General features: G+C 44.5%; 3 protein-coding genes and 1 long non-coding RNA gene across 5 annotated transcripts in view; 1 reads left to right on the plus strand and 3 right to left on the minus strand.

Annotated features, from left to right (window-relative positions):
* The window catches only part of Znf407 (zinc finger protein 407), a 374,631-nt gene extending 367,258 nt beyond the window's left edge, over positions 1–7,373 (minus strand). Inside the window, exon 1 of one of the 2 annotated variants that reach the window (XM_005065398.4) lies at positions 6,935–7,369. The gene's annotated coding sequence lies outside the window, so the exon portion shown is untranslated. Of the gene's footprint in view, positions 1–6,934 lie in introns of both variants that reach the window. The other variant, XM_040757806.1, reaches the window with a different exon arrangement.
* Positions 7,374–16,838: 9,465 nt separating this feature from the next.
* Cndp1 (carnosine dipeptidase 1) lies at positions 16,839–38,428 on the minus strand. Its single transcript, XM_013124061.3, has 11 exons — positions 38,295–38,428; positions 35,158–35,307; positions 33,632–33,794; positions 32,468–32,556; positions 29,684–29,884; positions 28,014–28,098; positions 23,635–23,795; positions 21,435–21,599; positions 20,095–20,236; positions 18,762–18,909; positions 16,839–17,082 (listed from the first exon to the last, which is right to left on the minus strand). Exons 1-11 carry the CDS (start codon positions 38,376–38,378, stop codon positions 17,013–17,015), a joined length of 1,458 nt encoding a protein of 485 aa, XP_012979515.2. The 5' UTR covers positions 38,379–38,428; the 3' UTR covers positions 16,839–17,012.
* Positions 38,429–56,750: 18,322 nt separating this feature from the next.
* Positions 56,751–63,797, plus strand: LOC106022383. Its single transcript, XR_001197384.2, has 3 exons — positions 56,751–56,932; positions 61,750–62,255; positions 63,029–63,797. It is a non-coding gene; the product is annotated as an uncharacterized LOC106022383 (long non-coding RNA).
* A 985-nt stretch (positions 63,798–64,782) lies between these two features.
* The window catches only part of Cndp2 (carnosine dipeptidase 2), a 17,961-nt gene continuing 10,990 nt past the window's right edge, over positions 64,783–71,753 (minus strand). Inside the window, exons 6-12 of the mRNA XM_005065396.4 lie at positions 71,033–71,233; positions 69,881–69,965; positions 68,806–68,966; positions 67,752–67,916; positions 66,895–67,036; positions 66,503–66,650; positions 64,783–65,400 (exon numbers count right to left, since the gene is read on the minus strand). Of these exons, the coding sequence (XP_005065453.1) occupies positions 65,331–65,400; positions 66,503–66,650; positions 66,895–67,036; positions 67,752–67,916; positions 68,806–68,966; positions 69,881–69,965; positions 71,033–71,233 (972 nt within the window). The 3' untranslated portion in view covers positions 64,783–65,330. The remainder of the gene's footprint in view (positions 65,401–66,502; positions 66,651–66,894; positions 67,037–67,751; positions 67,917–68,805; positions 68,967–69,880; positions 69,966–71,032; positions 71,234–71,753) is intronic.

Here is a 71,753-nt window from a genome sequence, read left to right on the forward strand (position 1 = left end):
GAGAAGTCTGTCAGACACACTATGACCTGTAGGCTGAAGAAAGATGCCCCTACATTACAAAAGAATGACTGTCCAGGGAGTGAAATGTCTCTTTCAATTCTAGAGTTCATATATTATCCTTCTGAGGTCTTTGATAGAGTTGAAGACAGACAGTTAAGGTTATGATTTCCCCTAGTTATGGTAAAAAATAAAAACTTCATACTCACAAAAATAAGACAAATGATAGAGTATTTTCTTTAAATTTAGCCAAATGTTAATAGACTAAATGTTCTTAATTATGTTCTTACTTAATAATTTTTTGTTATATATAATTTTACTACGTTAAAGTTAAAACCTTTCTTTTTTATTTAGACAAAAAAAAGAGGAGATGAGGGGGGGATGTCCTTCTGTACATATGTTTCTCTTATTGATTGATGAATAAAACACTGTTTGGTATATAGTCAGGCGGGAAGGATAGGTGGAGCTACCAGGCCAGGACAAGTTTGGGGAAGGAAAGAGACCGAGGCAGAGACAGATGCCATGTAGAGATCGGGAAGATAGGACATGCCAGCTGTTCTCTGGTAACATAAGGCCATGTAGAAATAAATTAGTAGATATGGGATAATAACCAAGGGAGAGCTAGCCACTAGGAAGCCCTAGCCATCTTCCAACAGTTTAATAATTAATATGTCTCTGTGTGCTTATTTGTGGCTGAAGGATGGCAGGACCTGGCAGGACAGAAACTTTGGTCTTCACAGGGTCTTCCCAAGCTGCCTATGGGGGTAAAGTCTGTCAAGGTAATAATGTGTGGCTGGCCTCCAGCCTATAATCTTTCCCTAAGCTTCCAGAGCAGCTGGGATTGTAGATGTGCACAAGCATGCCTACCTAAGGCTTTCCTTTCATACATATCTCCAGACACACGGGTAAGTTTTTCCCTGGGGCGATGTTTTTTAAATGTTACCATCAGCAGGATTTCTCAGCCCCAAGCCTTTAGGCCAGCAGAAACAGGCAGGAGGAGATCTTTGTGAGTTTGAGATTTTCCTGGTTTCCACGGAAAGTTCCAGGCCAGTCAGGACTAAAGCATTGAATTTCCATTAATGCTAGGAAACAATTTAGTACCACTGCTGTAAAATAAAGACTAAGAGCCAATAATTGAAACACTCGGGTAGCTGAAGGATTTTGAGTTCAATGTCATTCTAAGCTACATGATAAGATACTCTCTGTAAAAACAACAAAGACTCAGTAGAATAAGTCAGAGTACGTATAGCTCACATCACTACCAATTTACACTCACATTCATACTTCTTGTCTTACCTAAGTATTCTGGGTGTTTTCTACACCCCTAACAATATTGTCAGGTCTTTTACATTGTTGCCAACCTAATGTATAAATTACACACCAATTTAGTCCTTCTGATTAGTAATCAACTAGAGCATTTTAATATTCATATTTCTTTTGTGTATGAAATACATACTTGGTTATTTTTCCATTTTTCTACTATCTGTGTGTGTAAGAGAGAAAGGGGAAGAGAATGGGCATGTATGTGTAGACGTCAGAGGGCAACTTTTGGAAGTCAGTTTTGGACTTCCACCTTGTTGAGGCAGTCTCCACTGTTTCTGCTGCTGTGTTATGTATTCTAAGCTAGCTGACCTGCAAGCTTCCTAGCAGGTACTGTCTCTACTGTACATCTCACTGTACAAGCACTGGGAATACAGATGTGCACCATCTTGTCCTGACTTTTCACTTGGGTTCATCAGGCTTTGGCGGGAATCACTTTTACCTGCCATTTCCCTGTTTCATATCATTCTTACTGATATTTCCTGCCTGCCCTTACAACAGAATTAGCCTTTTACTAGTAATGTACTAACACATTCAATTTGGTTAACCTGCCTGCTCATTTCAAGGTCTTTTCCATATACCATTATCTATACTAGTAATGTCAATAAAACATCTTTTCCCTTATAACTTGTACCTTTTGTGATTGACTCAAGAACCTCACTCAGTCATACAATTACTGCTCTGAATTAACTTCTAAACCTTTGATAATTTCACCTTCAATATTAAGTCTTTTATTAACCTGTACATGATTGTTTCTAGTTACATAAATCAGACCTGCATCCTATAAGCACTAAGTTCCTATTTGCTAATGAGCGCACATATAAACAACTAGAACTCTAAGGTATGAAGGTGATACAAGTGAACCTGAGAAGGCGCTTGAATTTGAGCTCTGCTTCTAACCACTGCACTCCCCAGGGCTTTGCTCAGCTAGTCTGCCGGACTCCTAGAATGCCCTGCCCTCTTAAAGAGCTCATTGCCTTCCTAACTCCTGTCATAAAATGAACCTATAGCCAGACTATAAACTTCCTGGGAGCAAAGTGCCTACGATCAGACATCTAGGGACAAGTCAACTGTTAGATGAGTGAAGGCTAAAATGTTGGGAAGTCAATGTATTGGCCCAGTGACGACAGATAGTGGCTGTAAAGTCATACTGCTTTGGCTAGAATCCTAGCACCACCACTTAAAAGCTGGACAGAGCTGCACAAACAGCTTACCCCAAATTGTTTGGATAAAATGTAGTACACAGCTTCAGAGAATATGCTGGAGACTAAATGAGATTATGAGAAGTGTTTGTACAATCCAAGAGCTCAAAACAGCATTGTTATTTCCATGGAATTCTGTTTATTGCCTTCATTACTCCTTAGTTCCAAGTCCTTAGCATTTAAGACACTTCCAATTTTCTGGGGTATACACAAGAGAAAAAGTGCTATAAAGTAACATTACATCCAGAAAATAGCCATGTACATAAAAGCAATAATGCTCAAAAGGAGAAATGAAACATCTTGCTTAAGGGGGCTATCCAACCATGCCCACCCTCTCTCCAAAAGATTCCTCCTCCAGAGCTACATATGGGAAAATTCTCAATACCATTTTAGGAAGCTATAAGTTCCTTAATACTTTAATGCTGCCATCAACTTCAGCCTTCTCTGCAGCTACATCTTAGTTATACTGTAGAAATTACAATGGGTAGGTAATAGAATTGTTGGAACCTTAAGATAGTATAGTTGGAGGAGAATAATGAAAATAAAAGTCACTTTTCAACAAAAGAAATCTTTAATATGGATATAGGTATGTATACACATGAGATATGGGTTGCTGTTATATTTTAATCTAGAATGTCCACACATGTTCCACTTTTGAACTCTTGATGCCCAGCCTGTGGCTTTATTTTGAAGTTTGTAAGTCCTTTAGGAAGTAGAGCCTGCAGGGCAAAAGACCAGATTCCAACTTGTTTCTCCACTTCCTCCTCCTCTGCAACACACACTCCCAAGGCCATGAATCCCATCATGCTTTCCTACACTTTCTGTTCCCTGAGGCAAATGAGCTAACAAACCTCTCCCTTGGGTGGTTTCTGTAGGTATTGTGGCTAAAGCTGATGCAAAAGTAACTAATACAAAACACAGCTACCAAAGAATTGAAGTCATTACTGTAACCACCCTTAGCCCTGCAGTGTTTAGCCTCTAGGACCTGGTGTCCAAGACGACTGCGAAAGAGTCTGGAAACAGGAGTTAAAGCTCTAAAATGTTACACACACAGAGTAACAGGCACTTTTTTCTGGGGTGTCTAAAGACCACAATGTTAACAGAAATTCAGACAGTAAAGACTGTATTCATGAGTTTACAGAGGGGAAAAAGGATCCTAGTGGATATTAGACTAATCATTAGTCTTATTACATTCTAGTAAACAAACTAGCTGTAGTTTGTCCATGTTCGAAAATCTGAGCAAGGCTCAATTCAAAAGTAATGGACTAATTTATATTTGGGGAAGAAACTTCAAGATATCATAGTATGACTTTAGCCAGAATTACAGTAAGACAAAAAACAGAGCACAAAGATTTGAAAAAGAGTCAGTATGGCTAAGAAAGTGGTAAAAAACACCTTTCAAGTTGTGGACGAAACAAGTATAGAAAAAGCTGTAATTACTAAGGAGATCAGCACCATTAGAGAGAAGCAGGACAGTGTGCACTGCGACAATACAAAGTTTGCCTCACGAGTAAGACTCAAAGGAAGAAAAGGCCTCCTGAGGGAGGTTTATAACTGGGGATGGGCTCTGATGTTTCACAATTCTATACCAGGCCAGGTCTTGTGCTCTCTCTACCGAGAACTTGCAAAAGTCAGGTAAGCAACTGCCCCAGCACCATGCATACATGCTTCCAGACATGATGATCTTAGACTAACTCTTTGAAACTACAAGCAAGCTCCTAATTAAATGCTTCCTTTTATAAGCTGCCACGTGTCTCTTCACAGCCAAAGAACAGTAACTAAGACACTATCCCACCCAGAAACTGCAATGACAGTTGCTAAGAGCAGAGGAATTTGGATTCCCTAAGCCCATACAAAGACCACAACACTCAGAGAGAGCAAGGGTCCTGCTATCTGGGGTTGCACAAGATCTGCAACAGTAGCAGGTACCACCTCCTGCTGCCTTCACTCAAAACTTTCAAATTCTGAAGTCTACACAAAAGTTGGTAGGACCAGCCAGCACTTGAAATGCCACTTCTCCTCAATTAGACAGTTATTAAGGGCAAATTAACAACGGCAGCAAGCTGACTGGTAACAAGTCATGTTAAACCTTGTAGCTTTGGAAGTTACCTTCTTATTTTGAAGGAGTCCATGGTTGTTTGTGAGAGCTGTGCTGAAGAAAATATACTGTCTCTCTCCACTCCCTAGAAACCAGGGTGGACATCCTACCACTTTGAACACTAAACATCACAATGATGCAGAGGCAGAAACAACTCCTTTGCCCCAGTGGCAGAAGGGATTCAAGAGTCTATCAATTTCTCCAGTGGTAACATTGTCAGTAGCAAAATTCTACCCAGACTACTTATGGGACGGGACCTGGGCTGTGACCACAAACATCCAGTCTCTCTCCAGCCTGCTACCTACCATCTTCAGTGCATGCCTCTTCTGTTTACGCCAAAACTGATGCCTCAATCTAACAACCCAGAACCATGAGTGGCACTGCAACACCTTGCCCTGAGAATACCATATCAACACTAGGTTGTACTGCCAATTCCAATAACGACCTAGTACTACTCCACTATCCCATCCATCAGTTTACTTGCCATGATTAGCATAAAACAAGCAGGCAAGAAATGTTTTCCTGTATGAATTTCACAGCTAGGGAGTGTCAGAGCACCATGCATAAACCCCCACTATCACTTACTGCCAAGAGTGTCAAAAGTACCAGGTGGAACTACACAGCTTAACTTATTCATGAATTTACAAGCTAGGATTCCTTTCACCACCTAATTAGCAAACCACTTTCTTAAAAGAGAAATAAAAAACAAACAGGGATTCTATTTCACTAGCGTTCTCGTACAGTAAGAAAAGCCTATTTATGAAAAATGGCCCCTAGACACAGTATGTGCCGTCTAAAACTTGCCACCAAACCCAAATGTTGTGTCCCATGAAGGTCACATAACCCCACCCAGTGAGTAGTCTAACTTCCTCTATCTTCCCAGATCTCTGTGTTAGCACTGACAAGGTACATTTACTAAAACAGCAAATGTTTTCCAAAACCTAGAATGATGGCTGACACATAAAACAAATAGTGCTTTACTTTGGTACCAAATCCACTACTTGTGCTACCCAGCAACTTTTCTACAAATCTGGAAAAAAAAAGCTTAATGGAACCTGTCTTTAGTCTTTATCTGCTATACCACAGACCTTGTCTTGTGCCAATAGGAATAATCCTATTTGTAACAAGACTTAGTACTAAACATTTGAATGTGGCCATTGATTTTGTTCAAGTTATTTAATGGCTGTTTGTAAACTGGCAGTACTTACTAAGCTATACAAACTATGTTTAACTAATTAGTATTTTGTTTAAAAGTGGACTAACATCCCATTAATTAGGTACATACTGTGTGTGAATAAGCTAAAAAGTCACCATTATATATGACTGCCCATAATATAAGAAAATCCGAGCGAGAAAAGAGGGAGAGATGGAGAGGAAGAGAGAAGAGAGTGATAGAGAGAGGAAGAGGGAGGGGGAGAGGCAGACAGGGAGCCAGGGGAGGGAGGGATAGGGAAGGAGGGATGAGTTTGTGTGTGAGAGAGAGACGGAGGAAGAGTGCGTGTGTCTGTGTGTTCACAGATGCCAACTCCACCAAGAGGTCCTGTCCCACAAACTCAATATAAATGACCCACTCAAAACCCAATACAACCAACAGGGGTCAGCGGTGCTGCCCCCAACGCCCAGCGGACTGAACTGCAGACAGACAGGCAGACAGACAGGAGGCAGGCGCGGCCACGCACGCGGTGCTCCCGAGGGCTCGGAGGTGAGTGGGAAGGGGCGAGCCGCGCCGCCCAACGCAGGGCTGTCCGGTGTCGACCGCCTGCGGCGGCCCGAGTCTCCCGGCAGCAGTCACGCCGAGCAGGGCCCTCCCTTTCCGTCGTGGGCTCCCTGTCACCAGCATGGCGTAACGGAAGAAGCGCGAGTGGCGGCGGCTGGGGCAGGGCACCCGGCAGGGAGCCCGTGCAAGGGAAAGGCCGTCCCTAGGAGCACACACAGCCGGGGAACGGCCAGTCCCGGAGCCGAGGACTCCGGGCGAGGCTGTCAACGCGCAGGCCGAGGGGACACCCGGGCACCGAGGGGTCCGAGAGGGCGCGAGACCCCCCGCGCCGCCGACGGCTGCCGCTCGGGGCCGGAGGGCGCCGGGCAGCAGGACGTGCGCCGCCGACGGGCGAGGGCGTGGGTCCCGGCGTGCGGCGGGGCGGCGTCGGCCCCGGCGGGGAGGGGCGGAGGCGGGGGAGGGGGCGGGAGCGCGGCCGGCCCTCGGGCTCCCGACGCCGCGCCACCCGCCCGGGCCCGCAGACCGCCGCCCCCGGACCCCGCGCCGACGCCAAACCATCCCCGCCCCCAGACCCCCCCGCCCCGTCCCTGAATAACTCACCTGTTTGTCGGGGAAATCGCTCCTGCTCGGCCCTCTGACTGACTCCTCCGGCTCACCGTCTTCCCTCTGGGAGGAAGAGGCGGGACTTCCTGGTTCTCCGTGGAGATACTTCCGGCGGTTCCCAGGGCGACAGCTCAGGATGGTGCGCAGGACACCATAACCGGAAAACGGAGATTTTACAACTGCCCCGGTGGAAACCCAAGTTCACGTCCTCTTTTTTATGGCCTCTAACGGCCGGCAGTTCGGCGTGTCGAGTTATTTTCAGCCCTTCGGGACTTCCCGGAAGTTCCTGCGAGCGACAGCAGGAAGTTCCACCCTCCCTGCTGAAGGAAACGGAAAGCCTAGAGAGTCAATCTGTAGGGCAGAAGCTGGTAGGGCTCAGGACGGCCGGGTCTTCCGGCAGGACAGTGTCTTCTCCCCGAGGATGCTCGCTCAGCGGGCCAATCCCCGCGGCACCCCGCGGCTGCTCCCCATCCCTCGAACCCGAGGGCGGGGCCGGGAAGGGCAGGGGCGTGGCCTGGGCCTTCCTCTGCATCGGGTCCCCTAAGTGATCGGGCCAGACCCTCTGTTCTCCTTGGAAGGCTGTGCTCCACACAGGGTTACCCCAGATAAGGAGAAATAGACCATCCGGCAACGCCAGCATGCGCTCTCCCATGTGTTGACCCCAGGGACCCGCAATGTGATGGAGCCCTGATGATAACGTAGTTGAAATTTCCTTGTGATTCACATACCCACGGTAGGGAATTGCATCTCCTAGAAGGCACAACTAGTAAAAGTGAAGCCTAGCTCTGCACCCCAATGTCATGACCTAAGTCGGCTTATAGGTCGATAAGAAAGTACAACGGACTGGGTAGGATGTAGCGCTTCAGTAGCTCCTGCGTCTTAAATAGTTTCCCCATTGCCTATAGTAAGCATACAAATATGTATGCCATATAAATGTCATAGTCAGCAGATCTCCAGTTTGAGGAACATTATCTATTACATATATCTGAGCTATACAGCCCTTGTTTTTAGTTACTTGCTTTAGGGTATACCATGAAACATTTACAGGAAGCTAGATAATTTTTCTGTAATTAATTATATTAGTACTTAGAATGACTACAAACATAGTTTTGCACATATTAAAGCTTAATTATCTTTAACAGTTTATAATAAGAATAACAATTTCTGAATTGAAGATCTTTTCATGAATAACATCCATAGGGAAATTGGTAACTTTATTTTTCTGGCCCTTCATGGTGTACAATTACAGAACACAGCAGTTACCTGTATGACTCAGTCTACCAAGATACTTAGAGCTTAACAATATTAGCAAAAACAAGAAGTTACATGTACATTTTAAAATTAGTCTCTTGTTAGTCTTCATAGACCCTAGGAAAGGAGAGACATTCTCTCAAACAGTGGTTCTCAACTTTTTCAGTGGTGTGACCCTTTAACACAGTTTCCCATGTTGTGGTGACCCCCAATTATAAGAGCATTCTCAGCCATGCAGTGGGGGCACACACCTTTAATCCCAGCATTTGGGAGGCAGAGGCAGGCAGATCTCTGTGAGTTCGAGACCATCCTGGTCTACAAGACCTAGTTCCAGGACAGCCTCCAAAGCCACAAAGAAACCCTGTCTCCAACAACTAGGAAAAAATTCATTCTTATTGCTATTTCACAACTGTTATTTTGCCATTGTTATGAATCACAATGCAAATATCCAACATGCAGGCCACCCTAGGCTCCCCCTGTGAAATGGTCTTTTTTTTTTTTTCTCGAGACAGGGTTTCTCTGTGGCTTTGGAGGCTGTCCTGGAACTCACTCTGTAGACCCGGCTGGTCTCAAACTCACAGAGATCCGCCTGCCTCTGCCTCCCGAGTGCTGGGATTAAAGGCGTGCGCCACCACCGCCCGGCCTCATCTGGGTGATTCTAATGTTTGATTTTCTGTTTGACTACTATCAAGGTACTTTCTTGTATATGAATGCATGGAGGTCCAGGTTTATTACCTCACATTAAACAAGCATTGTTTTTAGATTCTATTTTTAAGACAGGATAGGAGTTATCATTCAAAAATCCTACTTGAAGTATTTTTGGAAATCTGTTGTATTCTTGGTTGATGATGGTGGTGAAGTATTGCACAAAAAATGAAAGACCCAATGACTAATATTGGGGTTTAAGCTTCAAGCTGAAGTTCAGAAAAGCAATGCAGCTTGTCACTGACTCTCACCTCTAGCTCAGGCTGAAAGGGTTGATTACTCTCCAATCTCACTTGAGTGTGAAGACTATTCGTTTTTTGTTGTTGTTGCTGTTTTTTTTGTTTTAATTTTATTTGATTTTTGCAACACAGGGTTTCTCTGTATAGCTCTGGCTGTCCTGGGACTTGTTCTGTAGAACAAGCTGGCCTTGGACTCAGAGCAAATCCACCTGCCTCTGCTGGAATTAAAGGTGTGCACCACAACCACTGAGATTTGAATACAACTTTTAAAGGAGGAAATTAACCCTAGTGTTCTTGCATGTCTTTTTTGTAATGAGGGGAAATATACCCTCAATCCCAGACTGGAAAATTTTTCTGAGGTATCAAGCTAGGTACTCATTTTCATGTTGGAATGCACTTTCTGGATATCGTTTTACCTGATGACAGGTGAGAGAAGTAGTGGAAAAGAAACTCAAGCCAAAGACCCTCAGGAATGTTCTTTTCCATCCTCAGCCTTGGGAGAGAAAAGTTTGGTTCCAAGTCGTACGTTAGGAGGCAATATGTTACAATTAATGTAATATAATGCAGAGCCTGACAACTCTCCTAGGCACGCCAATAACCTCTACAAAGTACTGGGTTTCTTCCCTCCACCTCAGACTTTAATATTCATGCATGGATTCCCCCATAACTCCTAAAGACAGAAGTTCTTTGACCAAAATCCATTGAGTACAGCTGTAAACTGAAGTCCCCTCAAAAAATAATCCACACCTTCACCAATCATTTCACAAGGTTGATTGACACAACTTGCCAAATGCAGAAATAAGTGTCAGCAGAATACTCAGCCACAAGTGTGATGTCCACACTGTGCCCCTCCCATCCAGGTACAAAGGTCGTCACAGAACAGGGGTGGGAAGATCATAGGAGCCAGAGGTCAGGAGGCCGGGGACTGAAACAATGTCTCCTGAGCATGACAGGACTGCATACTCATGAACGGGCAGCATCTGCGGTTGCCTGTACAAGACCCACACAAGCCAGTTGTACCACACACCCATAGGATTTGCCAAAGGAGGCAGGGCATCAGGAGGATCACAAGTTTAAGGCCAGCCTGGGCTATACATTGTTGTGGGGCATGATGGCGCATGCCTTTAATCCAAAGACAGGCAGATGTCTGTGAATTTGAGGTCACCCTTGTATACAGAGAAAGTTCCAGGATAGTGGGAGCTCAGAGCTAAAAAGAGAAACCCTGTCTCGAGAAACAAAAACAAAAAACAGAACAAACAAAAAAACTGTACAAGATCAAGCTCGAGAGCCCCCTTCCCCCACCCATAACTAAGGAGCTATGCATGACAGTGGCTTCAGAAGAAAAGAAAATCCATATTGTTTAAAGTTACAGCTCCTGGTTAAGAGCACTCGATGCTCTTCCAGAGGTCCTGAGTTCAATTCCCAAACACACCGCACTGCAGTGGATGGCCTCACACTCAGAGGTCTAAGGGCAGCACAGACTGGGCTTCCACAGACTTTAAGTGGAGGGAATGGGGAGGTGGAAGCGAGTCTAGGAAGAGTGGAAGGAGGAATGGGGGATGAATATGTTTAAAACACATATGGAATTCTCAAGGATTAATAAAAACATGTTTTTTAAAGAGTGTCTTCCTCATGTGATAGATTACCTCCTATCTATCCTTGAGGAGGAACCTCATGAGTAGTTTTCCCCCTCCCTCCCTATAGAAAATTGTTTAAACAATGTGGAGGGGTGCCCACACCTATGCCATAGCACATGCATGAGGAGCTCAGAACATGTGGAAGTTGGCTGTCTCCTTCCAGCTTGTAGATCCAGGGGAGCCCACTTAGGCTACTGAGCTCAGGGGGCACCTTTATCTGCTAAGCCTTCTTACCAGCCCTTTGTAGGAAGTTTGCTAAGCTCAGTCTGGTAAAGACCTCATTTAGATGACCACAGATACTCTCACTAAAGACAGCAATAATAATGTCCACCCAGAAGGACACATGCTATGGTCTCATGACCCTTCTGTTCCTTCTGTCCCCTAATGAGCACTAGAGAGCTTTAGTGGCCTTTGTTGTTTTGACATGCAGCTGTCGGTATTTTCATTTCATCCTTAGTTTCTTTTGCCATAGTGAACAGTTAAAGTCCCACCTACTTCCTCCATTCTTCCCTAGAGGCATAGAACCTGCCTCACCCAGTGATTTAGGCAGCTATGCAGAATCCAGTGTTTCCCTGAGGCTCTCTTTTCCAGAACCTTACATCCCTATTTTTACCTGCCTCTGGTTCTGAAAGTGGGGGTGTAGACAGACTTTAAATAGCGCCGTTTATTTGACAATAATAACTTATAATTCAGGAGGGAGGTTGGTCATTCCTCATGACTAATTTCACAGTGTCATCTAACATTCTAGTTCCCTGTCACATTTTTGTTATTACATCCAAATGCCTACTTACAATAACAGTGCGAATATGTATGTTAAACACCCACACTAGAATTTTAAATCTTAGCTCTTTCTGAATGCTGTTTTGGTGAATTTCAATGTGGGAGGTGAGATAATTTAAAACTTCATATTTTCTACTATAGTGAAAGGCATAATTTCTCTGACATGTTTTTTTCTTCCCATCTAGAATAAGGAATTACACTAGAATAGTGTTTTAAAATAAGATTTGTCAAGATAATGGCATTTTTCCTCTTCACTTCTACCCAAACTAAAATAGTTCAGGAGCATTTATTTACTTATCATAACTGTTAAAAAATTATAGTCATTATATCTACCATCACTTTCTTTATAAATCATACTGTGGAAAGGATGCGTCATTTCATTCCGAAGAAAACTTCTTGTCTTTGTACTTTACCCATCAGTAAAGCTTTTGGACAGCTGGGAAAAATACAAAGCACATGCAATCCAGCCTTTCTCTGAGGAGCTTACCTCCCAAAGGCTTTCTTCATGATTGCAAAGTGGACGGTCATCTTCCTTAGTGGGGAATCTACAGTGGTCGTAAATTTGCATACTTGACCAGTGAGAGGTGAAACGAACAGTGGAACCCTTTAGCCCGCGGTTTAAATTTTCGTGTTATGAGAGGTAGTATAAACCAACAAGTTGTACTACATCTAACCATAGGCATATTTACATGGAGACAAGTATTTTACATTGGTGTACAGAGTCTAGATCTAAGACATTAGTTAGTTAATTAGCTATTACACATCCAAAGTAGTCAGACTTAAATTGAAAAATTCTATTTAAATATTTAACATTTGGATCTGGAGAGGTGGTTCAGTGAGTAAGAGTGTTTGCTTTGCTGGGCTGTGGTGACACTTGCCCTTAATCTCAGCACTCCAGAGGCAGAGGCAGTCCAATCACTGTGAGTTTGAAGCCAACTAGGTCTACAGAGAGGGTACCAGGGTAGGCTCCAAAGCTACACAAAAAACTCCAGCCTCAAAAAACAAACAACAGAGCAGGGTGCTTGTTTCTGTTGCAAAGGACAGGAGCTCAATTCCCAGTACCCACAGGGAATTCCAGTTAAAATTCCAGTTTAAGGGGAATCTGATGCCCTCTGCTGGTCTCTACCGGCTCCTCCACAAGTGTTCATGAATCAGTAAGACAAGACAAACACATAAATAAAAAATAAGTCTTTACAATATATATTTCACATTGAATTCACTTACTACTAGACATCTAAAGTAATGTAGTGTCATGTTTACTAAAATGTCATTAGGTACTCCTTTGGTTCTACCAAGTAACAGAGTTTTTTTGGGACATTGCTTGTAGGTGAAGCTGTGTACCCAGGTAGGTAAGAAGCCAGATCACACAGAATGGATTTCATGTTGTGAGTTCTTTTTATGTCATGCCCAAGAAATCCAGTGTACTATGATTCTGGGTCAGGTGCTGATGTGAACTTTGCAAGAATGCAGATACAGCTCACCTTGTTGCCCTGTCAATGGCACAGCAGCCTTACCCAATCAGATGATTACTCAACATAGCTCTCAGATCAACTCATTTGTTAGTTGTTTGGTTAATTGTGAAATCTGTCAATTTTGAAATATTGACATTCCGTTAGAAAGTGCTTAGGATATTGTGATGCTCATGTCTCGGGGGTTTTATCAGGCCACAGGCTACTTTGTGGCCTCTGAGTTAAACAATGGTCTCTATTAAGTGATTCTTTCCTTCGAGTTGAAAAAGATAATTGCTGTCTTAAATCAGAGTAGCTTGGGTGACCCATATAAGATCCCTAGGGCTCCCCCAAGTTAGGTAAGATCTATGAATAGTCCTGCAAAGAAGACAGAGAAGAGACTGGGGAAATCTATGGTACTTGCTGGTGAGCCAGTCTAGCTAAATCTTGGGGCTCCAATTTCAAGAGAAGACCCTATCTCAAAATATAAGGTAGCAAACAATTGAGGGGGAAAAAAACCTAACATTCACAGATGTGCATATTTGTGTTACAAGAGATTCTTTGTCCCGGCTGGGTCCCGTCACCCTTCTTATACCCTGAGCATCCTTAGTAATGAGCTTGAATTTTCTAAATGCAGCTTCGTCATTCTGTAGATCAGCAAGGCTCACTTCAAACACATGACCCTTGAGGCCATCAGATGCAATTTTGGTTCCTTGAGTCCCGGTGACTAGTGTTTTCCCAATGTTTCTAATATTGAACATTGCAGGAACCTTCACGTCATATGTGTGCATAGATGAGCACACAACTTCAGCCGGACCAGTGATGGCTCAACGGGTAAAATGCTTGCTGTCAAGCCTGATGACCTGAGCTTGATCCCCTGAATCTACATGTTAGATGGAAAGGACTGACTCCCACAAGAACTGACTTCCACAAGCTGAGATCTGAAAAACAATGAGGGAAGAGCACTATACAGCCCCTAGGAGTTAGCATGGGTATCTCAGGAAACAAGAGGAAATGAGAAACCTATGAGGCCACTCTTCGTTGCTGAGGAACTGGAGGGATTAGAAGAACAGGGTCATCAGCACACAGCTAGAAAGGGAGGGTGAGGCCAGGAGAGTGTGTGGAGGTGACTGTAGAGAAACAGTCCCGTGATGTCAAAGGTCATGCTAAGATCTCGTTGCCACTCCAGGCTCTTCTGCTGAATTGGAATGACACCTAATCTTCAGTGTGACAAAAAAACAAACATGCTATTGTGTAAGCAGAAACCAGGAAGGGACCTTTGTAAAAAGCTAACAAAGACTGTGGCTGTTTGAGCTTAGAGTTATGAAAGATGACAGTAGAATAGAAGGAAGTGGTGGCTTTTGAGAAATGGAGTTGACTGGTTTTTACATAAGATGAATGTGAAGGAAGTTCCAGGGCTTTGCCATAACCCAGACTAGTGCCCATCCACCAAAGGGAAGCACTCCAGAGAGGGTGAGCAAAAAAAGTTTCCTTCATGGACTAATTATCAGTGTGTCCAATATGAAACAGGCAGAAGACTGGGGGATCTGGTTCTTAGATGAAGGACCCAGATGGGCACTCAGCTAAAAAAAAAAAAAAAAAAAAAAAAAAACCATGGGAGTGCTGGATATGCGTATTGCAATCACAGAGAAGCGGTCTAGAGAAGGACCTCTGTGTTCCCTGGCTCACTGCCCTCTCCAAGCTCATCTGCAGAGATATGACAATGACCACAACTTGTGCACAGCCCAGTGGACACTCACAGCTGGTTTCCAGACTATGGCATTCTGTTTTTATGAAGACACTATGAAACCCAAGCATCTCAAGTTCTCCTTATTCCTCCAGAGCATCTATACTGGCCAGTTGGTACTCAGAACCCCTAAACTTCACAATACTGACACATTAGTACACCACATCTAATAGCTAAACTTGATATGGTACCCTCTTATGATTCAGTAAGTTTGTACCTTATTGATATTATGATGGTTTAAGTAAGAATGGTCCCCATGGGCTCATATATTTGCATGATTGGTCCCCAGTTGTAGAAATGTTTGGAAGGATTAGGAGGTGCCTTGTTGGAGGAGGTGTGTCACTGCGTGTGGGGTTTGAGGTTTCAAAAGCCCATAGCAGCCCCCCTCTCTGCAGATCAGGATGTAGCTCTCAGCTACTTCTTCAGCACCATGCCGGAAATGCATGCTACCATGTTACCCAACATGATGATAATGTAGTAACACTCTGGAACTGTAAGCCAGCCCCAATTAAACGCATTATTTTATAAGAGTTGCCATGATCATGATTCCCCTTCACAGGAGTAAAAACACTAAGACAGGAATGTTATAACATGCTCAGAAGTTGGATATATGGAATAATCATGTAGTCTGTATGCATATATCTACTTAATAAAAATTTTGAAAACAAATATTTACATTTTTCTCTACCTTCAAGGTAGGATGATTTTCTTACCTCTCCATATGTGTAATGAACTTTAGTGATACTTTCAGCATCCCACATTGTCTCTGCAAGACTGACATTTTCTAGGTACAATGTTCTACACTCCTCCTCTTCCCTCCTATGTTGAATAACCAAGATAGTTATTGTCTCATAGTCCCAGCAGGGATGAGAGTAAGTGAAAATATTATTGTTTAGTCTCTCACTAAACCTGGAGCTCACTGACTGACTAGACCAGTGGCCAGTGAGCTCCTGGAATCGACCATCTATGTCCTCCAGTGCTGGTAGCATAAATGCTTGCCACTGCACCTAGTTATGTTGTGGGTGTTGGAAATCCAAGCCTAGGATGTCATGTTTGTGCAAGAGCAAGCATGTTGCCCAATGAGTCATCTGCTCAGACACCCAACTTTAATGTGATCCAGCAAATTTGAAGAGTGATGTTTCAATAGCTAATAGCTGCATGAAAGATGAAGGAAAACATGCTATGGATTTTTTGGAGCCATTAGAGAAGGACTTAAAATATAAACCTTCAATTTCTTTTCTATTAATATGATATAAATAATGAACTCATAAAGATTGGTTTTGTTTATATACACTCAACTGTAAAAAAATTAATTTTTTGTAGTGTTTACACCATCAAGCCCAATCAAGCCAAACAAGACGGTGAACTAAAATGATTAAGGAATGCAGATTTAGCTGAGGGCTTTAAATTGAGAATGTCTTGCTGATGTCAGGGTTGATTAGCTCTCCATCTAACATTGGTGCTATTAAAAGATTTGAGCAATTCAGATACAGTCATTGAGTAAAATTTCAATGGGATGAGAGAAATTCTATTTGGGTGGACTCTGCTGGCAGAATGGTTGGCACAGGTGTGCAGGGAGCAGGGTTTTATTGATGGGGTTGGAGACCAGGAGGCAGAGAAGCTGAGCAGGGGGCATCAATCATGGTAAGGGTGAAAAGGTTTGGAATTAAAGAAAAGCTCATCTTTGCACAAGGATTCTAAATGGCATGCAGGTATGAATTTCAAGCTTCAGAATGTTCATGAAACTGGAGAAAATAAAGGAAGGGGAGGCATGAAGTTAATACAGTGGTGTGCCCCAGTAACTCTTCTGAATAGGAATCCACAGGGAAATCACTATAACCAGTGGTGGAAGCCACCACTTCCCTTTTGAAGAGAACAGAAGAAAAGGTGATTCAGGGCCTGCCAAGCAAACTTGAGGACTGAGCCAACAGGACTGCAAGCAAGAATCTAATTAGCTGAAGAGGTGTCCCACTTGTGCTAAAACACTGTGCTAAGTCCAGTCCTAGCCTGTTGAACTGGATTTAGGGGAGTGAAGGCCTAGGTAGCTGTGAGTTTGAGAAGGTAAGTGACAGAGGGAATGTTAAACAATTTCAATGCCTGTGTTTCAAATGTTTTATTGCAGGTCCAAATGTCCCAAGACATTTTAAATGGGAAGGAACAAATACTCTACTGGATTCATGTTTTCTGAATTTTTCCAACTCCAGCTTTGTCAGGGTCTCAGTGGGGAGATCTGTCAATGGGTCAGAAGACACTGGAAGACACCTGCTGTCATGAGTGCAGCTTTGACAACTCCAGGAAAAAGGCAGCGAATAATTTGGAACCCTGTATGTAGTTCCACCTAAAGAAAATAAAGACAAAGAAACACATTTCCTCCCATATGAAGAAGGAAAAGCAGCCAACCATGGACACCAAAAAATTGTATATATTATAAACCCAGTCAATCTAAAGTAGTAGCATGCTTCTGAGATCTTAGGACCAAATTAACTTGGTAAATCCAAGAAGAGAATGACATCACTATTAAGAAGATGAGATCACCAGATATGTTTTTACACACCTGCAATCCCAACATTTTGAAAACAGAGGCAAGAGGATCATTGCAACCTCAAAGACAGTTTGATCTATACATAGCTTTCCAGACCAGCTAGGGGTGCAGAACAAGATTCTGACTCAGAACAGAAAACAGAAGAAGGAAGAGAAAGAGGAGAGGGGAGGGGAAGAAAGGGAAGGAAGAGGCAAGGTGGGGGAAGAGGGAAAGGAAGAGGAGAAAGGAAAGGAGACAATTAATATTGGACCCAATCACAGAAATGCCCATTGTCTTTGTTTGTTTTTGCTTTACACACACACACACACACACACACACACACACACACACACACACATACCTTGGCCTCTTTGGGTGCTAGGATTCCTGGAGAGCACTGCCCCACAAGGCTTTCTTGGGTTTCTCAGAGTTTCTTTGGCTTCTTATTTTTAACATGACAGGGATTGAAGAACCAAACATTCCTGTTTCTCACTCATTTGGAGGTTTATATAATCTGTCAATATGTTCATACCAAGCACTCCTAAATATCCTTTATTGAGCTGGGCGGTGGTGGCGCACGCCTTTAATCCCAGCACCCAGGAGGCAGAGGCAGGCGGATCTCTGTGAGTTCAAGGCCGGGCTGGTCTGACAGCCTCCAAAACAATACAGAGAAACCCTGTCTCATAAAACCAATCAATCAATCAATATATATATATATATATATATATATATATATATTCTTTATTGTGCTTCAAATGTCACAGCCTCCAAATCCGTATGTTGAAGCCCTAACCCGAAATGAGACAGTATTGGAGGGAGGATCTTCCAATGAGAAGATGATTAAACTTAAATGATGTCAGAGAATATTCCATAATCCCACGGTGCTGGTGAATTTACAGGGGAAGAAATGCCAGAGCCCCTTGCTCACCTGCAGATAGGACCAATCCCCTCCTCCTGCTCACTGCTTCTCTCTCCTCCTTAGCTCTAGTTCTGCCATATGAGACCAGGTGTGGTAGTTTGAAAGAAAATCCCCCACTAAGGAGAGGCACTATCAGGAGGTATGGTTTTGTTGGAGTAGGTTTGACCTTGTTGGAGGAAGTGTGATGCTGTGAAGGTGGGCTTTGAGGTCTCCTGTGCTCAAGCTACACCCAGTGACACAATTCACTTCCTGTTGCCTGCAGATCAAGATACAGAACTCTTAGCTCCTTCTCCAACAGCATGTCTGCCTGCGTGCTTCCGAGTTCCACCATGATAAAAACGAACTAAGCTTCTGAAACTGTAAGGCAGCCCCAATTAAATGTTCTCCTTTATAAGAGTTGCCATGGTCATGGCATCTCTTCATAGCAACAGAAGCCTAACTAAGACACCAGGCTTAACTTGGTGTTCCCAGCCTAAGGAAAGCCTCAGGTCTTTAAGCCACCAGTCTGTTGTCCAGTCTCACACAAGTCTAGCAGACGGTCTCACAGGGAGCTCTCACCTTCACAGGATCCACTCACCTGTTAATTTTCTCATTCTGAGAGTGTTCTCCATCATCCACAGCCCCCAGTGGGAGCATCATTACACTCTTTTGTGTAATATCCTGGAATAACTTAGCAATTGGAATGGTTGACCCATCCTGGATCATGTCAGGATCTACTCCAAATACTGCAACACAGGAAAATGAGGCACTAGAATAAATCACAACAAGATATCTAAGGGGCGTGGACAGGGGATGGGCACAGGTGAGGATAAAAGGAAGCAAAATAAAAAGCACTCTCTCTTGGAAGCTAGCCACATTCCCAGAGCTTCTATCCCTGTTTATCATGTAAGTGTATTGAATAAAAATATTAGACCTCTTTTTCAGATAACGTTATTTCCATCTTCCCTACATCACCAAAGAAAAACCTCTCCTTACACCAGGAATTGTTAACCATTAAATCTACTCATGGAGGAGCATGGCCTCTTAATCCACTGTGAGGACTTCCCATTGGCTGCCTTCTGATGTAATTCCTCCTTTCACTGACATTATATGAACTGAAATATCCCATCATTCCTTCACCACTAGGATGGACTAAACCCTCTGAAACTATGAGACAAAGTAAATCCATTCCTTCTCAAGTTGTTTCTTCCAGGTACTTTTCATGGTGATGAAAAAAATAACTAACATAGTTCTCTCACACAAATTACTTTGTCTCTGTAGCCTTCATTTTCTCTGTAAACTGGAGAATGCTGTTGTAATAACTACAGGAAATGGCAGGGAAGTAACATCCTGTACACATGACACTGTGCCCTGTGTGATGGTCCATTTTTGTGGTCAGCTTGACTAGCTGTGAAATCAACTAAAAGGCAAGCTGCAGGGCATGTCTTTGAAAGGCATTCCTAAAAGGTCATTTGAGGTGGGAAGACCCACCTTAAATGAGATGGCGCCTTCTGGTAGCAGCTCAGCTTGGATGAAGGACAAAGAAGGGATTTTTTTTTTTTTTGCCTGCTTGCCTTCCTTCCTGCTGACAAATTCATCAACATCGCTGCTTCTGCTTTTCTTCACTGATACCAGAACCCAGCCCTTTGGGTATCTCTCCAGGAATCTTCCAGGCCTTAAGCACCAGGTGAACACTCAGCCTTAGGGACTGAGCAGTTTCTGGGTTCTTGACCTCTTCAATGTGAGGCAGCCATTGTTGGAATGCCCAGACTGTGTCATGAAAGACAGTCAAATAATATATACTCATTCTATTGGTTCTGCCCCTCTAGATAACTAATGCACCTTGGATAAAGAGGACAGCTGATATTTGAGACTTAAAAGTGTCTTGGCCCCTATGCAAACAGGTGAATTACAGTATCTGTTAGGCCCACCTGTTTTGATGGCTCTTTTTGCTGCGAGATATTGACTATCATTGATGTTCGCAGTCCATGGGTGGAGTCCTAGTACCATGGACACAGCCATCTTGTTGAAACTATTTCTTTTGGTGAACACAGCTTCCAGATGTTGCTTCACCTAGAAAGCGACACTGTCAATAACAAGTAGAATACTGGACTTTGCTCATTCAGTGTGTTGTGTTCTTCCACCCAGAAACTAGAGGGAACCCTGACCTGATGAGTTGGAATGTTGTGAGCTTTTAGTTAATGCCACTGGGTCTGTAACAGTGAAAAGGGTTTCCAGGGCTCTGGCTTTATCCAGAGGGTAAATATGTGCTCTAGTTAACCTTTATCCCTTGAACCTGCACAGTCCCTGATCCACAGTGGTATCTGAGTGGTGTTTGTTGGAAATTATAAAACATAATCCAAATACAACTGCTCAGTTGCAGTGTCTTCCGTTTTTGATCTAGTAACACTCTAAGGAACATATGGGGGACATTATATAGTCTGGGAAATTCTGAAAAGTGGGAGCAATTCCAAACTAAACAATGAAGGAGACATTTTTAGAGCCTGTTGTACTCCTTCCCAGGGACTGCTGAGGAAATCCTCCCAGGAGGCTCCAGCCTCCAACACACATTTATTCTTTTAGCTAGCATTTATCAGCACCAAGGTGCTGAGGATGTCCAAAAACAAAGACACCAGGAAGTTCCTGCCCTTGTGGAATGTGTATATGTAAAGTAAAACAGTGGAGAAGCAGCAGGAGGGAAGGGCAGATGGAAGAGGGAAGGAGGGGTTTAGAATGTAACTAGAACACAGTACAAAGGGAGACAATGACAGAGCCTGAGGAGGGTATAGAGACATTTCCTCAGTGCTCTCTCAAGATTCTAGTTCCTGTTAAACCAACTCTAGGTGAATTAATAATGGGCTGATAACTGAGAACCATAACTCCTTCCAGAAGCACCATGGCTGCTTTCCGCACTCTGGTTTCAAACATGGCATAACAAATGACTGGACTTGAGCTTTTCCAGCTGCAGCCAAGTGTAGGCAGTCCTCCTCCATCCCCGTGGAAAACCAATCTCGCCTTTATAGCTAGCATCTCATTTTTAAAAATTTCCCATCATTGCAACTCCAAGTGGCCATTTGTCTGACTTCTGTGATTGGGGAAAGAGGTTTGCACTGAGTAAGGCTGATGCTGGCTTCTTGACATTTGTCCCATTCTTTTGTGCTGGGGGAGAAAAATGAAGCTTCAATAATAACCACAGAATTGCTCTGTTTTCCATGGTGTACAGGACTCAGAAATGGTACTGCTGGGCCTAGAGACAACAGACACTTGTTACCTGTTTTTCCACCACAGACAGATTCATGTGAGGGACTAGGCGGATTGAAAATTTTCCTATGACTCGGCCAGGGATGACTGTTTTAGTTCCAGGCTCATCAAACGCGCCCTCAATGCCGTGGATAGAGAGAGATGGATACCTCCATAGGTGCATCAGGAGTTCCTCCTAAATCATGCAGAGAACATATGACTAAGCTCAGTTGAGGGTTACATGCAGTGCTTACCTAGCATGCACAAATCCCTGGACCAAGGACTGGTGGCAGACACCTTTGTTCCAGCATTTGGGAGGCAGAGGCAACAAAATCAGGAATTCCACATTATCCCTAGCTCCTTAGTGAGTATGAGACCAGTAGAGCACTTGCTTAAGGTGCACAAGGCCCTTGGGCCATTCCCCTAGGCTTGCAATCAAATAGATCTCAGCTGAATTAAATTGCTCAGATCTCCAACATCTGTGTACCTGAGAGCCACTCATGACAAATTACCTGGCATCAAGTTAGCGGTGTCTGGACTAATAACAGAGGCAGGACATAAGGCTTCTTGTCTCCGGCTGCCTTCAGCTGCCTCGTGCAGCTGCTTCAAAATTTGAATCAGGGCCACTGGAATGACTTGGTAGGTACAAGCACTTGCCACAGAAACCTGACAACCCAAGTTTGATCCCCAGAGCACAAGAAAAACAGTCAGATGTGGAGGGACACATCTGTAATCCCAGCACTTCTATAGGAATACAGGCAGAGATAGCTCATAGGCTATCCTGGAGTATGCAGAGTGGCAGAACCAATAAGAAAATTCTGCCTCAGCAAGATCAAGGGAGAGAACAAACTCCTGAAACTTGCTCTCTGGCTCCACATGTGTCACACACACACACACACACACACACACACTTCATATATATATATATATGAAGATGATGGTGATGGTGATGATAATGATGATGATGACTTAAAAAGAAACTGAACCCAATTATAAATTTCTAATCAGGGTTATACACTGATAATGAATGGAGCAAATTTCATTCCTCAGAATTTGCTAAACAAGCCTTCAGTATCTGAGCCAATTTCTTTCTTGTGTATTTTCACAAACTTAGTCTGAGGGAAGAAATAGAGTCCCACAGAAAGCTGTACCACTTCTTACCATCACAGGTTTGCCTTCTCTGGGCGGTCCCTGGGGAATCAACCACAGTTACCAATGTCTGAAGATTTTCTTTTTATTAGCTTAGCTTAGTGTGTGTGTGTGTGTGTGTGTGTGTGTGTGTGTGTGATTGTGCGTATGTGTGTGTGTGTGTGTAGGGTGAGTTGTATGCATGAGAATGTGTGAGTGTGTGTGAGGTGTGTGTGAGTGTGTGTAGGGTGAGTTGTATGCATGCGAATGTGTGAGTGTGTGTAGGGTGAGTTTTATGCATGTGAATGTGAGTGTGTGTGAGGGTGTGTGTGAGCGTATATGTGTGAGTGTGTGTGTGTAGGGTGAGTTGTATGCGTGTGAATGTGTGAGTGTGTGTGAGTGTGTGTGTGAGTGTGTGTGTGTGTGTGTAGGGTGAGTTGTATGTGTGAGTGTGATACAATGCCTGAAGAGACAAGAATAGATGAATAGCGTGTCAGATCCTGAGAAATAGAGTTACAGGTGGTTGTGAGCCGTCCAATGTGTGCTGAAAACTGACCTTAGGTCCTCTGCAAGAGCAATGCGTGCCCTTAGCCATTAAGTCACCCCTTCAGCCCTCAGCAGACAAAGTATTAAAAAAAATATGAGAAATAAAATGAACAAAAACTTTAAATTCTTCAGGAACTTCTGATCTGAGTTCTAAGTTTCTTCACAGCACAGAGAAGGGAATGCTCTGGCTCGCCCATCAGCCCTGATGGCAATGCCTGAGAAAGAGAATGATTACCGGTGTTGGAGCCAGTGTCTCAGATAGTGGCTCCCAATCTTTGAACATTCAGAGAGTTTAACTCCCTGACAGGAAGTGGAATGGGATTTAAATTAATAAAGTGCTGTGGAAAGACCAGTGTCGACTGCGTCGTTATTCACAGTTAGCCTGCACCGACTGCTCCCAAAAGTGGCTGTGAGTATCAAAACCTGCCCGGGATTTAACCTTTGCCTGGTGTTCTGAGCTGCACAGATTAACAGTGTGGCGCCGCTTTGACCCTGGGAAAACAAGATTTGGGAGCAGCGGTCCTCTTTTCAGATCATGTCTGAATTTAAGGTTATACCTTGGTATCAAACAGAAATTTCTCAACTTGGCTGCTCTTCTGGTATTCTTCCAGGTCCAGATCGGTGTTTCTATACATTGTTTTCTCCTCCTCTGTAAGGGGAGCCATTTGATCATAGATTCCAGGAATCAGGATGTGACCTGATGAATCCACCAGGCTACCTACAAAACACATGCAGAAATTACAAGTGTGCCAACGCTGTGCTCCTAGAGTCAGGCTAGGTAAGACTCCTCTGTGGCAAAACACTGTCCCCTGGCCAGAATCAGCGGCAGCAATTCCCCTTACCCAAGAGATTATGGTACCAAGAAGGAAGTGGACACAAGGCAGGCTCAGCCTCAAGGGCGGAGCTGAGACACAGGTCTGCAAATGGTACAGCTATGCTCTACCTTTTATTTCACAAGCAAGCCTCCTGTTTGCATTTCATCTTATCCTGAGTTAAGAAGTAATAGGTATAAATTATTAAATAGTTGAAATATAGGCATATATTTTACATATGCACGCATACAGACTTGCACAAGAAAGTGAAACTTCCCAAAATATTTTCTCAAGTTTCCCCTACACACACACACACACACACACACACAAACACACACAAACACACACACTCACACTCAAAGAAAATACATAGCAAAGGCAAATTACAATCAGGAAGTTCATTGATATAACTCACACAAAATCACTAGTCCAGCTGGGGACATTTATTTAAGGGAAGGCATTTCATAAGTGTGTGTTCTGTGTTATTAATATGGTTAGAATTTGACATTTCCAGGGTAGGAACTTTATGCTCTGAATCATTCTGTTTTACAGTGATTGAGTCAGGAGTGGTGTAAGACTGTCATACTAGCACTAGGCTGAGGCTGAGGCAGGAGAATGGTTAGCTTGAGGAGAGCCTAGATACTTTACGTCAGTGTCATTAACTACAAATCACTTGTGAAAACAAGTGGACACTGATGCCTTAACACTATGTGTAAACACACCCTCCACTCTGTGTGTAAACATGCCCTCTGCTCTAGGTGCTGGGATACCAGAAGATGCCTGCCACCTTCAGTTACTAAGACACCATCTCTAACAAAGTAACAGCCTCTTGGAGACTATTCAACAGGTTCTTCCGTTCTATGTAGACACAATGAAAGGCAATAATGCTTAACAAAGTCTACCAAAGGAGAGCAGTTTCCCAGAAAAACATCATAGGAAGCCAAATTTGAGGTGCAAGTGTGTCAAGGCTGCAGAGTGCACGGGAAGGTGTCAGAGCTCTGTGTTTCCTCAGCTCCACCTTTGGCCCTCTCCCATCCACAAAGCTTCCCCAAATCTTCCATTCCTTCTCTGCCTGTACTACAGGATAGTATTGAAGACTGTTGTGCCTCTGGCTCTGAATTACACAAACTTGTTAGCACTGTGTACCAATATGGTTCAAACCCATGAATCCTCTTCAAGTCTAAAAATACGGAGGTGTTGAGGGATGAAGAAATGGCTCAGTTGAAACAGGGCTTACCATACAAGCATAAGGACATAAGTCCAGGTCTCCAGCACCCACACAGAAACCAGACACGTACGGCAACTCCCTTACAATCCCAGCAATCAAGAGAAGTAGACAGGGGCTCCCCAGGGCAAGCTGACTAGTGAAAATAGCCGAGTTGAAGAACTCTGAGTACAACAAGAGACCCTGGCGCAGTGAGTCGAGAGCAGTCAAGGAAGACATCTGATGTTAGTTTCTAGTACACACACACACACACACACACACACACACACACACACACACACACCCCTCACATAGACGAACGGGAATATGCACATGTACATATACCCCCCACATACATATGTAATAGATAGCAAGATGGTAGATAGACAGACAGACAGACAGATGATAGATGCTGAAGAACTGGTTGGGTCTGGCTATTACTGATTTGTAATATATTTTACCCAAAACAAAAACATCACCAACCATACAATCACAAAATCTCCCTTGAGCATGCATCCCTATGTTTTTACTCAGTCTCCAAGGACAGATGGGAGGAACGTGTTACGTGGGCCCTGTTCATAGTTCTAGCCAGAAAGCCATGGAGTCAAGGAGAATCAAGAAGACCTCTGAAGAGGAATAGCCACACAGGAGGAGGAGTCACAGAGAGCCAATGAGACCTCATGGCTAGGCTGGGTAGCTGATCCTGGGAGGTTACCTGTACAAGATGGAAACCATCTTGTGCTAAAATCTTTTATAGATCTGGGCAAGATTTTCATTGTCCTAGTGCTTTTGACAAATAGATCTGAGTACTTCAGGCATTGAAATCAGACTAACCCAAGGAACCAGGATGCTAGACAGTGGTGTTCCTATTGGGAGGATGGTGGTAACCCAGATGTCCTTAGTGGACCATGCTGGATTTGAGCATAACTAGCTTTCTTGGTACCCACTTCACCTTAAAATTGATACCAGTGAGGATACATGTTGACTAAGGAAAGATGTTTTATCAATATTCTCTTCCCTTGTTCACTCACAGTGAAATCTGATTAGGAAGAGCCATGAGGTCACCTCCAGGGCCTAGGGAATTTTAATTTCTGCTATTCAGAAGTAACTTCATTAGGGAGATATATGGTTCTTTATCACTGGTACATTTGCTCCATCAGGAAGATCCTGCCTCCCATCTTGCTCCCTTCCAGTGGACTTAATGATCCTGGGAACATAAAACCATTTTGGAAAGTACATGGAAGCCCCCACTGGAAACATCACAGCTCCTAGGAACACAGTATCTGAGGGGCTAAGACAGGAGCATTGCTATGAGTTCCAGGCCAGCCTGGCCTACAGCATAACATCTGGTCTATGAAAAATAAATAAATGATGATAAAAGGAAGGAGAAATTATTCTGGTGAAAAGATCAACTATCTCTGCTCCAAAATATTAAGTTGTATATTATCTGAATTCTTTAAAGGAAAAAAAAAAGCTCGTTGTATTCTTTCTGAAATTGTCAATCATGAGATACAGACTGAGTATATTAATATTCTAGAAAAAAATGTAAGGCCACTGAAGAATATATATAAATATATACATATATATAATAGATTGATAAATCGATATATAGATGATAGGTAGATAAAAGGTAGGTAGATAGATACATAGGTAGGTAGATAAATAAAATGTAGACTGATTTTCACTGTTTAGTTTTAATTTAGGGTCATGAGGGAGGAAATTCTATAGCTAAAGATGCTGATGTAGACCTTGAGAAGACCTTCGCATATAAGCATGAGTTTTCTGGCCCAGCAGGTCCCATGGCCCTTGAGCCCCAAATGAACACACAGCTGCTATATTAATTATGAAACTGTTTGCTGATGACTAAGACTTCTTATTGGCTAGCTCTGCCTTAATTTTTAACCCATTTCTATCAACCTATGTATTTCCATGAGGCTGTGGCTTACCCAGTAATAGCCAGCATGGTGGTACTCCTCTGGCAGCATTGTAACTCTGTCTGCCTATACCTCCCATAATTCTCCTCCTCTCCTAGTCCCACCTATCTTACTACCTCATTGGCCATTGAGGTAAGAGTGTTTTATTCATCAACCAATAAGAGAAACATACAAAAGGACATCCCCATCATTCCAGTATCATGGCCTTGTAGGCTGTTTATATTCTGTCTGGTACTACAAAGGCCAAGGGAGCATATTTGCAGTGTTTGACAATTTTTTTCTACCCCAAAAGAAAACAATGTAAAGTTTACATAAAAAGCATAGTGCCAGATGCTGTACTAGGGGTGGTGTCACATACCTTTAATTTAAGGACTCAGAAGGCCCAGGCTGGCACATCTTCATGAGTCCAAGGTCAGCCTGGTCCACATAGGAAGTTTCAGGCCCAGTCAAAACTGAATAGTGAGAGCCTATCTCAAAAAATTAAAATCAAGGCACAGTGGCATGCAGTTATAATCATAGCACTGGGGGTGCAGAGACAACAGGATCCCTATGACTTGTTGTCTAGTCAGTCTAGACTACTTGGTAAGCTCTGGATTCCAGTGTCTCAAAAATAAAAGTGGACAACAGCTGAGGAATGAGGAATGACACCCAAGAGTGCCCCCACATATGCACCCACATTAACACACACACACACACACACATTTGTACATCTACACATATATTCATGTCTACAAAAAGAACAACTTTTTAAAATAACAAAATAAATAGAAAATAAATGAAAGCAGAGTTTCAGTCCATGAAAAGAGATAATATATAACATAGGCTTAATTATAAGCCTAGAGATCACACAAGCAAGAGGAGAAAAGGCTAAGGAAATAGTTTTTCTTATACTACAAACTTTTTCAGAGCTGATTCAGGAACCAGAGGAGCAGAGGCCAAGGAGACTAAATAGAACTGATGCTCACAAAAGGAAGTAGAAATATTACCTAGAAGAGCAACCAAATCAGCCATTGGTTCGTTAAGGATGCCACCAAAGGTCCCAGAATGAAAATCTTGATCTCTACACTTTACCTTAAAGTAGATAAAAGAGTTGAGATTTACCTACTGCCCTAGTTCCTGTGCCAGATGGTATCCTTCAGAACTCAGGGGGGTGACCTCCAGACCCAACCTCACATCTCATGTCTCTCAGTCACATGACTTGGAGACTCTACCCTTTCTGTTTTAAATTGACTTCATCCCCCAAGTGTGCCACCAATACAATTCTATCTGAGATGACCAGATATTCCTTGGCTGAATTATTGCTGTTCAGGTAGCTGACTTGCTCTTGGCTTTGTGCCATGCTCTAGTTGAGACTCTTACAGCTACACCCATGGCCACTATTTTGCTGCATATAAACTTTCTCCATCTACCCAGCAGGGGGGAAAAGAGGCCAACAGCAAAACAAGATGCTCCACCATTTTTACTCTCTATCTACCTGACACCTTCTCAAGAGAGACTAATTCCTCCCCCAGGCACAAGATCTCCTCTCTGCCCACCTCCTTAGCACCTCTGTTCTCCTCAGGGTCTCCCAGCACTCTTCTTTCCCTTGCTTTGGGAAGGTTCTCAGAGAATCTGTGCTCCTTCACAGCCATGACTCCATCTCTCCTCACAGCCAAGTTCTGGCTTCCTGTTTTCCCAGCATTCCCACATCATCGCTCTCACTAAGTGTGTCTCTTTATAGTAAACACCCTGGAAGCTGAGGCTGACTTACTTGGTCCTTTGTCAATGGGACTCACATGTTGTTTCTTTTTTCTTTTTTCCTCTCCTCTCCACTCCTCCTCTTCCATCTCCTCCTTACTCTCCACCACCCCTCTCTCTCTCCTTTCCCTCTCTGCTGAGGTGCTTCTCCGTGAACTGGATCCCCGTCATTGCTTTTCAATCAATAAAAATGCAGATTGTAATTTGAAAGAAAATGACAAAGATGCATGGTATTTCTATCTGGTTCATAACATTAAGTCTCATAAGTGCCTGGGTTTGTGTTCTTCCATCACATCAATTAGTAGATCTACAGCCTGTTATGAGTTACAACTAAAGTGGCTAACTAATGGTCCATCCAGGAGGGACTTATTATAAGTTGTATGTGCTATTATTGGTTGCCCATGTTACTGAAAACTATTTGAAAGGAGGAATGGTCTTGGGGTGGAGTAAGCAGATTCCACCAACTTTTGAGATAGAAAACTAAGGCTTGGAGATAAAGACATCTGCACAAGGCTGCATGTCACAGAATGATGCCTCTGATGTCATCAGCTTCTCTTTCCTTTTGACCATAGCACTAGGGTCCCCTTCCACCAATACCTGCAGGCACACAATCAGAAAGGTTACAAAATGCTAACCTAGCATCTGATCAAGTAGCCATCTTGGTAGGGCATTATTCCCGCTTTCAAAACCCATACCCACAGTTCTAGAAGAAACGTCCAGGACTCTATGCACTCAAGTATATTCGCTCTGAGGTTTCAGGGGTTTGTGAACACAGCTAAAAGCCCAAGACTTCTGTGACCACCTAGTCTGTGAACCCCAAGGGAGAGCTTCCTGACTTCCTTTCCGTTTAAAGTCCCCAATAATTCCTCCATTCCATCCACAGCCCCAGTCTCCCTCCACAGGTGGAGCCTGCCAGTACCTCCACCATGAAGTAGCAGTTCCCACGGGTTCCATAAGTGAGAGCGGGCTTCTTCTGGCTGATCCACAAGTTGTCTGAGATCACAATGTAGTCCACACTAGAGAAGAAGTGGTCCTTTTCTCTTCTGATCAGCTCCTCCAGGGCAACAGATCCAGCCTCCTCCATCCCTTCCAGGATGAACTTAATGTTCACAGGAAGATCCTGGAAAAACAACAGAACAAGGAGCCTGTTCAAGATGCTCAAGCAAGGTTTTATTTAATAAAGATAAATTAGTCATGTATATTCAATGTGTGAATTGTTTAACATCGCAGCAGCTCTGTTTACAGCAGCAGAGGAGAAACAAAGGTAAGGACAGCTGACAGATCCCATGTGGCCCTTCGATGAAATGCTAAGGCAGAATTGGGAGCAGAGATCTTAAAGACAGCAGCGCCCATGCCGCGAGGCTTGATCATGCTTCAAGAAATTGGGCTGGAGCCGGGCGTTGGTGGCACACGCCTTTAATCCCAGCACTCGGGAGGCAGAGGTGGGCGGATCTCTGTGAGTTCGAGGCCAGCCTGGTCTACAAAGGGAGTTCCAGGACACTCTCCAAAACAATACAGGGAAACCCTGTCTCGAAAAACCAAAAAAAAAAAAAAAAAAAAAAAAAAAAGTAGTTGGGCTGGAATGGGATAGTAGGGGTGGTATATTATTTATGATTTAATAAAGAATATCAGAATGCAAAGTCAGCCTCACTCATTAGCTATAGAAGCTAGACAGGGTGGCATACATCTTTAATCCCAGGACTCAGGATGAATCCCTGTGAGTTTACACCAACCAAGGCCACACGAGAATAAATCAGTCTAAAAGATTAACAAAGCTCATGCCTTTAGTACAAGCCCTAGGGAGCTATATAAAGGACAGGAGCCCAGTGTCTCAGGCTGCTTTCTGAGATTTAGTCTCCAGCTGCATTGAGGAGAGGCAGCAGTCTGAGGCCTGGTGGAGAACCGTGTGTGCGTGTGTGTGTGTGTGTGTGTGTGTGTGTGTGTGTGTGTGTGTGTGTGTGTGTGTGTGTGTTGCTTATGTGGGTACATGCATGTGGAGGACACAGGTCTATGTTTAATGTGTTTCTCAGTTATTCCCACCTTAATTGTTGAGACAAGGCCTCTCATTGAATCTGGCTACACTGGCTGGCCAGAGAGTTGGGGGATCTTCCTGTCCCCCAGAACTGGGGCTACGGCATGAACACCTGGCCTTTCACATAAGTCCTTTGGACTTGAACATGGGTCTTTATGCCTGCATGGCAAGTACTTTACACACTGGGCGATTTCCCCAGCCCACCTAAAAAAGACACTTTGGAAGAAAGGTTGCTCAATTACAAATTGCTCTTTAGTTCCCACAACTCTGATCATGATAAATGAGAACTTTTTCCTTTGAAAGATTGTTAAGCCTCAGGGTAAGTTTTCTTTCAAGAACATTATTTTTCAACTGCGTTCAACCTGCCTTTTGAGTTACTGAGCGGCATTGATCGTGAGCAAAATGGATCTTATGCCTTTTTCTATGTAAGAAGGACATGGAGACCTCCTTTAAAGTTCTGATCTTTTTGTCTGACTCATTTGTTTATCTTTGAGAGCCATGGTGAGAAATTGGGATTTTTCTCCTAGAGCACAGAGCCAGCATTGGAGAACTCTAACCATTACATGCTGAGAAGCAGTGTGGTTACCAGCCTGGAGAGTGAGTGGATCTGGGTTACCATGGAGCAGACAGATGAGTCCAGAATTAGAAGAGCCCTGTACCTTAGGAACAGGTGACCTTTGGTCACCCATTTGGATGAAGGAATTTGGGAGTAAGGGTCAGCTCCGTGGAACAAATTGCCCTTCGGTGTAACCAAAGCTGAAGCTCCTAATCGTCACAGTCAGATGTCCTTTAGCAACATCTGATAGACACATGATTGCTGAGACATAGGTGGAAAACTAAAGAAAATTTCAGTAAATTATATTTCATAAGATGTAAACCAGGGCTAACAACACACTCAGTAAGGAAAGGCACCTGCCGTCAACAAGTCTGACAACCAGATTTCAGTCTCTAGGGCCCACATAGTAGAAGGAGAGAAACATCTTGCAAGTTGTCCTTTGACCTTTTTATACATTCCTGACATATGTGCTCCCTCTCTGTACATGCTCTTCTACACACACACACACACACACACACACACACACACACACACACACACACAAATAAACGATTTTTTAAAAAATTAAAAAAATAAAAGGTGGCCTGGCATTGGTGATGTACACCTTTAATCCCAGCACTTGGGAAGCAGAGGAAGGTGGATCTCTGTGAGTTCAAGGCCAGCCTGGTATACAGAGTGAGTTCCAGGACAGCTTCCAAAGCAATACAGAGCAACCCTGACTCAAAAAAGAAACAAAAAAGAAAAGATGTAAACCAATCTGTTAGCTACTTAGTATGGGACCAACAGCCAAAGTCAGGCTTGGCAGCAACTGCTTTTCCTTGTCCAGGCAGCCACCAGCCACATGCTCTGTTTTTAATGTGATTGACATTGCAGGCTGTAACCCATGCTCCCAGGGTCATTGCTCTCTGGCTGACTTGCTCTGAATAGGTTCCCCGAGTTTCCCAAGCTTCTAGTTTTCTCTCTGACATTCTTGTGACACTCAAGATTGTGGATCGTGAGTAACCCTGTGCAGTGTCTTGAGGAGAAGGTAAGGACCTCAAAGCGTGCTGTTACTATAATTGCCTCAGAGCACCACCGTCTCTCTCTCTCTCTCTCAAGCAAAACTGGCCACCTACCTGCTTCAGAGCCCTGAAGGCACCCACAGCATTAATCCAAGCCAAGACAGGGCCTTTGTTGTCTGTTGCGCCCCTTCCATATAACTTTCCTTTAAAAACAAAAGAAGAAAATTTCAATATAGTACACATCTGCCAAGTTACATGAGTTATACGAACTCAACTTTTGAGATAAAAGAAAATCCGTAGCGGGGTTAGAAATTTCTATAAAGCCACATGACTGAATTTTGAGATTAGATAACCAATAAGAGTTAAAATATTGCAGACAATAAAAACAGACTATTTGGGGCTATTTTTAGTCCTGTTGGGACTCATTTGTTCCCCATCCTTGTATCCGGCCTCAACATCCTTGTGAACAGCACACAGCATACTCTCTCGTGCTTTAATTGGAAGAATAATGAAATAAATAAAGATGCCTGTATATCTCTCCATTAACCTTTCATCTTCCTTTCTTCACAAAATGCAAATTATATCTGCTTAAAGAAAAGCTGTAATCTAGACAACAGTTCCTATAAGAGCTCCACCCGCTAGGGTCACGAAGATATCAAATTCATAGTTTGTTCCACAAATGGAAGGAAATGAATGTTACTGACATGAAAACAGGATTTCTCTCAGCTCCTTCCCTCTCTTTTCTCTCTCTCCTGCATGTGTATGTGTGTGTGCGTGCGTGTGTGTGTGTGTGTGTGTGTGTGTGTGTGTGTGTGTGTGAGATCAAATCTAGGACCTGGTGTATATAGGATAATGACTTTACTACTGAGCTATATCCCAAACCTCTTTTTTTCACTTTTTCTTTTGAGACATGGTCTTAGTCAGTTGCCCAGGCTTGCCTCATTGCATTTTGTAGCACGGGTTTAGCTTGAAATTGTGATCCTTTCTCCAGCCTCCTGAGAAGCTGAGCATAGTCCTGCACCACTAGACCTAACCCTACTCTTTTTTTGAGACAGTCTTTGTGGCTTTGGAGGCTGTCCTGGAACTAGCTCTTGTAGACCAGGCTGGTCTCAAACTCACAGACATCCACCTGCCTCTGCCTCCCAAGTGCTGGGATTAAAGGTATGCACCACCATCGCCTGGTAGCCCTGCTCTTTCTTAACCATTACTAAAGACCTGGGATTGTCTTTGACTCTGTGCCCAAGCCCAAGCTCCACCTAGGAATCAGCTGACACTGACCATCCACCTCTGTGAGTGTGTAGGGATCTGTTAGCCACCCATCGTCCTTCTGAGCTGGCTGCACATCCAGGTGCCCATAGAAGCACACGGTGGGTTTCTTGGGATCATTTCCCAGCTCAGCCAATATGATGGGAGGTATGGGAAGACTTTGGCCATCAGGCATCTGTGGGACAGTGGATCACAATATTAAAACAAACAAACAAAAAGAGAAAACACACTCTCAGTTCTTTCACAACATTCAGAACAAGAGCCCTGTCTACTTTCTGCTTGAGTCCCTATAAAACCTACATTGCTTTTCTAAGCATCTCTCCCCATCTCTAAGGTGCACATAACGGCTAGGTATAGAGATGCATGACCTTAATCCCAGGACTGAAGAGCTGAGGCAGGCAAATCTACGCATTTGAACCAGGCTAGTCTGCAGAGTGAGTTCTAGGCCAGCCAAAGCAACTTGGTGAGGCTCTGTCTCAAATAAATAAATAAACAATCCCACAAAAAAATAAGCCAAAAAGTATACACAGTGGTACACTTTTAGTAACTATATGAATCATCATTGGAATTAGGAGTATCAGTAATTATTAGGCAGACAATGCCAAATAATACAGTTCTTTGGACATATTCTTCAGGAACTCAGGTTTTGAATGGCTTAATTAGAGCAGCAGATTTTCCAAATCATTGGAATCTTTGAGGATTCTGAAATCCTCATGGATAAAGCAGGAGACACTGGATACTTTGATGCAGATCTGGACCCATAGTAGAATGTCAGTTCTAAGCAATGGCTCTGTGCTAGCTGGCTTTATGCTAGCTTGACACAACTAGAGCTATCTGAAAGGAGGGAGCCTCAACTGATAAAATGTCCCCATAAGATCCAGCCGTAGGTCATTTTCTTAATTAGTGATTGTTGAGAGAGGGCCCAGCCCATTGTGAGTGGTGCCAACCCTGGGCTGTTGGTTCTGGGTTCTACAAGAAAGCAGGCTGAGCAAGCCATTGGAGGACACGCCGTAAGCAGCTCCCTTCCATTGCCTCTGCATCAGCTCCTGATTCCAGGATCCCACTCTGAGTTCCTGACATCCTTTGATGATGAACAGTATTGTGGAAGGGTAAGCCAAATAAACCCTTTACTTCCCAGTTTGCTTTTTGGTCATGGTGGTTGATCATAGCCACAGAAACCCTAACTAGGACAGGTTCCAAGTAAAGAACACGCTCTTCACATGGGTTTGTTCAGAAAGCTGCCTGTGTGTAAGAGGCAAGGGAAAAATGTACATGGAGAACCAGATGGGCAAGTCTTCCCATAGAAAACTGACCCACACTTATGGCTTCCATTTCCTTCTTAACCTGTCTCCAGTCCTGCTATGACCAGAAGTCGGTAGCACAGTCTCCTTTGAACTAGATGGGATGTTTAATTCATATGGGAAATCTGGACTCTGTGAGGATTGAGGTGAGGCTCTGAGTACATCCGTTTCTTAACACCACTTAAGGAAGGTATGGCTGATGGCCACAGACCTGGAGGCTCCCATCCTGCCAGGTACCTGTTGAGAACCCAAATCCACAGACTCCACCCCAGCTCCCAGGTGCCGGAGCTTGTCTGCAGTCAAGGTCATCATCCTGAAGAGTTCCTGTCTGAGACGAGGCACAGGCTGTACAGAGTCACTCTCAATGGCCACCCATTCCTTCAGGGTCTGTGAAGAAAGACAATGAGGGGGTTATCTAGGCAGGGCACAGGAACCCATGTCCTGCTGGGTGGGAGTAGCCAAATGCTCTTTGGTTCATGAAATCTTGTAGATTAGGTTACTAGCACAGCGACATTCAAAAGCACACGGTGGGAACAATATTTCAGTTGTAAAGCTTGTTTTGCAAGTGTGAGAACCAAAGTTCAATCCCTCAGAGACAACTTTGCAAAACATGATCTGGACATTGTGGTACATGCTTGTAATCCTAGAACAGGTAAGGCAGAGACAGGTAGGTCACTGGGGCTCAATGGCAATTCAACTGAGCCAACTTGACAAGTCAGTAAGACTCTGGTTTTAAAAAGACAAAACAAAAAATAACAAGGTGGACAGCACCTGAGGAAAACATACAAGGTTGACCTTTGGCTTACACACACACACACACACACACACACACACACACACACACACACACACAATGGGTGAGTTGGGGATTAATTTAAAAACTGGAGACCAGAAGCATCTAATAACAAAGATGACATAGGGTAGGTTGAGCAAATAGTGAATCAATCCCCACACATTTGATCCTCTAAATGACATAGCCAGGACTTGGATTCATCACTGTGTGAGCTTAGTTACTCAGTCTTCCTCAATCTATGGCCTCACAAGCCTTTGGCAATTCCTTAACCCTTCAGTCTCAAATTCCCAGCTGTGAAAGAGAAGAGTAGGGCTGGATAGATGGCTCAGAGGTTAAGAGCAATTACTGCTCTTGCAGAGGACCCAGGTTCAGTTCCTGGCATCCTCACAGTGCCTCACAATGCCTCACAATCATAACTGCAGATCAGGGGTTCTAATGCCCTCTTATGGTCTCTGAGGGTTTCTGCACACAGGTAGTGTGCATAAATTCACATAGGCATACACACACAGTCAGATAAATTAACTGATACACATAAAAATAAAAAGGAAATAAATTAATAACTTTTTAAAAGGAGAGTGTTCCCTCATTTCAGGAGACACAGTGCCTCTATATTATAGAACTTAGTAAACATTCACTAAGAGCACCTACAGTAGAGTAATACATAATCAATACTCATGGTCCAGGTTTGGAATCTGAATTGCTGACAACAAAACTTTTTTTTTAGTATTATGTAACCAGAATGGCTTAGAACTTGTGAGCATCCTCTTATCTCTGCCTGCCAGGTGTTGGAATTACAGGTGTACACCACCATGCCTGGCAGAACACCTTCATGTATAATGGATAGCTGATCTTGGCTTTGCTTCTTTAGTTTGATTTCACTTTCCTGCTTATAGCATCTAAATTTTTATCATAAGGGAATTTACTTAGGGAATATTAGGTTTTACATTTTTCACCTGGAGTTTGTAGGGCAGGTTCTGTTGACACCCACCTCCCAGAGTCAATGGGATGCTTGAAGAGGCCTGGAAGAGGGATGCTCTGCCTGAAAACCCATACACACACACAGCTCCTGTGACACACAGTCTCTAAACTGACTCTGAAGATTCCACTTGAATTCCAGAAATACAAGAGTTCTCTCTGTCAGATTAGCATTGCAGGAAGGATCACATAGAGCTCATGTTTAGGAACATTGGCCTGGGGAGTCAACTTAACACAAAGGCTTCACCTCTGTTTGCATGACAACAGTCTTTACATTGCCTGATTGATTCAAACATTGGACCAGTGTGTTGATAGGATGTAGAGCATGAAGTCTAGTGAGACCCAAAGGAGGCCTTAGAGGTGCCAAATGGTGTGGAAGTCAAGCATAGTGGTGCACACCTGCAGTCCTAACCCCTGGGAGCTAGAGAAAGAAGGAACAGGACCGTCCTCTACTAGGAACTGAGTTTCAGGCTGGTCTGGACTATGTGTGACTCTGTCTCACAAAAACAAAACACCCAATTCAGTGCAGGGAAGGCTGTGATCATGGACACAGATGCCCACAGAGGGGACAATAGAGCCAGTGGCAAGGGAGACGGCAGCTGCTCAGTGAGACATATGGACCTACACCTCCCCTACTAGTCCCCTCTCTGCTGCCAAAGCCACTCTCTGCTCTTCTTTTCTTCACCTGCCAATATGTCCATCCCACATGATAGAAACCAGGCTAGTGTTAGGAATACAGCCAAGGACTATCAGTGATGGCAGTGAAGTATAAAATGTTCTCTCGTTCCATCTGGGCATCTCTGGGAACCAGGGGATACTGTCAGTGGATTACATGACAGACTGGAATAATCACACACTGTTGTGGGAATATTATCTTAAAATATGCTATGGTATATTTGTTTAAGGATGCAAAGATGTGTTGCATTCTTCTGTATGGCATCTGTTTAACTCTGTGAAGCTTTGTTACTTTGCCTGTCTAAAACACCTGATTGGTCTAATAAAGAGCTGATTGGTCAATAGTGAGTCAGGAGAAAGGAGAGGTGGGTGGGGCTGCCAGGCAGAGAGAATACATAGGAGAAGAGAATAAGTAGGAGTGAAAAAATGAGAAGAGGAGGAAACCAATGGCCAACTACCCAGCTACACAACCAGCCATGGAGCAAGAAGGAAAGAGAGGTATGTAGAATAGAGACAAGTAAAAGATCAGAGGCAAGATGTAGATGGAATAATCTAAAAAAAAAGCTGCCTAGAAATAAGACAAGCTAAGACCAGGCATTCATAAGTAAGAATATGTCTCCATGTATTTATTTGGGAGCTTGATGACGGCCCCCAAAGATTAAAAAAACAACAACAACTACAATGAGCTCCATAGAGGTGCTGGTAACCAGCACCTACTATGTCAGATACACTGGGATGCACAGTGTCTTTCTAGAAGCTGGGACTAAGGGATCTTCTGCCACAAAGATTTGAGTACTGATATTTTAACCTAATAAGAAGCCATCACCTTTTTTTAATGGAATCATATCATCAGGTGCAAAAGAAAACCCACATCTCCCAGAAAATTGGTTCTGAAGGGAGCAACCAGAGCATCACATGGGGCCTCTCTTACCTGCACGAACTCATCCTGGTGGAGGTCTATGTACTGGAAGACCTTCTCCAGCAGCCCCGAGGGTGGAGAAGATGAGCAGAGCATTTCTTGCTCCAGCAGCAGCAGCAGCAGTGCCAAGACAGATGAAGCCTGTGATTGATGACAATTAAAACTTTCAAAAGTTTTCATAAACCTGCTACCCAGTACTGCAGCTCCTTGTGAGTTGGACTGAAGTGACCAGGGACAGTTGGACCGGAAATGCGTGCCTCCTCAAATCCTTCCCCACATGCTGCCTTCTCAAAACAAATGGGTTTTTCAAATAAATATGTGGGTATATGCATATACTTTTTAAAGATTAAATTTTAACTTAATTTAAATTTTTGTGTGCCTGGGTGTTTTTCCTATATATCTGGTTGTGCACTGTGTAAATGCTTGGTTCCATGGAGGCTAAAGGCGAACACTGGATACCTGAAGACTAGGGTTATAAATGGTTGGGGTCTTGCATGTGGTTGCTGGGACATGAACCTTGGTCCTTTGGAAGATAGCTCTTAACTACTGAGCAATTACCCTAGAATCTACGTTTTCTTTGAGAACTTCATACCTGAATACTTCATCTATATCATTTCCCTCCCTTCCCTGCCTGCTGTGCCCCCCCATTCTTCCTGGAAAATTCATAGTCTTTTTCTTTAATTATTATTGCTGTGCAAGTGCACATGTGCACACACACACACACACACACACACGTCTTAATGACTTTTATAATGCTGAGAAAAACACAATGACTAAGGCAACTTAAAAAACAAAGCATTTAATTTGGGGGGTTCATGGTTCCAAGGGGCTAGAGTCTGTGACAGTTCCAGGTGCTGGAACAGTAGCTGAGAACTTACATCTGAACCACAAGCAGGAGAAAGAAGGGGGAGAGAGAGCGGGAGAGAGCAGGGAATGTCATGGGTTTCTGAAACCTCAAAGTCCATCCCTGTGACACACCTTCTCCAGCAAGGTCACACCTCCCAATCCTTCCCAAGCAGTTCCGCCAACTCAGTGGTTTTCAACCTGTGGGTTGCAACCTCTTTTAGGTTGAATGACCCTTCACAAGGGTAGCATAAGACCATTGGTAAACATAGATATTTACATTACAATTCATACAGTAGCAAAATTACAGCTAGGAATTAGCAACTAAAATAATTTCAGGGTTGTGGATCACCACAACAGGAGGAATTAAAGGGCCGCAGCACTAGGAAGATTGAGAGCCATTGCACCAACTGTTTTCAAATATGGGAGCCTATTGGGGCCATTCTAATTCAAACTGCCGTAGCTACATACACACATGTATGTCTAATCCCCCTGAGTCCATTTAGCCATTGCTCATATGTACACAGTCTAAGGCTGAACATACGGGTTTGGGCAACCTATTCAGGATCTTGTTTCCGGAGGAAGCAGACTCCCCCACTCTCAGCAGTCACTTGCAGCTCTTCATCTCTGGGTAGGACCTTGTTGAATTTTCCCCGTCAGTGTTGGCATGTCACTTGTTGTGCTTGTCTTATTCAAGAGCCCACATTGTTGAGAGTTTCTGGGTGCATTGTCCCTGTCAGACTTGGGGGACACTATCTAGTAGCGATCACCCTAGTCTCCTGGCTCAGACAGTCTTCCTTTCCCTCCTCTTCCTTTTAGTGTTTTCTAAGCCTTGGGCGGAGGGGTACACTGTAGATGTGTCAGTTGGGGTTTGACACCCCACCATCACTTATTCTCTGCATTGTGACCAGCTGTGGATCTCTTTAATAGTCTTTATCTGTTGTGGAAAAAAAAAGAAGCTTTGTTGGGACTGGAGAGATGGATCAGCAGTTAAGAACACTGTAACACTGTCTGCTCTTGCAAAAGGCCTTGGGTTTGATTCCCAGCACCACGTGGTGGCTCACAACTGTCTGTGCCTCCAGTTCCAGGAGGTCTGGCACCCTTACACAGACATACATGCAGGCAAAGCACCAATGCCCATTAAAGAAAACCCTTAAAAAACTAAAATAAACAAACAAGTGAAACGAAGCTTCTCAGCTGAGAGGTGGGAACACATTTTTATCTATGGATATAAGAATAAGGATTTAGATCAGTTATAAATTACGTTTGTTTAGAGAAATGTCATCAGTAGATTCTCCTCTAGGCTCTATGATCTCTCTAGTCACAGGCGACTGACTAGGCTAATATTACCAGGCATGAATTTGTTCCCATCAAGCAGGCCTTAAGTCTGATTACACAGCTTAGTTACTCTGAAGATAAGAACATCACTCTTCCATCACTGGGGCTATCTTGAGGGGTCAGCCACTACTGAGGTGCATTGACTTTGCACCCGGGGAGCACTGACTGCTCCTCACCCTTGGCAGCTTGCAAAGCTTCTTCTGATCCTAACAGATTTTAATGGGACCTCAGAGGCTTATGAATCATCCCTGCATGAATGCTAGTGCTACCTACAACAGTCAATGAGCTTGTCTTTAAGCCATGAAACTCAGGCTATTCCTAAGATACAAGCTGTTCCCTGGTCCACTTCCTATATACAGAGCGGGTTCTGAGTCACATGTGTGAGGAATGTTGCTTGAGAGAGGGAGAAATACCAAGTGGAACCCAGCGAATACTCGTGGAAATTTCATAATGTTTAAAGCCTGTGCAGAATGCTGGGTTCTCCAGACCCTGCAAGCAGAGTGCTGTAAATACAAAGAGAAGAAACTTAGAGTGTCAGTGTCATAAGTGACAGAGAGGCAGCCCTGGCCTGGGGGCATCTGCTGTTCCTGGTCTGTGCCTCTTGCTCTATATTCTGACATGTTCCTCCCTCCCCTGCCTGGCCTCCACAGAGACACTGTGCACAAGCCGTTGAGCCAGTGTCTGTCACCTTTCTCAGTTCCTTAATCTGTCATCCCCACCGGGTGGCTATTCCTAGGGATGATTCTACCCAGATGTCCTTAGATATCTCCTTGACATGGACATGGTACCATGTCAAACGCAACAAGACTGCACTTGGGTGACATAGTTAGAACCCTGCTTAAAATATAATAATAGTAATAATAATAAAAATGGAAATGAATAAGCTCCCAAGATATTACTGTTGGAACCTGGCATTATGCAGACCCTGCCCCCTGACAAAGGGTGGGACGCACATATTGACATTCAGACAGATACTTAGGCAGCTCAAAGGGTCCTGTGTTGCATGGCCATGTCATGGCTATGTCACATGTTGCGGGCTGTGTAAGGACTCAGTACACATGTGCAAGCTTCCCCTTTTAAGCGAGCACATCCACATATTTGCTCTCTCTCCCTTCACTCCCTTTGCCCTCTCTCTCCTCTCTCTCTCTCTCTCTTTCCCTTCTCCACCCTTCTCTCCCCCTTCACCACTTGTTTCTCTCTCTCTCCCTCCCCCTTATCTTCTTCCCTTTCCCTTCAATAAAGTCCCCATGAGTTTGTTGCATCTCATGGTTCATGTTTTCATTTCCTTGTGACTGAAGCATGGTTTCCCGTTCCATCTACTCTACTCATAACTGAAACAAAAGAACGACAAATACAGCAGAACAAAACAAACCCATAGTGTTTTACAGGACAAGAGTGGCTAGAATCAAAAAGTCAAAGAGTAGGTTCTAGTGAGGGCATGGAGAAACTGCGACCTTCATATGCTCCTTGTAAAACAGTTGACTCGGGGGGGTAAAGGCTCTTCTCACTGAGACTGCAGATTCCTTGTACCTACACAATGAAAAAAAATCTATCCCCAATCCTCTGATCTACACACACACACACACACACACACACACACACACACACACACACACACAAACACAGCCTGTCCCAGTAAATAAATAAGCATAAAAACGGAAAGTAAAATGAAACAGCCCTTTGAAAAAGACAGATCTCTTTGAGTTCAAGGCCAGCCTGGTCTACATAGTCAGATCCAGCAAACCAGAGCTACATAACAGAGAAACCATGTCTCCAAAACAAAGAAACAAACAAACCAAACAAACACCTTTAAAAAAATCCTAAAAGCAAAACAGTTTGGACATTCTGCACATGATTAAACGTGTTCTATGACCCAACAATTCTGCTCTGATTCATATACTCAAGAGAAATAAAAATGTTACACAAAAAAACTTGAAAAAATGGTTACAGATGAATGGATAACCAAAGTTGGTATATTCCTGTAATGAGATTATCTGGCTGACTGAAAACAAAACAAACAACAAAAAACAATAAAGTACTTGGTCATGAAAAGTATTGGTGGGGTTGGGGAATAGTTTAGTGGTGGTGCACTTGCCTTGACAATATAGTGCTGAATGAAGTAAGCCGGACATAAGGGACTGTTTATTGAATGCGTTCCTTTATATAACAGTCAAGAATATATCAGTACATGGAGACAGGAACCCTGGAGTGAAGGATACAGTGCCTGTCAATGAGGAAAGAGTTTTCTTGAGTGATGAGAATATTCTAACATGGATTGTGGCGATGGTGATTCAACCCAGAAAGTATACCAAAAACAGTTGATGTGTGTGCTTTACCTGGCTGAACTGTAAGACGTGTGCATTGAAATACAGGTGTAAAGTAACCGTCGGGCACACAGCCACTCACTTGACTATTAATAAGTGTGAGAATAAGTAAGAGAAGTGAGGGGTTAAAATTAAGGGACCGGTGAGTCTTGCTTGCTCTTGATGGGAATCAGGAACTTGGCCAGCAGGTGGCACTGGCGACCCGTTGGTGTCCTCCATGTTAGATCTACACAGAGCTGTTCAGGAAGATCCTAACAGCAAGGGGGCTGATGAACCTGGTGAGTAACAACCTGGTTTGCCTTCCAAAGATTTCAAACAAACAAACAAAAACAAAAACAAAAGCAAAACAAAACAAAAACCCCAGAGCACCAAAGAAAACTCATGTTAGCTCTTTGAAAATGCTAAAATCTAACCCCTCCTCCTTCCCCCATGCCCCCAAGTTCTTCGGATTGACCAGGGCCTCTTTATATGTTATACCACCAAGCTGCATCTCCAGTCTCAAAGAGGAAAAACCCTTGGCAAGCCCTTGTCCAGATTAACACTTGAATTTATTTCTCATCCAGTTGTCACTAAGCAAGTTTTTAATTAGTATATTTTTTATTCTTTCAGAATTGCATGTGTTTTAATCATATTCACTCCTACTCCTGCCCCTAACTCCTCCCAGTGCACCTCACTCCCTATCTCCCCCAGTTTTCTGTCTTAAAAAAAACCCTCCAGTCCAATTTGTGCTGCCCATATACTCTTAGGTGTGAAGTCATACACCTGAACATGGTGCACCTACCAGGGACTCTCCCTCAGAAGTTACCAACTGACCATAGTGCCTCAGCAAAGGAGGCTCACCCATTGTCTTCCATAAAAAAGGCTATTTTTAAAAAGACAAGAAGCTGGACATGGTGGTGCATGCCTTTAATCCCAGCACATGGGATCAGAGGTAGGTGAATCTCTGTGAATTTGCTGATCTACATAGAAAATTCCAGGCTTCATACTTAGGCCATCTCTAAATAAGGAAAAGAGTTTGATGGTAAAGAAAAGGGCCACAGAAGAGAAGGAAAACAGTACTTGAGTCCTTTGGTGCAAGGACTGAGATTTCAGAGTTGAGTAAAGCTGCCTTCTTTGTGAGGGACCCAGGTCTGTCACTGTGACTAACTGGGGTCTGTGGCCCTGATGGTGCCACAGATAAAGGAGCTGACACACTCTCCACTTCTTGACCATTTTGGGCCCCTCCCTTTCCCTCACCCTTACAGAGTTGGACAGAGCCTGCCGTGTGCCATTTTCCCTAAGCAGCAGATCCTCAGGATCTTCTTAACTTTCCCCACAAGTTTCTGAGTCAACCTGTACTGTAGTCTGATCAGGCAGTGTGTCCCAGAAGCTGAGGTCAAGTTTGTCCTAAACTCATTCCTGTAATCAAAGGGGAAGCCTACCCACTTCCAAAGAGATACTAACAACATTTGGAGGATCCTCATCAGGCTTCTGGAATGTTGAGTGGAGTCACAAGGGACCCAGATCACCATATACCTGCTGGCCAGATTTTCTACCAGATGTGACATCACTTGCCCGTCCCCTTCTTTTTGCTCCAGGCTAGTCAACATGTGTGTCAGCTGACCCTGAACCACCTTGAGCAGAGCCACATTCACCAAGGACAGTCCATTTGCACCATGAACGGCAGGCTGTGAGCAGGGAGAGGGAATCAAGCCTGTTATTGTGCTGGTCGTCTTTGACAACGAAAGGACCACGGAGTAGAAACGATGGCACTGCTGTCACTGCACCATGCCCATTATCCCTTCGGCCTTCTCTGGTCCCTCCCTGTCCTGTAAAACCATTTCCTTATTTCTCTTTATATGAACAGAAAGTCTTGGCATGTAATGGTAGAATTCAAACCAGACTATGGCTGAGACCACAATGCCTGCAGCAGCTCCTGCCCTGAGGACACGGATGGGCAGCCTATTGGTGTGGGAAGCCCAAGCTAAGACCTGTGAGTGCCAGAATTTCTTACCTGGGGAAGTGAGTTTACATCTAGTGGTGGCCACATGTCCTGCTACTCTGTTGGCAGTTCCTTGCCAGCTGCTAGGGAATCGGGGAACCTGCCTGCCTGCAGCCTCATGGTGTAATGCCATCTCCCTTCCTTACCAAGCTGTAAGAATGGACTTCAACTCGGCTACAAGGGCTTCATTCTCTTGAGACCCCTCACCATACCATCTCTCTGTGGTGCTGAAGCCAGAACATTGCTCAGAGCCCCCACCACTGCTGTCTATCCATCCGTCTGTCCATTCATGGCATTCATAACCCCTTTAGGAATCTTCTCAGTCCAACAGTCCAGCACAGGGTCTCTCTTGACCCTGCACCCGAGGCCCTGCAGTTCCCCATTTGCCAGACAGAGGTTGTCTGTAACACTGGGAGAGATTTCAGAGACAACTTCATTTCAAGCACCAAAAACTTTACTTACCAAGTCACCTGGAGTCCTACTGTTCCTGTTTACAGAGGCTGCTCTGTCCTCTTTCTGTTTCAATGAAGTTTTTTATGACAGAAGAAAACACATTTGCTATTAACCTGGTTTTTCATGGTGATTGATTTAAAACAAATAAAAAGAAAGAAAACAAAACTTTCAGGTTTTTCTGGATTGTGTTAATCCCAGGTGGGTGGAACACAGTCCAAAGATTCCAGCAGAGAGGGGTTATGTGCAGTGGCCCCAGGGGCAACTAGGGTGGGGCCCCCTTCAGGGAGCAGCCCTTCCCCAAGATGAAGGCAGCAGTTCTGAGGGGCAAAGCTCCCTAGAAATGTGCAGACAATTAAAATCAAACATCCCAACAAGCTGGCAACCCTGAGCCAAGGATTTGTGATGTATACATGCAGTTAAATTAGAAACAAGCTTGTTTTATATGTCGTGCCCAGTTCTCTCTCCCTCCCCTCCTACCCTGACCCCCACCGGCCCCCAATCCCATCCCCTTTCTGCTCCCCAGGGAGGATGAGGCCTTCCATGGGGAACTTCAAAGTCTGTCATAACATTTGGAGCAGGGCCTAGACCCTCCCCTGTGTGTCTAGGCTGAGAGAGTATCCCTCTATGTGGAATGAGTTCCCAAAGTTCATTCGTATATTAGGGATAAATACTGATCCACTACCAGAGGCCCCATAGATTGCCCAGGCCTCCTAACCTCAAAAGGTCAGGCTCAAGAGACAACAGGTGCGTAAAATTTAGTACTTAAAAAAACCAGCTTGACCCCTCAGATGTGGTCATACACATGTTGCCCAAGAGTTAACACTAATCCATCTCCAAGAGATAACACTAACCCATCTCCTACGGCTGGAAAAGATTCCTACCCCTTTCCACTCCACTGGGTGTGATCCCCTGAGTTTTGCCTGTCTGCTGTGGCTATACCACAATGCCCTTAGTACCCTCTCCACATCTCACCTACCTCCCTTGGTAAATCTGTCACTGACCTGTCACTGTCATCCATGCATGGCAAAGCCCAAATGACTGAGTTTCTGTACTGTCTTCTACTGTGGTCTAATTAGCTGGTTTGACTCAACAGATTTGTGAGGCCAAATTCGGCTTAGGTTCATTCCCGTCACCAAAGGTGAGGCCCACACACTGCTGCCTGATGAGTGATACTGACAAAGGAGACCCAGTTTGGAAAATCTTAAGCAGCCGTCTAAGAATGCCGGGTGGAGGTATAAGGAGCCAGAAGTCACCAGAAGCTGAGTGTGGAGGAAGACCTGAGGTTGAATTCTGGGCTCCGTGTAGTTTCAGGTCACTGAGCCAGGGACAACTGCATCGTCATGCTCCAGCATCACTGGCAGGAGAAGAGACATCATCCGGCCTTCATGGCCAGTGCTAGAACATCAATTGTCACTACCACATGTGGCTATCGGTGCCTTTAGAGGCTGCAGGCAGAAAAAGGTATCTTTCTTGAAGTCTAAAGCAAAGTTAGAAATAAAGGGCATTTACAGGTCTTCCCAATCCATATTACTCTAAAAACCTGAGGGCAAGTAATAAGATGAGGGCAGTATCCCATATGGCCAAAACCCATCGTTAATGGCTTGTTATGAGATGGACTCCTCAAGCTCTGTATGTCTCTGTCTAACACCCCAGTCTTTGCCAGCGAGAAAGTGTGATGGTTCTTAAAGACCTTAGGGCAGTGAACCGAGGGAGTCCACAGTCAGCATGCCATGTCACCCGACTCTATATCTCCTCAATAAGATCCCATATGACTACTATTGCTTCAGTATTGTTGACCTGAAAGATGCATTGGGGGCCGGGCATTGGTGGCGCACGCCTTTAATCCCAGCACTAGGGAGGCAGAGGCAGGCGGATCTCTGTGAGTTCAAGGCCAGCCTGGTCTATTGAGCGAGTTCCATGACAGTCTCCAAAACAATGCAGAGAAACCATGTCTTGAAAACAAACAAACAAACAAAAAGATGCGTTGGGGATTTTCCTCTGTCTGAGGGCCTTTCCTCCTTTGAGTAGGAGAAGCAGCAGCAATACTGATTTTGTTTGGACAGATTTTGGAAGCACTCTTTAAAACAACTTTGGCAGACCTCCGTGACTTCGAGGCCATTCTGGTCTACATAACAAGTTCGAAGGCCAGCCGGGGCTACATGGGAAAACCCAGACAAAGTAAAACAACAAGCAACAACAAAACCAGAGATGGTAGAGAACTTCTTTGTGGGAAACCTGATTTAGTACGTGGATGGTCTCTTGCTGTCTGTGACATTCCAAGAGGAATGAAGACAGAGCCTAAAGGTCTTCAAAGGAAAATTACAATTCATTGAAAACAAAGTCCCATATTTAGGACATTTAATTAGCAAGAGGAAATGAAGATTGGTCCTGAATGAACAGAGGGAATGATGAACTTTCCACTTCCTTCTAGAAAAAAAGAGTGCTGAAGGGTTGTCTTAGATGGTTCTAGAGAGATGTCTCAGAAGTTAAGAGCACTCTTACAGATGGCCTAGGTTTGGTTCTCATCACACATGTAGTGACTCACAATCACCCCCATAAGTCCCCATAAGTCTAGTTTTAGGGAACCCAACACCCTCTTCTGACCTCTGTGAATACCAGGCCTGCATGTAATACTGGCAAAACATTCATACACATAAAATAAATCTAAAAGATTTAAAAAAAAACAGACCTCAGAAAATTTTGGACTAGCTGGTTACTATAGAATGTAGAGTGACTCTTAAACCTTTAAAATCTAAGACTTTTATCTCAAACTCCTAGAAGAAGAGCCAATCCCCTTTTATGGTGCCTTGATGAGGTCCAGCTTGTCCAGAAACTGAAGAAATGCCTTGTTTCAGCTCAGTACTAGAATGACCTTCACTTGAGAAACCCTTCTATGTGTTTGTAAGCATAAACAGAGGAACAGTCTTTAGAGTCTTAACTCGTGACCATAGGACCAGAGACAACCAGCCACCTTCTTTCCTAATCTCTTCGACCCTGTACCTACAGGATAGCTTAAATGTAAGCAATCGATTTGTGGCCGAATTTCAATTGAGAAAATGTTTCCATAACATTAGTCTGTAGGTGAGCTTCTGGGGCATTTTCTTGGTTAATGATAGACGTGGGAGGTGTCCAACCAATTGTGGATGGCGATACCTTTGGTTAGATGGTCCTGGGGTGTATAAGAAAACAAATGGAACAAGCCAGTAAGCAGCAGCCCTCCTCTAGGTTCCTGCCTCCTGTTCCTGCTTTGACTGTCATTCACAGTGGACTCCAACTCTAAGATGAAGTCAACCCTTCCTCCCCAAGTTGCCTTTGCTCATCACCTTTATTTATCCCAGGAACAGAAACCTAAGACAGACAGTGAAAGCCTAAATAGTCTTCTCAAACTTCTGAATTGTTTGCTCTCCACCAAGCCCTAAAAGAAAAAGTCTTCTATAACAACTCTAACCATGTCTTTGGAGAGTAATATAGCAGAACAGGGCCTCATTAACAACAAGGGACAAGATTTACTATATAAAGAAATTATAAAAAAACAAAAGTGGGTGCCCCAAATCTTAGATAGTTTAATGTTATCTAAATAATTAGTGGTGGAAAACTGGGCATGATAGCACGCACCTTTAATCCTTGCACTCAGGAGTCAGAGGCAGGCAGAACTCAGTGAGATCAAGGCCAGGCTGGCCTGCAGAGTAAGTTCTAGGACAGCCAGAGCTATGTAGAGAGACTCTGTCTCAAAACAAACAAAAAGAAAGAAAGAGAAAGAAAGGGATGGAAGGAGGGAGGGAGGGAGGGAGGGAGGGAAGGAGATTATTTTGGTATATGTTCCAGGGCATTTAATGGGACTTTCAATGGAAATCTGTGATGGACAAAGCAGTAAAGGAAGCAAGTCTCCCAACAGAGGTGTCTATGATCCACATATACTTTCTTCCTACCCAGTGTCTCTTTCCCACTTTTACCCCAAAGTCAAACTATCTAGGAGCTTCTAAAAGCCCCTAAAGATGACTCATGCCTTCAAGAACTATGATTACAGAAATACTAAGTAAGGGTCCTGGAGTCCCTGGGGTTCACAGGCTTTGTGAGACACTGGAAATCCACACACAATAACACCATCACCAATAAATCCAAAACAAACAAGCATCAACAATCGATGATCATTAATATCTCAATGTCAATGGTCTCAATTTGTGTATAAAAAGACACAGGCTAACAGAATGGATATAAAGACAGAACCCATCCTTTTGCTGCATACAAGAAACACATCTCAAGGTCAAAGATAGATGTTACCTCAGGGTAAAGGGTTGAGAAAAGATTTTCCAGTCTCATACACTAGCAGAAAAGAGACTTCAACACTCCACTCTCACCACTAGACAGGACTTCCAGACAGAAACTTAACAGAGAAACAATAGAACTAACAGAAGATATGATCTAATTGGGATTAACAGACATCTATAGAACATTCCATCCAAATATAAATGAATGTACCTTCTTCTCAGTTCCACATGAAACCTAATCTAAAATCAACCACATAGTTGGAAACAGCAAACCTCCACAGATACAAAAAAAAAATGAAGTAACTCCCTGTATCTTTTTTTTTTTTTTTTTGGTTTTTACAAGACAGCGTTTCTCTGTATTGTTTTGGCCGCTGTCGGTCCAGCCTGGCCTTGAAGTCACAGAGATCCGCCTGCCTCTGCCTCCCAAGTGCTGGGATTAGAGGCATGCGCCACCACCACCGCCCGGCAACTCCCTGTATCTTATCACACCATCATGCATTAAAATTAGAATTCAACAACAACACAAAACGCAGAAACCCTACAAACTCATGGACATTGAACAATGCACAATTGCACCATCTCTGGGTCAAGGAAGAAATAAAAAAAGAAATTACAAACTTCCTGGAATTCAATGAGAATGAAGACACATCATACCCAAACTTATGGGTCACTTTGAAAGCAGTGTTAAGAGGAAAGTTCATAGCACTAAGTGCCACATGAAGAAACTGAGGAATAGTCACACTAGAGAATTAACAGCACATCTAAAAGCTCTAGAACAAAAGGAAGTACACGTACCCAGGAGGAGTAAATGCCAGGAAATAATCAAATTAAGGGCTAAAATCAATAAAGTAGAAACAAAAAAAAAAAAACAACACAAAGAATCAATGTAACACAGAGTTGGTTCTTTGAGAAAATCAACAAGATAGACAAACCTTTATCCAAACTATCCAAAAGGCAGAGAGAGAGCATGCTAATTGACAAAATCAAAAATGAAAAGGGGAACATAACAACAGACACTGAGGAAATCCAGAGAATCATCACATCATACTTTAAAAACCTGTATTCCACAAAATTCAAAAATTTAAAGGAAATGGACAATTTTCTGGATAGATAACACTTGCCAAAATTAAATCAAGAACAGATAAGCAATCTAAACAGACTTATAGCCCCTAATGACATAGAAGCAGTCATCAAATGTCTCCCAACCAAAAAAAGCCCAGGCCCAGATGGTGTCAGTACAGAATTCTACCAGAAATTCAAAGAACTAATTCCAACATTCCTCAAAGTGCTCCACACAATAGAAGCAGAAAGTTTGTTGCCAAACTCTTTTTACAAGGCTAAAATTACCTTGGTTCCCAAGCCACACAAAGACACAACTAAGAAAGAGAACTACAGACCAATTTCCCTCATGAACATTGATGCAAAAATACTCAATAAAATACTAGCTAATCAAATCCAAGAACACATCAGAAAAATCATCTACCATGATGAAGTAGGCTTCATCCCAGGGATGCAGGGATGGTTCAAAACACAATAATCTATCACCATATAAACAAACTACAAAGGAAAAACCACATGATCATGGCATTCGATGATGAAAAAGCCTTTGACAAAATCCAGCACCCCTTCATGATAAAGGTCCTGAAGAGACCAGGGATAACAGGAACATACCTGAACATAATAAAAGCAATATATGGTAAACCAACAGGTTAACATCAAACTAAATGAAGAGAAACTCAGTGCAGTTCCTCTAAAATCAGGAACAAGACAAGGCTGTCCACTCTACCCATATCTCTTTAATATTGTGTTTGACGTTCAATATTATATTTGAAGGATAAAGGTTTGTTGAGCCATAAGACAACAAAAGGATATCAAGGGGATACAAACTGGAAAGGAAGAAGTCAAACTTTCACTATTTGCAGATGATACAATAGCTTACATAAGTGACCCAAAAAACTCTACACGGGAACTCCTACAGCTGATAAACACATTCAGTAAAGTGGCAGGATACAAGATTAACTCAAAAAAATCAGTAGCCCTATTATATACAGATGATACATGGCCTGAGAAAGAAATCAGAGAAACATCACCCTTTACAATAGCCCCAAACAACATTAAATATCTGGGGATAATGCTAACCAAACAAGTTGAGTCTTTAAAGAAAGAAATTAAAGAAGATACCAGAAAATGGAAAGATCTCCCATGCTCTTGTATAGGTAGGATCAATATAGCAAAAATGGCAATCTTGTCAAAAGCAATCTACAGATTCAATGCAATCCCTATCAAAATATCGGCACAATTCTTCACAGACCTTGAAAGAACAATAATCAACCTTATATGGAGAAACAGAAGACCCAGGATAGCCAAAACAACCCTGTAAAATAAAGGAACTTGTGGAGGCATTACCATCCCTGACTTCAAGCTCTATTATAGAGCTGTAGTCCTGAAAAGAGCTTGGTATTGGCACAAAAATAGACAGGTAGACCAATGGAATCGAATTGAAAACCCTGTTATTACACTATGCACTTATGAACACTTGATTTTTGACAAAAAGCTAACATTTTGCAGTGGAAAAAAGAAAGTATCTTCAACAAATGGTGCTGGCATAAATAGATATTGGCATGCAGAAGACTGCAGATAGATCCATGTCTATCGCCATGCACAAAACTTAAGTCCAAATGGATCAAAGACCTCAACATAAATCCAGCCACACTGAACCTCTTAGAAGAAAAAGTGAGAGGTACACTTGAACAAATTGGTAGAGGAGACCACTTCCTGATTTTAACACCAATAGCACAGATACTGAGATCGACAATCAACAAATGGAACCTTCTGAAACTGAGAAACTTCTATAAGGCAAAGGACACAGTCAACAAGACAAAAGGACAGCCCACAGAATGGGAAAAGACATTCACTAATCCCATATCTGACAGAGGGCTGATCTCCAAAATTTACAAAGAACTCAAGAAGCAAGTTCCCAAAACTCCAAAGGATCCAATTAAAAAGTGGGGTACAGAAGTAAATAGAGAATTCTCAATAGAGGAATCCAAAATGGCTGAGAGACACTTGATAAAGTGCTCAATATCCTTAGCGATCATGGAACTGCAAATCAAAACAACTCTGAGATACCACCATCTCACTCCTGTCAGAATGGCTAAAACCAAAAACACCAATGACAATTTATGCTGGAGGGGATGTGGAGAGGGGGCAGAGAGGGAAACAATTCCATTGCTGGTGGGAGTGCCAACTCATACACCCACTTTGGAGTATGGAGATGCCTCAGGAAAATGGCAATCAGTCAACCACAAGACCCAGAAATTCCACTTGTTGAAGATGCCATTCATTTGCCAGAATCTTGAAGCAACCTAGATGTCCCTCAACTGAAGAGTGGATAGAGAAAATGTGGGTACATTTACACATGGAGTACTATTCAGCAGAAAAAAACAGTGGAATCTTGAAATTTGCAGGCAAACGGATAACACTAGAAGAAACCATCCTGAGTGAGGTAACCCAGTCACTAAAATACAAACATGTATGTACTCACTCATATATGGATTTTAGACATGGATTATGGGAGTGCCAGCCTACAATCTCACTGCTAGAGAGTCTGGGATACAGGAAGGACCCTAAGAGAGATATGCATGGTACCTTAGAGAAAGGGAATGAGCCAAGATCTCCTGAGAAGATTGAGAGCATAGTGGAGAGACTACTTTAAATGCCCATCCCTGACAATGAGTTTGAGACTACCTTATATGCCATCCTAGAACCTTCATCCAGTGGATGATGGAAGCAGAGGCAGAAACCCACAGCTAAACATTGAGCTGAACTGGAACCCAGTGACAGAGAGGGAAAAATGAAGAGCAAAGGGGTCAAGGCCCGGCTGGTGAAACCCACACAAACTGCTGACCTGAACAAGGGGTTGCTCATGGACCCCAGACTGCTGGCTGGGAATCCAGCATGGGACTGATCCAGACCTCTTGAATGTGGGTGTCAGTGAGGAGGCCTAGGTAATCTATGGGGCCTTGGGCAGTAGATAGTATTTATCCCTGATGTACAAATGTACTTTGGGTGTCCCTCCCATAATGAGGGATGCTCTCTCAGCCTGGACTCCTGAGGAAGGGCCTAGGCCCTGCCCTGAATGAAATGACAGACTCTGGATATCCCTATGGAGGGCCTCAGCCTCCCTGGGAAATGGAGTGAGCATTGAGTGGGGGGGCTGGGAGGGGTGTGGGGGAGGAGGGGAGGGAGAGGGAGTTGAGACTGACATGTGAAGCAAGCTTGTTGCAAACTTAAATAAAAAAAAAACTTTACGGATACATAAAGATCTATCCAGTAGACAAACAAATTACACAGTATTATTCTATATGTAAAATAGATAAACAAATGAATCCTAAGGAAATAATGCATGAGAAGAAAAGACTCTGGGCTAAGACCCTTACAGAACATCCCAACTGACTGCAATGAGATGCTTACAGTAGTCAGGGATCTTTTAGTTAGATGTATTTTAGAGTGATCAATTAACTAATTGGGTTGAAGCTAACCCATCAGCAAGTGCTGCTGCTTCTATTGTTACTAAGGTGCTGTTAAAGATGGTCTAGTTGGAAACAGAGATTCAGATAATGGAAGGCATTTTATAGCTAACATCCTCAGAGGACTCATGTTGACTCTGGGGAGTCACTGGACCTATCACACCCTTGGCACTGTCCATTCTCAGCTGGGATGCAAAGGATGAGTCAAGCTCTAAAGAATCACTTAACCAAACTCATCCTGGAGACAGGACTCCCCTGGACAAAGTGTCTCCCGGCTGTCTGCCTGAGAGCCAGAACAGCCCCATAGAAGGACTGGCTCATCTTGTGATGTGCTCTACAGGCTACCCTATTTGGACCAATCCACTGGTCATCCTACTTCAAGACCAAAGACCATTTCCTGCAGCGTTACCTGCTTAGTTTGTCTGGGTTTTATCCTCCTCCAGGAAACAGGACTTACAGGCCCAGATACCTCTGTTTGAGTGCCCAGTTAACCCATTGATTGAGTTGTAATTAAGTCTTAGAAGGAAAACAAACTTGAGTTCATCTGGGAGGGGCATATCAGGTGCCACTTACCAAGGAGACTGAGGTCCCAACTGCCTAAAGAAGGTGCAATTACTACACTCAGGTAAAGAAGTCACTCTCCTCAGAAACTCTAAACTGATTCCAATGTTGTTCCTGTGTCACACCCAGATGGCTAACTGTGCCTGGGTCTTTAGTAAAAAAGAGACCAACTCTCCCTGACTGTTAAATTTGATGCCTGTCTTGGTTTTTTTCTGTGAAAAAGCAGAGAACTTCTGCAAGTGTGCCCACCCTGGACCCTCCTATGCACCTTGCTGGATAGCCACCTGTCAACTTGACACAAGCAGCTACCTGGTTCAGAGCTATGTGGAATGTAACAGTGGTGTCTTGTCTTTTGGAGAGATGTTCAGCTGGTCATCCCTGGTGATCACAAAAGCAGGTGTCTGAGACTTCACTAGGTTGTTGGAGTAGGACCTGTACTTCCATCCAACTGGCTATTCGTTTCTGCCAGTGTCTTTCCTTCAAGAGGAGAGCATTCTTGATTTGGGGAGGCACCATCTAATCCCCATATCTCCATAAATGCTATATAAGTACCTAGGGATATCCTTAATTAATTAACTCAAGGCTCTGAACCAGGTAGTTGCTGGATTTGAGTCAGTATTGTTCTAGTTGTCCACTATCAATAGAGATGTAGTTTGGATCGATTATATTTACTGCAATCGACAATGGTTTGTCAATTACACAAGGGAAGTGGTAAAGGGAATAGCTGTACTGTGAGATTTAATCAGTAAGGTGGCTTAGAGAAATAGATTAGGTTTAGATACTGATTCTAGCAGAGAAATGCTGAGTTTTTGTAATGATGCTGTCAGCCCTAACTATACAGCTCACAGTGGAACAATCACTAAGGCCCTTCTGGGTTAGCCTGCTTTAGTCAACAAATTAGCTGAGATTTTGGGAATGGATGATTCCTTAGCTAGCCTTATGGAACAATGGTTTGGAAAATGGGGAGGAGTGGTGACTTCATTTCGAACAGGCCTTGTTATAGTCTTTAGGATTAGGATCCTGTTTGGATGTTGTATAACTCCTTGTGTTAGGGGCCCCATCTGGAAGCTCACTGGAACTGCTCTCACCTCACCAAACATCCTTAGTTGATGGCGAATGTTCTTCTGTGTATATGTTTGTCTTATTGGTTGATGGATAAAGCACTGTTGGCCAATAGGGAAGTAAAATATAGGACTAGGAGACAAGGATGATCTGGAAAGTGTGGGCAGAGAGGAGCCATCATGGGATCCCAGGAAGTGACTAGCAGGGCAGAATCAGAATATAAGCAGTGACAAACAGGAAATCAATTTCTTCTCTTCTCTGCAGACACTCTGAGCAGTTGACATGTAGGACACCAGAGGAGTAACGGGTCCCTGGACCTTTCTCCGGTAAGATAAGGCCATGAGGAAATACATAGGTTAGTAATTATGGGTTAAAAATAAGAAATCACCCAAGTCCTCAGCCAACAGATTATAACTAATATAGCATCTTCGTGTTCCTTTGGGGCAGAGAAGGGCAACGGGACCTGGCGGGGCCAGAGAAAACCTCATGTTACATTCAGTCACAGTGACTTATATTACTGGAGACTTCAGAACATGAAAACCAGAATGTGCTGACTGGATTTGAAGAAAAAAATGAAAATGTACAATAAGGAAGAAGGGGTTGTGAGAATCAGTCTTTTGTACCAAAGATGGCTAGCCTGCCAAAGGCCAGCATTCTACAAACCTCCCTGTTGGGGAAGTCCTATGTATATGTCAATAAAGCACTGTTGGCCATTATGCAAGTAAGATAGGTGGGACTAGGAGTCCAGGAGAAACACAGGAAGTCAAGATGTAACCGCCATGGGGTAGGAAGCCTGGAAAGTTCTCCGGTAAGAGAAATACTTAGATTAACAATTATGGGATAAATACTTAAGTCAGAGCTAGCCAGTAAGAAACAAGCAAGGCCAACAGCTTCATAATTAATATAGCCTCCTGTGTGTTTATTTGGGACTAATGCGGCTCTGGAACCAGGCTGGTGGGAAGGCTTCCCATTACACCTCCCCACTTCTGAAATTTTACTCTTGATTATAGATTGTGATGTTGCTCTCCCAGTATTGTGGTGAAATAATAACTAAGTGAACTTCAAACCCTGGTGTGTTTGCTCACTCAGTTTGAACTATGGAACGTAATTTTACCAAAGTCAATACTGCCTGAGTTACTTTTCCATCATTACCTATGGAGCTGCTTTTCTGTTTTTCCTGTTTACAACCTGTTACTACCTGAATTCCTCCTGTCTGAGCTTCCTGAGTGCGAGAAGTATAGGTGTGCAACTCGATCGTTTAACACTGATTCATTATTATTGACAAAGCATGGTAAGTTTTGATTCCTGTGTATAGGTGCCATTCTTTCACTTTTCCTTAAAGGTTTCAGACACACTTATTTGTGTACCTTGACAAATGTGCTACTGTGCAAGCACGTGGCACATGTTCCAGCAACTCCTCATATAACGTTCCTCTGTGCTTTTCTTGTTGTTTGTCTTTCCTATTCTGGTGGCTCAGACAACATACCTGAGTGTGGCATTTTGATGGGCTGAGCTGGAGAACAACTCAGAACCTGGTCTCTATGGCAGCTCCCTGCCTTCCCAGTCTGGAGATCACTCTGGTCCCCCTTCCTTAAAAGTGCAGACACGGACTTTTGGTGAACTTCCCTGGCTACCAACGAACAATCAACTGTCTTAAAATCTACTAACCAAGGGAAAGGACAGGGCTGAAACAACCAGCAGGCTCAGAACCCAGGGGAACCCTGCCCAAAGTCATTTTGTGTGTTTTCCAGCAATTTCTTCTAAACAGTATCTCTGCCTTACAATGCCTCTTCAAGCCCTCACCTGTCCCTTACACACACACACACACACACACTCACAGAGATACACACACTCACAGATACACACACACATACACACACACACAAAGTATTTAGGTTCAATCACTGGATTTCATCTTTGGCTGCCTCTGAAATAATAATAACTGTGTTATGATTTCTTTTGTCAGTCTGTCTTTTGTGATAGGGTATCAGCCAGGCTTCTAATATTATATTGGGAGGACTGGGTCACTTTTTTTCTTGTCTCATCTTTGTACACATCAGAATTTTATCTTGTGGGCTCCGATGTTTTATTCTACTTTTCTGTAACTATTGTGTCTATAGGTACAGTGGTAGCCTCCTCCTGGTTTAAGGTATCCAGTTCAGTTCCAGAGTTCATGTTGTCGACTCAGAGTCCTGAACAATGTAACCCAGAGGGCTGGAGCTCATGGGGTTCTACATGCAATGAGCTCTCAGGCCTAGAGAAGGCATTTGTAGCTTGTATGCCAGAGGCTAGACAAGCTGGGGTCTTTTTGGACTCTGTTATTCAGGACAGACTGACGGAGTCCCTCTCCTTCATGCTGGGCTTCTTTAGACTCAGCCCAGCCAAGCTGCAGCTCTGTTATTTGGCAGGAACATGGGTTTGCTTTTGATTAAAATGTTAAGGTGCATAGTGTTGCTTTGTTTTGAAGTGGGTTTTTTTAGAGTGGATGGTATCTTGATCAGAACTCACAAACGAACTTTCCAGAAGGTAATGTCTCTATAATCTGGCCTTGTGCTAAGCTCAACCCAGTTTCCCCAGAACAAGCTCCATGTAGAGTGCTGTCCATCACCCATTGAGGGCTTTCCCCAGAGCAACAATGTCAGGCTGAAGATAAGTGCTCAAAGGCTGGGATACTTGATTGCTTACCTTAAGAGGCATGTTTTGGTCCTGGGTGTCTTCTGCCTTGAGACTGGGAATTGCTGGTACCTATGGCCCTGATACCAGGGGTTGAAGATCCAAAATCCACCACCTGGTCAGTAAGGCCAGTGCCGGGTGGAAAGTGCTCCTGTGTGGTGTCTGGACCTAGTGTAAAGGGCTGAGCTGGGTAAGAGCTCCGCCACTGATGAACGCAGAAAAGAGGAGATGTCACTGGTGGCCCGAAGCCGGGCTGACTTTTTTTTTTTTTGATTTTCGAGACAGGGTTTCTCTGTATTGATTTGGAGGCTGTCCTGGCACTCGCTCTGTAGACCAGGCTGGCCTCGAACTCACAGAGATCAGCCTGCCTCCCGAGTGCTGGGACTAAAGGCGTGCACCACCAACGCCCAGCCGGGCTGACTTTTGAAAGGTCTGGATGCACTGCCCAGTTGGAATTCCCATTTTGTGCTCCAGATGCAGGAGGTGGGCAGCCAAGCAGGTGGGGGTTTGTCAAAGAGTACTGGTGGACAGCCGGCAATTTCTCTGTAATTTTCTAGGAAGCAAGTGACATCATTTTTGACAAATAGGTAGGACAAGCAGTGTACTGAGTAAGTCATTAAATCAATACTGAATCAGTGTCTAGTAACTGGTCTCTTCTGCCATATTCTACTTAGATTCTGGACTCAGGGACCCTGGGACACAGAGGTTGCTCTAGACCAGGTTGGTGTCTCCCTGTAACCTGGGATCCTGGGGAGCTCTGTATAGGCTGCTTCTTCCCAGGGGTCTCCTTTTTCACTGCATCTCTGCCCCAGGGTCTGCTGGATCCCATTCCTTTGGGGTTCTTTCTGCAGGGGTAGTTTCTGACTTGATGTGCTGCTGGCTGCTGGAAGCTGGGTCTTTTTCTGGGCCACATATGTGCCATGGAAGTCCCTCTGTTCCACCCAAAATCCTTCTGGAGAGGGAGGACTGTGACTTCTTGAAAGAGCGACTGAGTTACTGGACACTGGAGCATTGTGCTTTGGGAACAGAAGTCTCTCGCCTCCTACTTACTTCAGTGCGTGGAGGGCTGACACAGGACAGGGATATTTTAACGTTCAAGCCCTTGACTACCAAGCTCCTCTGTCTGTCCTGAAACAGGAAGACTAAATGGACCATAGCTTGTCTAGCCCCCCCCCCCACACACATATAAACGACAAATGCCTAGGCTGAGAGAAATGGCGACGGGTATCAGGGAGACACAGGATGGGCTCATCTGTGGGTACCTCTTTCTTCAGTCACTTCTCTAGGAGGCCAGCTCCCAGCACTGGGAAAGCCTCAGTTGCTGGTAGATTCCTGTCCACACAGGAACTGATGTAGGCCTGGAAAATCTACAGAAACTGGCTAAATCCTGGTGCCTTCAGAGCAGGTGTCCCAGACAGACTCTGGTAGGCAGCAGATGGTAACTTCTCAGAGGTGCCACGAGCCGAACACCTGCTCCCAGGGAGCCAGCTGACAGCCATGCCTTTCCCAGGCAGGCTTGGAGCACCTGTCACAGAATGATGCTCTGGCAATGTCTCCCTCCTACTCAGTAGGTGGCTTGGAGTGGGGTGACAGGGATAGCCTCTAAGTCTGTCCTCACTTTGAGCAGGTAGAAATTGAGGTGATCGCCCCCAACACACACACACACACACACACACACACACACACACACACACACACACACACACACACACACACACAGATGCACTCTCTCCATGGCTTTTGAAACTGGAAAGCTGCTGATAGGTGAATTTTTGGAACTTGAGGGCCCCTTGGTTCTTCCAAGATGCTACCAGGAGAGTTTTGGGGACAGAGTTTAACAGTCTACTGAGCTGAATGACCTCTGTGGTTCTCCCAGGATCTCTAGGAGACTGTTTAACCATCTGCTATGCTGAACTTCAGGTGGTGCAGGACAATTGACCTCTCTTCATTAAAAGCTGTGTGTTCTCCCTTAATATAGGTGACAACGGTGTGGATGGGACAATATTTGAGGCCATTGGCAGTGGGCCCAAAATTTAACTCTAATGCACAAACTGACTTAGTGGAGCCCATTCTATAGAGAGAGATACCTTGCTCAGCCTATACACAGGTGTGTGTGTGGGGGGGTGAAGACTACATAACCCTGCAATTCCACCCCAGCCCTACAGATACAAGAAAAATGAAATCACGTCCCCACAAATACTTCTACACAGATGTTTGTACTATCATCATTCATACTGGTCAAAAGACAGGACAACCTACATGCCAGTCTACTAACAAATGATAAATATGATACATCCACAAGAGAGAACTTGGATGTCAAAAGGGGTGAAGTACACTACAATGTGGCTTGGAAATTTTATACTCTAAGAACTCAGATGGCTGAGTTTATGCCAAAAAAATTGAACATTAACTACTTGAAAATATTATTATTATTATTATTTAAAAGAACATGTAACCATCCAGGCTTACTGTGCCAAAGTAATGACAACCATGTCTTGGGCTGGGCTAGCATGAACCTAAGAATGTTTGTTAGCTTAGTAGCTCAGTTAGGAGGTTGCTCAGCATGTATACTCTAGGCTGGTGGCTGGCCCTGTGAGTCCTACTCACCATTGTCCCGAGCTTGGGGTCCACTGGGCAAGAGTTCCAAAGTCTTATGCACAGCTCTGACTCCAAGGACCATGGAGAAGGAAGTCCTTCAAGACCTGGGTGGGTCTCATTAAACATCCCTGTGCCCTGGCCCACCCTGATCCACCACGACCCCGGAATGAAGGGTCCCCTGAATCAGTAGATCTGGTTACCTCTGGAAAACAAAGATGCTTAATTCAACTCTCCCACTGAGGGACAATGTGTCCCATGTGCACAGATGAGGTAGTGGCCCAGTCCAAGTCATTTGATGCTACCAGAGGCCCACTGATCCTGGACATATCACTGGAGGGCTAGTTCTAAAGTCCCAGCATCTGAGGGCTGCATGAGGAGACGAGCTAAAGGCCATACCACCTCCACTGCCGGAGACAGACTCTAGCTACCTGCTGAGGGCCCTGCAGACGGAATGCTGCAGGAGGGGGCACTGGTGCCTCAGTGGCTGCAGTAACAAAGGACCTCACCAGGTTATTTAAACAATGGAGATGTGTGCTGTCCCCAATCTGGAGACCAAGGTGTGGGTAGGGCTGGTGGTTTCTGTGGATCTGTGGAAGAACCTGCTCCAGGCCCTTCCTCCTCAGCTGCTGCCTTCTTTGTTCCCTTCTTCCTCCTTATTCTCCTGTGTCCACTTTCACCTTCCCTCCTTCCTCCCCCCTCCCCTTTCCCTCCTGTGCCTACTCTGTATTCTTTCTCTGTTTTGGCTTCTTTCTTTTCCTCTGTTTTGGTGACTTCGTCCTCCTCCTTCATTTTTTTCCTCCGTTTCCTTTTCATCTTCCTTCTCTTTTTCTCTTAAAGGTCTTTGTCAGGCTGTGACCCATGATTCCAGGCATATGCCCAAACTCCTGGCTGCCACTCAAGTTTCTGATGGATGGTGGCTGCCCTGGTTCCTCCTTGCCCTGTAGACTACTGCCCTAGTCTCTGTCTTCACTCTCACGTCGTTCTGGCTTTAGAGGTAAGACAGAAGAAATGGGTTATGGAATTTGCCCCCGAGATTAAGGGAAGCTGCTGAGGCCAGGCATGTGTGCGGGGTGTCCCTGAATGGAGGCCTAGAGAGACCACTGCATGAAGCTGTCAAGTTGAAGCCTGGATTGTCTTGGAGAACCCAAGATGTTAGAGATGCCAGTCATGAGATATTGGCCTAGGAGAGCTGCTAACAGGAAGTGGAACCAGCCCGAGGGAAAGAAGTGTGCTGCAGTCAAAAAAGCTGAATGTAGAAATCTTGGCTACTTAGCCAGCACCATGTCTTCCTGTACATCTCCACGCTCGCCGCCATGATACTAATGGACTGGACCTCTGAAACTGTAAGCAAGCCACCCCAATTAAATGTCTTCCTCTATAAGAGTTGCCATGATCTTGGTGTCCCTTCACAGCAATAGAAGCCCTAACTAAGACAATCCAGGGGTGACACCATCTACAATTGGCTAGGCTCTCTTGCATCAGTCATTAAGAAAATTCCCCCACAAGCTTGCCCATAGACTAATAAGGTGGGGGCATTTTCTCAGCTGAAGTTCCTTCTTTTTCCTAGATGATTCTAGCTTGTGTCAAGTTGATAAAAGAGCTAACTAAGGCACTTATTTAGTTGTTTATTTAGACAGGCTCTCACTATGTTACCCTGGCTGATTTCAAACTCACTAATCTACCTGCCTCTGCTTCCTCAGTGCTGATGTTAAAAGTATGCTACCATACCTGGCTATTTTAGTGTGTGTGTGTGTGTGTGTGTGTGTGTGTGTGTGTATGCGTGCGCACGCGCGAGCGCGCGTATGCATGTACACATCTGTGGGTGAGAATCTGCAGAGTAAGGAGAGGGCATCAGATCCCCTAGAGCTGGGGTTACAGGCAATTTTCAGCTCCTAGACGTGGGTGCTAGGAACAGAGCACTGGTTCTCCAGATGAGCAGTGAGTGATCTTAACTGCTGAACCATTTCTCCTGCCCCATACTCACAGACCTGTTTCCTGCCTGTCATTCAGGCCGGGTGGCCTTGAGACTACTCTCTGGAGAACTAAATGCAAACGAATCCTGGCTGTGCCCAAGGAAAGAAGCATCACCTGCTTCCCTTTTTGCCCCGTCCCACAGGCTGCTCCAGCAGGAGGTGGTGGCGAGGTCAAGGTCCATGAGGTGAAGCTGATAGTGAAGAGAAGAGCTGCATAGCACAGGGATCCTGGACCTCAAATGACAGAGCAGCCGCCATGCCGGCTCTGACACAGCACCTTTTACACCTTTTTACAAGGTTCAAAGTCTTGGTGACTGAGGTTGCAGTAGTCCATCTTGTATCATCACTAATTAATGCGCAGCCATCCGAACCCCGATCATTTCCAGCATCCCTAGTTCTAACCCAGATTCCAGAAAACAGTAAGGACAGAAACAGCTTGACTGTTTCTAGGTCGTCCAGAGCCTCCCTATTCCTCTAGGACAGGAGTCTCTCTTTGAGGCCAGCAATGTGGTGGCAAAAGTGTATGGCCCAGGGCAGCTTGGCTACATTGCTGCCATGACAGGCTCAATAGGGACCAGCCAGAAAGTAGGCCTGAGTTTCAGCTTCCCCTAAGACACCACCCGACTCCAGGAAAGATCATAAACTAAGACCACTCAGGAATGGACCAATACCTAACATTCCAAAGGAAATAGCTAATGTTCATACCCATTCCCTTTCACCAACACACCCCCAAGACAAATGTCAGCCAATCAGGGGTCCTGAACCTTAGAAACCCCTCAACCCAACCTCTGTCATGATTAAAAACCCCACCCCACCTGAGCTCAAGGCTCTCTGATCTCTCACTGCTTTGTCAGACACATGGAGGGTCCAAAGCTTGAACTTGAATAAAGGCTCTTTGCTTTTGCATATGGATTCGGACTCCTTGGTGGTCTTTGGGGGACTCCATGATCTGGGCATAACAAAAGTTTTTTTTAACTATTTTTAAATATTTATTTATTATGTATACAGTGTTCTGCCTGCATATATGCCTGCAGGCCAGAAGAGGGCACCAGATCTCATTACAGATGGTTGTGAGCTGGGAATTGAATTTAGGGCTATGTGGTTGCTGGGAATTGAATTGCGGACCTCTGGAAATGCTGCCATTGCTCTTAGCCACTGAGCCATCTCTATGACTTCTAGGCCTTTTGGCTAAGATCAAGTGCAAGGTGGTTGTGCACTTCCCAAGGGCCAGCTTGCTGCTGTGGGGGAACAATGGAGACCAGCTGTAAATACTCCAGAGGGCGGAAGTGTCTCCACCCTCAGCACAATTTCCTCATGAAACATTGTCACTGAATGCTGACCATTTCACTATCGTTGATTAGTTTACATCTCACTAGACACAAGAGTCCAACTGCACAGACCCGGAGAGACAGTTGAACAGTTTTAGTAACACGGGGATGTAAAATGATTGATATCAGATTGTTTTCTTGGGGTATGCATCTCTGAAAGTACAAATGGGGACAAGGATGGGAGTGGTTAAGAAGGAGCTAAGTAGGGGTCAGACATCAGGCTCCTGTAGAAAACCTGGCTGTGATTCCAGGGTAAGAGGGTAAGGAGAATGCATGTGTATCCGCATGCACCAGTGAACACCTGCATGTGTATCCGCATGCACCAGTGAACACCTGCATGTGTATCCCCATGCAACATTGAACACCTGCATGTGTATCCCCATGCACCAGTGAACACCTGCATGTGTATCCTCATGCACCAGTGAACACCTGCATGTGTATCCCCCATGCACCAGTGAACACCTGCATGTGTATCCCCCATGCACCAGTGAACACCTGCATGTGTATCCCCATGCACCAGTGAACACCTGCATGTGTATTCCCCAAGAAAGTGAGGCTACAGCAATTTCTCCAGAGGCACATCATCACCTTTATTAGCAGGGCAGCTAGCTCTAAACTGATGCTTCCACTAGGCTGCGTGGACAGATTGAGGGGCTGTAACAGGAAGGGACACTAGTGATGGTCAGCAAGGGTCTTAAGAACAGAGACAGAGCACAGTGAGGGGTCACCATGGCGCTGTCACAGCACAAGCTTAAGGGAGAAAGCAGAGAACAATCCATCCTGGTCATTCAAGCCCACGATGGGCAGTACCTCTCACAGACTTGGAGCTTTTGGACTCTAGGGGAAGTCATACTGACCACCCTGAGAATTTCTTCCTCCCAACCTGGGTCAGTCAGCTGTCCCCAGTAAGTCTTAGGACTGAACATTTCCAACTGTCTGACATAGTTAACTCTACCCTGGTGACAGCTGGAGGCACTGTCTCCATTCTTGCAAGTCTGCCTGTGACCTGAGAGAGATAGGGAAAAGAAACTTCTGCTTCCCTAAGGAAGCTGGAAGGAAGTGGGCAGAGGTTACATTGTTTCTGGGAGGCGCGGCACTCCATGGAAAATGAGACTTCTCAGTTCTTCAGCTGAGACACCTCATACAGGTATGCTGCCAGCATCTTGGTCCCTTCTACATAGTTGTGCCTAGTAGAGAAAACAATCACCACCACCACCAATCAGCAGCTGACTGAGGAGTCAGCATCCAGGTGGGCAGTGAGTCCTCCTAGTGCTCTGTCTCTAGGGAGCACCCCTACTCAGGCTGTCAAGTGTGGTTCGGCTTTAAAATTCAGCCTGGCAGTTCTTAAGTACAAGTTTGGTGTGACATCTCCCGCCATTCCTTACCACAATAACCAGTCCTTGATGAGGAATACTAATTCAACATGCGTCACATTCTTGTATACTGTGGAATATTTTTTTTAATGATGCAAAGATGTGTTGCATTCTTTTATGTTGCATTTGTTTAACTCTGTGAAGCTGTGCTACTTTACTTGTCTAAAACACCTGATTGATCTAATGAAGAGATGAATGGCCAATAGCTAGGCAGGAGAGGAAAATACGTGGGGTTGCCAGGCAGAAAGAATAAATAGAAAAAGAGGAAGAAGAGGGAGGAGCAAGACAAGGAGAAGGAGAGGGGGACGCCAGGGGCCAACCACCCTGTCAGTCATAGAGTAAGAAGAAAAAAAAAGGTATACAGAATAGAGAAAGGTAAAAGCTAAGAGGCAAAAGGTAGATGGGATAAGCTAAGACCGGGGATTCATTCATTATTTGGGAGCTGGATGGCAGGCCCTCAAATAAGAGAAAAAAAAAAGGAAAGAAAGAAAAAAAACAACTACCAGTCCTGGCCTTGGTCTAGAACTTAGTCTCACCCAGAGCCCTGGGAGTGAATGAAGGGCTGTAGCCTCCCACAGCGCCTGTGGCCTGCTTGCCTGGCTCCCTCCTCCCTGCTTCTCAAAGGCACTCTCTACCCTGAGGGAGGGTGGAGGAAGGCCCAGTATGTCTGTCTGTGAGGGGGAGTGTGAGTGATTAGTGATGCAGTGTAACTTTTCATAAACATGGGTGCTACATGAAGAGTGTGATGAACAATGAATCCAGATGAATCCTGTTTTCAATCTGCCACTATCACGGCCTTATGCCTGCCTCTCATCGGTTTTTACTACCAAACCACTACGGGACAACAGAGGAGTGGTCACAGACCTGTCGTCTGCTGGGGGTTGCAACCCAAGCTCAGGCCCAGGCCCAGTCTTACCTATTCAGCTTTTCATTCTGGGAGTGGGCACCGTCATCTGCTGACCCCACTGGTAACAGCATGACATTTTTGCCTGTGGCCTCCTGAAAGGTCAGGGTCACAGGAATACTGCCACCTTCTCTGGTCAAGTCAGGTTCAACACCAAACACTGGGGAAAGTAAAATAAAGAGAAGTGATGAACTCTGGGTCCTGGATGCCAGAGAGCCACCACTTCCCAACACTTAGTCCAGACCGTGGGCTCAGGAAGCCACTCCTACAGCTTAAGGCCCTGATCGCACTCCACACTTCAGCCGCGCTCACAACACCATCGACACCGTCATGTGTACAACACGCTACAACAGAGTCCTCAGACACTCTCAGGGCCTGGCATCCACCTCCAGGGGACAGCCAACCTGTTTTCAGGGCTCTTCTCCCAGCCAGGTAATGAGGATGGTTGAAGTCAGATACCCAGGGCTTCCCACCATGGCCCATGTACACCTTGAACTTGTTGGGGCTGTGCAGTTCAGCAAACTTTTTTGACAAGTAGCTTGAAACCTAAACCATAAGCAGAAGAGACCCAAGGTATTTCATATCCTGCATTTGACTCAATGAGAATCTGCAGGGTGTCTAGATGTCATGACGAGTTGGGCATAATAGTTCTACACAGCATCTAGGAGTCTAGAAAGGCCTGTGGCGAGCTTCGTTCTCTGCTGCTGGACACTGATGCGCATAATCACTGCAGCGTAGAAAGGACCTGAGAGAGTGATTTATTTGAGTGACAGGCAAAGCATTCATATACATAATAAATGTAAACAAAACTCAAAACCAAACAAACAAGACCAACGGTGGGTACTGGTCTGGGGGGGCTGCCTGTTTTCCTCTGGAGAGAGGCCGGGTGTCCTCTTCCCAGAAGCCTCTCATCTCATCTCTTTACGAAGTCTCTCACCAATAAGGTACATGTTCCATGACCCTCACTTACCTATAGCCACCCAGATCCGCCCTTCTTCTCCTCACCCGAGAGAGGCAAGTGTTTGCTTGACATCTTTAGGCTGAGGTCAGAGGTCATATTTTCACATGCCTCAGCAGTCTGAAGTGTGTAAATGCTTGCTCATATGACCTTTGTCTTTGACAAGCTTCTACACTGCTTATTACAGTAAATGTTGAGGGGTGGGGGTCAGGATGTGGAGGCTTCTGCCTGGGAGAAAGTTCTTACAACTGTTTTAAGTTTAACATCACAGCAGCTCTCGGCTGCCATGTGCACCCCGCATACCTGCTCGCTGACAACTTCAGGTGTCATGTTGGGCACCAGCCTGATGGAGAACTTGCCCACCACTTTCCTGGGGATCACAGTCTTGGCCCCTGAGCCCGAGAAGGCCCCTTCAATGCCATGGAGGGAGAGGGACGGATATCTCCATCGGTGCATCAGGATGTCTTTCTGTAGAAGCACAAGAGGTCAGATCTGCTCATGGAGGAGATAGGTGTCTACACAGGAGGACATGGGAACCCCCACCCAGTGTACTGGAATTAACGTCACATTACTCCAAAGGAGGGTTGTGTAGCAGTAATGGCCTCAAGAAGTGACGGTGAGTGGGTGGCTTGCTGTGAGCTAAGATGTCCCTGTTCTTCTCTCACTCAGCCCTTGTCAGACTGAGAAGCAACTCCCAGGCTCGACATCTCCCCTTAGCCAGGTTCTCTAGCCTTGTGCCCAGACTGACTGATAGCACAACCATTTTTAGTTATTTGTTCCTTTGACTCTGAGACAGGTGGAACTCAGGAGTCCAGCCTAGCCTGTTCCTCTCATTTCCTGTCCCTAGGGCCCAGAAGAGGCAGGATCTGTTAATGTCTGATAATGTTGGCTACACTGAGGTGACAAACTGATAGCCATACTCCTAAGACAAGAAATACATTAAGATAAAACTTTCCTTCCTCCTACCAATTAAGTAATGGCAAATAGCTTCTGCCTCCAGCTTAATTTCTGGGCCTTGTGGGAACAATGTGGTCCATAAACCCAAACAGAACAAACAGCAGCTGTGGCAAGAGAGGACTCTGCTCCCTCAGAGGACCCCCCCCCAACTTGGTCAAAGGTTGGTCCTGGCATCTGAAAGCCCTAACAGCTCTCAACTTGACCACACCCTACTTTTGATGAGTCTTGAGCATGCCCCCCCCCCTAGGATGAGTCTCTGACACTGGATGTCTATGAGTGTGGTGGATACTGTCGTGGGAGCCCTGGTGGTCTGTCAGGGGCAGGGGCGGGAGCACCAGAGGGCAAGCAGAACCTTGCAGTTGTGCAGAAGGGGTCTCCGGGGGTTGAGGGAGAGCAGTACCTTACAGCTGTGCAGAAGGGTCTCAGCCCCCACATCCTTGGCAAACTCTTCCATATTGAAGTCAATGTGTTCATAGAGCTTACACTCCTCTTCTGTCACAGGAGCCACGGCGTCGTTGATGCCAGGGATGAGGATTTTCCCCTTCTTGTCTATCAGACAGCCTGAGGGAAGCGGCAGAGGGTGGAGTGCTTAGTTGGGGCAGAGTTCTGAGTTGTCCTGACTCCAAGAACTCAGGTACCAGGGCAAATAGCCACACAACAGCACCTGGGCACATTACGCCAGTAAGTCAGTTAAATAGCCTCAAGGAGGTGGACAGGACCACTCCTCACCCCTGCTTTTTAGAGAGATTGAGGAACATGTGGAGTGCATAAGTTAGCCCCCAGTTGAGCACCAGGACAGGAACTAAAAACCCACACTAGGCAGCATTTCTTGACAATACATATTCTACAAGAAACAAGGTCCTCTAAAGCTGGCGAGGGGACCTCTGTGTGTCACAGAGCAGTCTCTAACTATAGATGCAATGTCATTTCACCTGCAGGAGCCTTCATCCTGGGAGGCAGGATGAGAGAAGATTTCAAAACTACACAGAGACCATGGCTCCCACTTAGCTTTATACTAGTACAATGCTAGAAGGAAGCTGTCATTCCTGCTCTCCAGAGGCTGACCAAACAGGGGACCTAGTTACAGCCAGTGGGAACAGATCAAAGCAGATGCTCTGAGAGATGTAAAAAGCATGCTCACGTGAATGACAGCACCCGGGGTTTCTAAGGGACAGGCTGAGCAGGACGAAGGGCCATCCCACTGGATATGGGAGGGAGGGAGAACCTTCTATAGATAGTGATGAGGTATGGGATAGATGCAAGGACAGGAAGGGGCAGAGGCAGGAATGAAACACAAGGCCCTTTAAACAAAGTCATGCCCAGAGGAAGGAAACTTAATTAGAAATATGGCTGAGTAGGCTCATGAAGGATGCTGAAACATACTAGGCATGCACACAGAGAGCTTATAAAAAGTACCCTGTCCACTTCCCTAAGTGACAAAGTGCTGGCCCAGACAGCTCCAGCCCTAAGCTCACCCATCAGTGAAATGAGATCCGTCATGGCTTCATGCACTGAGCCACCATACACCCCAGAATGGAGGTCTTTGTCACTGCATTCCACCTGGACAGAAACAAAAGGTCACTTTATTTGGTGGCTTAGTGGGAGCTTATTTTAATTATGTGGCATTGCATTGACAAAGAACAGTTGTAAGACTGACAGTTTTCTAGTCCAAATCTGCTCCCTCAAGGAGCAAAGCAATGCATTTCCCAATTAGAAAATCCAGACACCAGATGGACTCCTGGATGTGCAGACCACATGTGCATTGGGAATGCTGGCTGCAGGTGCATGGGGAATGCTGGCTGCAGGTGCATGGGGAATGCTGGCTGCAGACAGAAGTATGGTGTAGAACAGCCTCTCTAACACTGGTTACCCCTTTAAAAGGAAGGGCAGAATCTTGTCATTTTGCAGACCCCCTGAACATGTTTCCTCAGAGGACAACACCAAGCTTGAAGCATGACCCCATCAACATGAAACCCCAGTCAGACCCATTTGAGTACTGACTGGTCTTATAGCCAGGCAAGTCAGGTAACCACTGTGTGATTAGACTCCCATCTATAAAGGGGATGGGAAGCTCCTCACAGCACAGAATCAATGGTAACATGCACATAGTCTCACACAGCTACAGCCATGGGTTCTTTCCTATTAGGTGACCCACCACCATCATCTCAGTGGGAGAAGATCTCTATCAGCCTGTGGCAGAGTTTGCCACACTCCCTGCTCATTGGGTAGAGAGTCTCCGTTCTCTCAGGAAAACTCAGACATGGGATTGAGCACTTACCTGCTAAAATGTGAACATTTTGACTTTCAAAGGACGGGCTCTCGAGTGTTTATTTGTCCAAGCCATCCTAGAAGGACTAGCACTTGCTGTCATCTCATCTAATCTAATAAATGTCACAGATAATACCATCTGAATTTGAAACTGCCATGAGATTGGACTTCTGACCTCAGAAGTCCATGCCTGGGTTATCAGGATGGATTATGGAACCCAAGAAGCTCCCTGGAAAGCTCTGAGATCCTCCTTCATGTGGGATTAACTTCTTGGTATTTGCCCGTGTCATGGTACAGAAGAACAAAGAGACTTACGGTTAGAGAGAAACAAGGTGAAGTTTGTGGGGCTCAGCTCATACCTCAATAAAGAAGTAACAAATGCCTCGGAGCCCGTATGTGATGCACGGCTTATTCTTCCCCAGCCAATAGTTGTCTGAAATGCAGACATAGTCCACATCTTTGAAGAACTTGTCTTTCTGGGCAAAAATTAACTCATCCAGGCCTTCGGAGCCAGACTCCTCCATGCCTTCCAGGCAGAATCGCAGGTTGACAGGAATCTCCTGTGACAGGGACATAGCAAAACAGCCAGTTTCCTTACTTTTCTTGCAGAAGCAACACACAAGAGACTGTTTTGAAATTTAGCTTCAAATATGAGATCTTCTCTCCCTGGCCTGTGGGAGTCCAGGGTGGGAAGGGAAAGCCCTACACCATGCTTAGGTATGCCTGCAGGGATCCCTACATTCACAGAGTGAGTCAATGAGTGTAGGGAAAGCCACTAGACAGGGAGAAGGGCAAAGCATAGCCATCTGAAGAGAACTGATTGCTTCTCAGAGGACCAGGGTTCCACTCCCAGCACAAACATGGCTGCTCACAATGTTCTGTAACTCAACTTCAGACTCCCACATGTGTGCATACCCTGGTACAAACATACCCACATGCAATAACACTTGCCAGTAGTGTGCTCTTTCTCTCTCTCTCTCTCTCTCTCTCTCTCTCTCTCTCTCTCTCTCTCTCTCTCTCTCTCTCTCACACACACACACACAAAGAAAATAAGAGGAATCAGGAGAGAATTTATTTATT

This window comes from Mesocricetus auratus, unplaced genomic scaffold (assembly GCF_017639785.1).
Source record: "Mesocricetus auratus isolate SY011 unplaced genomic scaffold, BCM_Maur_2.0 Super-Scaffold_100015, whole genome shotgun sequence".
Taxonomy (NCBI): Eukaryota; Metazoa; Chordata; class Mammalia; order Rodentia; family Cricetidae; genus Mesocricetus; species Mesocricetus auratus.

What these genes read in the sequence shown, in the direction of transcription:
- Cndp1 (XM_013124061.3), bottom strand. Translation starts at nt 38,378, where the DNA reads ATGCTCTGCTCATCTTCTCCACCCTCGGGGCTGCTGGAGAAGGTCTTC. An exon ending in CACACTCACAGAGGTGGATG is followed by an intron (nt 32,557 to 33,631) that starts GTCAGTGTCAGC and finishes TTGTTTTTAAAG; the next exon opens with GAAAGTTATATGGAAGGGGC. An exon ending in AATTTCTGTTTGATACCAAG is followed by an intron (nt 21,600 to 23,634) that starts GTATAACCTTAA and finishes TGCATGATTTAG; the next exon opens with GAGGAACTCCTGATGCACCT.